Source organism: Chaetodon trifascialis, chromosome 5 (genome assembly GCF_039877785.1).
Source record: "Chaetodon trifascialis isolate fChaTrf1 chromosome 5, fChaTrf1.hap1, whole genome shotgun sequence".
Lineage (NCBI taxonomy): Eukaryota > Metazoa > Chordata > Actinopteri > Chaetodontiformes > Chaetodontidae > Chaetodon > Chaetodon trifascialis.
The window spans coordinates 27,971,629-28,043,717 of NC_092060.1; the positions used below are offsets into that span (position 1 = coordinate 27,971,629).

The following is a 72,089-nucleotide window of genomic DNA, read 5'->3' on the forward strand; positions in this document are numbered from 1 at the left end:
AGCCTGTCTCTGGGCTGGGGTTATCTCTATGAGGAGCTGGCAGAGCATAAATCACTCAACATCTGTTGCAACAGACAGTGAGAAAGATTCTGTTACCCCCTGCTCTGCAAACCACATGTGCCTACTGAGGCATGATAGCGCACCACCAAGTTGTCTGATGTCTCAAGTGAAAGAAAATACTTATTTATGCACTAACTGAACCACTAAATAAATGAATGTGTTCAATTATTCATTAAAAAAAACAAGTAGTGCCTCTTTTGTAAAAACACAGCTGCACTGCCGTAAGACATGGCATGACAGCTAACCTTTAAAAAGAAATTTCCTGATATATGAGTGGAAGGTAAATAAAATGACAAGCGTTGCACTGTGTCTGCTGAAAGGTGATGCCAGCAACCTTTTGAAAGAACCTCATTTAAAATCCAAACAAAAACTCAGGCGAGCAATAAGCCGAAAATGTCAAAGCATCATAATCAATTAATTTCGTTTTAATGCCGGCCTCCCTTTTTTGTGCTGGAGTGAAACCCAACTCTGAAGTCGTTGCCAGCCCTAATCCTTTCTCGGCGTCCCTCCATTATCTTTTCTGTGAAATTTTTTGATGTAAAAGGTTTGCTGAAGCCGATATCACAGAGCCACTTATGACAAACACACTGCTAAGAGAGAGATGCTATTTGCATTGTTTTGATGTCCCTGCGGGGTTTTCGAGAAGCCCTCCAATCACGATTTGAACAACACAGCGCATTCTGTTTACAGCCCTTTTCGCTTTTATTGAAGAGATGTTGAAATTCCTTCGAGAAAAAATAAATCGTAAAAAAATGCATAACAGCCATGTTGAGATGAAAAACAGGGTTGACTGACAGAAACAGTAACATGTGATATACATTGAAGGTCTTTGCACATTTACTTCCTAGACGAATGCCATGCAATGGGATATGAACCATGACTGCAGGTCTAGTCTCAGTCTCACAAGTCAGGCATGACGCTGCCTCCCAAACCTGATATACACTGTACGTCACTGCCACTGCTTCCATGTACTCTTATTAATTTTACACAGGAGCAGTCGCCAAAGGCCTGCCGCAGGACTGTTTGAATGCAGAAACACAAGACGATGAAAAATTATATGAAATCACTTTATTCTCAGAGTGTGCGGTGATTCCATTTTTGCAGGAAAGTTACAGACTGAAATATCTGTCTAAAATGGCATGCAGTGAGGCTAACAGGTGGAGCTTCGAACACAGAGGAGACACAAAACGATTTTATCAACGACCTTGCCTACATCGCACACCATAAGCATGCATACATTTTGTCAACAAATAGGGAGATAGAGAGGGAGGGAGAGAAGGAGGGAGAAGGGTGAGAAGATTTCGCAGTACAAAAGAATACACCAAATTAACGTTTTTTTGTTGTTGTTTTTGTGTTTTTTTCAAAATACCAACCACCAGAGGACGGAAACAGGACCGGCTACAGACGAGAAAAAAAAAGAAAATACCGCACGAGAGTAAGCATCTTCTCAACACGTACAGAACAGAGAAAGACAGATGCAAGGAGAGAGAAACATCAGACAGTTACATTCAAGTCACATCAAAGGAGTATTTTTAACGTGGAATAACTTCAGGCAGTTTCTTTATAATATCAATGGCTGTATGAGCGGCACAAATGAGCGACTTCCAAGCGAACGCTGAAGTCTACTGGACGGCTAAATATTGATTACGCATGACTTGGGCAGTTTGTTTGGGCAGTGGTCTATAAGCCATTTAGAGCGCAATCAATCGGCATTGACAAGATGATGATGAATGAGGTTATGATGGCGTTGATGGATGACATGCTGATCTGATTTCAGAGCACGCCAGTTTGGAAAAGACTCACTGGTAGCCTGAAGAACTACACACACTATGACGTTTGCTAAGGTTTTGTTGCTGGGAAAGTCGTACGCATGGGTTGACTGGGCAGTAATTGTAGCTTTCTGGAATATTTGTGGGCCAAACAAGATATATGTGATTCATCATTAAGTGTAGGTTTGCTAGGCCCCTGGCAAAGAAACTGTTTCTTTTTTAGCAGAGAAGGCTAATTATGCTAAGAGAAGGCTAGTTATGGTTTAAACTTCTATTAAAACTTAAAGCAAGAATACCTGAGAATTTCAAAATAAATCAGACATGCAGTAAATCAATGGAATGAAACTTCTTGTCTAAGTCTACAACTACCAGCACTATTCTTTGGTTTGATTGGATAACTGCTCTGATGATGGGTTTGAGTTGTTGATGCATGATTGTTACTGTAAACATTGGTTGCTAACTAAATGCTAACACACTGTTTGAATGGAGGCTGGCAAAGGCAGTTTACAAGTACAGTAAAATCACAGAAAGTTCGATAAATATGCTCTACAGTTGACCTTACCACAATGCGCCCGATGATTTTTTTTTTTTAATATATTCAACATGATCACAGAGCTCACAAAGCGCCGATAAAAGGTACATTTCCCTCGTCTATGCCACAGGAATGCACAAGTTCAGAATTAGTTTCATTTCATGTTTAGCGAGCTTAATAGAAACGGTGGCCGTGTGACAAAAAAAGCAGGTTTCAAGAACCTTTTCACGCCTACAGCTACTGCGCGCATGTGAATCACAAAAACATTTTCTAACAAAATTTTATCACAAGATTTAACTGATCTCTGCTAACAGCACATTTAGGCTTTCCCTTCAGCTTCAGGAGGGATTTTTTTCTCTGTACATGGCAGCTAAAACCACTCTGAATCTTCACGTATATTCGATTCACTCTGCGTCTACTGTCGGGTTACAACATCATCAAATCGATTCATTGTGATGTACTTGTAGGCTAACAAAGGCATCGACTGAGGACTACTGTAAGTATAATATCTAGTGTTACCAGCACAAATCTGGTGGAATGTCTGAAATATCTGGAATGTTTTAACAAGACACTGTGGAATGAAGGAGAAATTAAAGAAAAGGCATATGGAGAAACATTTAATTCTATCCCTTTAAATTTGTGCCATTACATTGAGCGGCAGGACAGACCGGACTCTGGGAGCAGGGAAAGGTTTTGTGTGGTGCGGTCGTGGAGCTTTTTAAAAAGTCCCTCATTATTTCATCTGAACTGTCGATGTCTGCCTTTGAAAACCTGCCGTTTGCTTTGTGGTTTGATCCCGGTTGTGCTCGTCATCCTGCGACATATGACTGAACGTTTTTCACGACACAGAACAAATCGTCCCACCTTCCCCCTTTTCTCTTTTTGAATCAAATATGTCTTCACTGTCACTATGCGGACACATCTGTGCCTTTAACATCGACTAACACATTAAGGAGTAAGTCTACACACACAACAATGAAGATTGTCTGTTATTGCTGATTTGGGACTTCACTCCCATCAGTTAAACCAACGGACACAGGACAACTTCATTTCGAACAATATATTGCACTATTGTCACTGTCTGTTCACATATAGTGTGTTCACAACATAGTTGTGTTTGTGAAGATTCTTCTTTTTTTATATATATATTAAAAAAAATGATGAAAATGTCAACAGAAATCTAAATGAACTAGCCTGGTCTAAAATGTGCACGTCGTACTGCAAAAGCAGAGCGAGCGACACGCAAAAACTGAACGTTCAAACCACAAACGTGAATTTACAGTAAGAATTTCAATTGACTGCTTCGAGACAAACTTCATGGATGCCGAACATTTAGAGTTTTCCCCATGGAAGAACGCTTTAGACACAAAGTCAATTATCGCCTGCTGTACATGGTGGGTGAGATGTCGCTTAAATAAAAATGGAAAACCAGTTATTGCCTCAAATATCAATGTATTTTGCTTCATCATAACAAATAAAATGGTTTCCATATGTGTTCTTCACTTCACAAAAGTTTACTGCATGCTCAAAAAAAGGAAACAAAACCAAACAAATGTCTGATTTCCAATGAATTCCTTCACTTTCTGGGTTTACAGGTGTTGTTTTGACTCTACCAGTGCTCATATTACACACTCACAATAAACCGATGCCAACATGAGGGACACTTCATGGGGTGAATCCTCACAACGGAGAACTAATAAAAATGCAATTATTTATATACACTGTATGTATCAAATATTAGCAAGAACATAACAGGAAAATTCAATCAAATTTTGATATGATTTGGATAATTTCTTAAACGTTAAAAATATGGCTTTTACTCTTAGTCATCTTGTTATATGTCACATTTCACTCTTATATAGTTCTCTTTTGTATAACCCGAGGCTATTTACAAACAAAAAGGGTGGATGATGGGTGACGTCTAAGTGCGTGACATTTTGAAAACGTGGCATAAGATTTGCCTCGAAGTAGAGATCTGTGGAGGTGTGACGTACTTTTCGGATAGAGTTATAATTACAGGTTATCGAGAGAGATGCTCTGTATGAGACATGAAAAAGTACGTACCACCATCAGAGATCAGATTAACTCGAGGGCAAAGTCATGGCACGTTGCTCAATTCCAGGAACACTTAGAAGTTGGGTTGAAGGGGTGGGCGGGTGGGGTGTGGGGGTGAAGAAAGGTACGGCATTAGTCTTGGTTATATGAATGCTGTAAGAAGTTAATCATATTTCACCCAAAACACTGTTACTTTTTATTGAACATATCCATGAGCGGGGTCGGGATGAATTTCATGACCGTATCCACGATGCTCTCCTCTTCCTCCTCGTCGCCGCAGCCGGTGGGAACCGCCTTCTTCGGACGGGTGAGGCTGCCCTCGGAGGCCTGCTCCATAGCAGCCGCTGCCTCGGCTTCCTTCTCCTCCTTCTTCTTGATGCCGTACTGCACAGGACGGAGACAAGACAAACAGGCAGCGAGTTTAATCCCCGTCCAGATGGGATTTATTTAAGGGTTGGTCTGGAGTTTGACTGACTCATGAATAAGCACAAGATTATTGAGACCACTCTCATTTCTGTCCACTGGGCATGAAACTGGAGCTGGGAGGCAGTTTATTAGAAGAAAGCAAATAAGTGGATTTCCCAAAATGTGATGAACTCTTCCTTTAAGCACTTTGCACAGACCTTACCGACAGTAAATTACAAATTACAGTCCAGTAATGAGCTCTGGTTTTGCTCCAACTGAGAAAATGCCCCCTTAACATGTATTCAACCAGTGTCTGTGAAGACTCATTCGTCCAGGTCATGGTGGTGCTAAGTGCTTTCCAGAGGCAGCTGGACTCGAGGTTCTAGAAGACCTCTCACCCCTCAAGGCCTCTCATCCAAGAGACGTCTTCAGTTCTAACTGACTGGTGGGGAGTCCCAGGCATTTATCCTCCTGCAGGACTGCTCACACTTGGGAGTCATTGGGGTCAAATACGAGTCACTGACCCACCCGACCATCATCATCATGTCACCAGACTCAATCCTGCAGGAGGATAAATGCCCACCAGTCAGTAAAGCAAGTCCAGTTGCCTTCGGAAAGCACTTAACCAGCACGTGACTGTGTCATTATTGCCCTGAAGTGTTCCTCTGCCCAGGCCCTAACTGTTGCAGTTATTTCACAATTCAATGAGAAACTGTAAAAGTTGATTTGAAGCACTATGACTATGATTTCCTTGTATCTAAAACACCATATGATTTCTATGTTTAGAATAAAAGTGGGAACAACTTCTGCCCTCACTTCAAAATCAGCAGGGAAACCGATGAGCACTGCAGCGGACTTCAGAACGTGGCAGTTTTTACTCTAAAGATAGACGCGCGTGAGGCGTGACATGATCATTTCATGCATTTGAGGTAAATTGGTTGAAAATGATTACTGCTCTTGCAAAGTAAGTCACATTTCTTCATTTGCATGAATTAGCTTCAGGCTGCTTCCTGGTGAAGTTTAAGCACAGTGTGCTGCAGCTGTCTGAGTTCGTGAACAGCAGTTACCATTTCTGCAATTAGATGTGAAGTTAGATCTGAACAGAATTTGGGTTTTCATGCTTTTGCTCGTGTTCGTGAAAGTACCGGGGAGTTTAAACTGCTGCTTTGTCTAAATTGACCTTCCTGGATATTATATGTACCAATTACAGGATCTCAGTAGGCATAATGGACAATGCTAACGATTAGCTTACAAACCCCTGGGCCCCAACAGACTTCTATTAAATCAAGAGTGTGCTTAGAGGAGAAAGAGCACAACATCACTATTTAAAACATTAGAGGGAACAACAGCCGCTGGGAAATCTGTTTCACCAGCACCTTGATTGAAACTCAGTAATCTCTCTGCAATACAAAATAAAAAATACAGTGATGAAAACCATGAGATACAGTTGAAAGCTCTGGTAAAACCGCACTGTGGAGAGGTGTGGGGCTTTGTTTCCTGTGCTTTCTTTTTGGCGGAGGGTGGGCGTGGTTCTCCGGGTGTTTTGGGAGCTGGCTTCAGCACAGCTGGGACTCATCACAATCAAGCACAGCTTAAAGACTGTGGACTGCAGAGGACTCGATTGTTTCTGCTGCTTAGTGGTATAATTACAAAGACAGTCATGGGAAAATCAAGGCAGCGTCTTGCCTCCAGTCCACAACTGTCACCACCTAGTTTCACCTGTTCCTCGACCACCACCTGAGCTCTGTGAGCTCCAGCGTATCCCTGAGCTGCTCTCTAACTCAGTACCTCGTGCCTCACCAGCTATTCCCAGAGTTCCCCAGCTACTAGTTTCCTCCATACCTGGAGTCTCCCTTTATTATCCATTCAATAAATTCCTACTTTACCCTTTCTCCCTGTCTGCTGTTGAGTCCAAATCCTGCTGAAACACAACATTTGGAAAAGCTCCAAAACGGATATTTTGATGATAAAAGCTTTTTTCACAATGACAACAACTTGAAACAAGTCTGGACAAGCTCAGACAATTCATCACTAATGCTCCAGTTTAAATGCTGCTTCCTAATTGAACTTGAAGCTTTATTAATCTGAGCAGCTGGAGGCACAGGATGATATGAATTCCAGTTTCAAGATAATATCAAAACCAGTCTCTTTCTGGATCTTTGTTACCTTAACTACATTTTGTGTGTGTGGCCCTTAAGCAAAATCAATACAGTTGCAGTGCAAGGAAAAGGTTGCAGAGCACAGGAAGGTCAACAGGCTGAATGATGGTTGATCTTGAGGCAGAGATGCGGAAAATGAGCCAGACTCCTCCATGACCTCTTTGCTGCACTCCCAGGTGCCCGTTAAGGTAATTCTGGACCAGTAAATATCTTAAAGGACAACTACTAGTGTGCATTTCCTCGGTGAAGATGTGCATGGAGGGCAGGATGACTTTGTGTTTTTAGACTGGAGCGCTAGTGTTGGTGAGGGAACAACAAAGTCAGACAGTATGCAAACACACTTTTTTTTGGCATTACTCAATAATGTGTTCTGTCACGATCAAACCATTGTTTTTACGAAATTCCTCCAAAGAAACAAGGAGACGCTCTCTAAGATGTTAGTGATGGCCTGAAGACTTAACATGATTTGTAAATGATAAAGAGATGAATGTTTACAATGGAGGACTTTCAAAGCCAAAGCAGATCGACAAATAATAGCAGCTGGTTTGACAGTTGCTTGTATTCTGGTCCAATATTTGACTCAACAGTAGATTTGAAGGATTCATCCTGCAGCCAGTGAGACCCTCGGGCTCCCTCTCCTCTAAGTTCTTCATCCCCTGTCGGCTAACAAGGTGCTCCAATGGAAAAAAAATGTTGCTATAGCATTAAGTCAATGTGGGGCAACAATCGATCAGCAGGAAGCTGCAGCAAATTAAATGATCAGTGAAAGAGAGACGAGAGGGTCTGTCTAATTCCTGGATAACTGCAGACCAGTTAACCCAATTCCCATGACATGACTGCTTCTATCTTTCTATTTATACGACAACTACATACGTACACATGCTGCTCAATTTCAAAGCGAATGTTCGCATGCTACAGACACTTACGTCACTCATCGTGATCATTAGCTTTTCTTTACTTAAATCCAGTTCGTTGGCTTAATATTGACTGCACACTGTTAAGTATTCCAGGAGGCATTGTGTTTCTCCAAATCTTCTATGAACTACTGCAAAATAGTTGCTTCTCAGAATTTAGACAAACAAAGCAGCCTGGTTAGCTGAATGTTGGCGGCACTTTTGCATAAAAATTGAGAAGTCATGCGTCTTAGTTCAGCACCAAAATGCTTCTCCCTTCCTTCCAGACAGAAAATAACATTGGTGTGATTGCTTCATGGATATCTCCTCTGCGTCTCCTTCTGCTCCCTTGTTTGCTCTCTGCTTTCCCTCCGTGCTCCTCCGTTTCGCTCCCTTGCAATCCGTCTTAGTCGCTCTCCCTCTCTCGCTCTCAGGCTTGTTCCACAGTAACAAAGGCCTGTGTCAGTTGAAGTGAAGGCAGTCACGCTTACTCAGCCCCTCTCCACTCGCTATAATCAAACACTTTCCAAAGACATGCTGTCATATCGCTCCCTCCACTCTATTCTCTCACAGTTGTTCCAAAACCAAAGAATTGCTGGGATGCAGTGGAGTGCAGAGCTGATCCTCAAACTCCAAAGATAGCTTTACAAGGGCTGCGCATGGAAAAGTTTTAACCGCTGCTTGAGAGCCCTCAAAGAGTGCTCAAGTCAAATATTCAGTGAAACATTAGCAATGTCAAGAGGAGTATTTGACTGCAAGCTGCAGACGCTCTGATACCATCAATTAACATTTTATTACCTATGAATTAAGCATGAATTTTTCAAAGATGAGTCTTGTCGAGACAAGAAAAGGGTCAGTAAGACATGAAAACATGCCGACAGCTCACCTGGATTTACAAACCTGTCCAGTCTGTAATCATTTAAAGCAAACTAAGTATATAAGAGAGCTAAACTGGGGTCCAAATTTTTAAGTATTTAGCATCGAGCAGAAGAAACACAGTCTCCTGCCTGGTAAGTTCATATGCAACTATCTTATATCAACAGTAAGACATTGTCTCCAGAAAGACACGCTGCTGTTTAGCTTCTTTGCGAAACTGTAATTTAATTCATCACCATTATTTTGTGGAGCTGGAAGAAATGTAAACCATCCATCCGCATGACAGGATAAAACAAATACGTCTATGTCTTCTTGTAATTTGGGTGAAATTCTGCTTTTGTTGAAAGAGTGGATATTCAAATGAATGTTTTCCAGAGATGTTTGATATAACGGTATAGTCATTGATTAAAAAAGTAATGCAGACAACATTCAGGCGTTGGTGCAGTCACACTCAGAAGAGCAAAAAGCAGGACGGGCTGAACGCGATCAATCAGACGAATGCAGACTTTCAGAAAGTCTCCCGTGGCGTAATGCTCGGTTTTTCACACGAGAAGTGACAGACATCACCGTGTGAAAAAAGAGAGAAAGAAAGTTGAAATCCTGCTTTCTTTCACACCTCTGCACACCTGGCCAGCCGGGACTGGAAGTGGAAATGCTTGTCGGTTTGAGAAAGTCACGCAGAGCTCACTGTGCTGAATCTGTCCGGCTGCAGGAGCTCATGCGTGTGCTGATGTGGAGGTCGTGCAACAGCTAACACAGAAGAAGTGATCAGCTCCAACTTTTCTTATGGAAATGTAGGCTGCGCCTCCGGGGAGTCAACAAGGGAGTGAACATTCCTGCAAACAACAATCTTCCCTTTCGTCACTTGTTATCATTGCTCGGTGTATTTTTTTTCTTACCTTATCCCTGATGCCCTGCCGGATGTTTTCTCTCTCTGCTTCCATTTTTGCATATTTGGCCTTCCTCTCCTCCTCCTGTTGCCTCAGCGCTTCTTGCCTTTCTTCCTCTTTTTTCTGAGCATCGGGATCCTTCTCCTCCTCCCCACCAAGCATCTTGCCCATGTCTTTGGTGGCCCCTGTTGTCGGTGGTGACAGAGAGAGAAAGAAAAGTGATTAATGAAACAAATGTCAAGCAGAAATCTTTTAATGAAACTCGAGCAATTGGTGGTAATTGCACATAATAGATCCCAGCTATCGGCTGTTGCTAAGCCTTTGATGTGAACTGTGGAACGTCTAAGATTCGGATAATTCAATAGACATTGCTTCGTATTTGAGGCCTCTTCCAGGCCAATGAAAGAGCAGCTCAATGTGCCCTTGAATGAACCAAAGACAGAAGTGTTTGACAACAGAGGGAACAAGAGGTGAACGCCAAGAACAAGAGCCTGAGATAAAAGGCACTGAAATAAATTATTAGCAATTCCCTTGATTGTCTTTGTGCTGCTCCCTTTGGGCTTTGCTATCTCCAGCAGGAATTTACATCCTGATGCAAAGCATCCACTTGGACTGAGGGTCAAGACCTGAGAACAAAAGGCTTGGAGTGCCGTTTGAGAGGATCACAATGAACAGACACCGGGACTCACTCTGCTACTGATCCCATCTCCTGTCTGTCCCTGTTAGATATGCTAAACAAGAGATCACGAATGTCGTTAAAAGACGTTTGTTATTATATCGTCTGTTTATTACAGCTTGGCTCTGGATGTTGTTGACTGGATCGAAGCACCAGATCACATTTTAAATGTAAATGTAATGGCTTTTATTAAGGGAGAGTCTAGAAAGAAGCTGAAAAACAGTTCTCTTCTTGATGAAGTCTGGCTTAGCTGTCTCTGGCACGGACACTCACTGTATCTTGACTTCCTCTTTAGTCTGTGTGGAGAGTCTGGGGAGAGCTACGGGCATCAGATAACACACTTCATACGTCATTATACGGCTCTGCATCCATAGCAATTACATTCCTATTGAACAATTCTGCACTTTGCATCCACTGCTGACCCAGGAACAAGTATGTCTTTCAGGATGGGAAGTGGAGAGAGGGGTGGTGGTGGATGGCTGTGCAGCCCATAGTCCCTGATCCTCACCTCAGAGTTGCCTCACCTGAACCATCCATAATGCGCCACAGCTACAATCAGCACACTGTAGCAACCATTGCAGACGTAGAAAGAAAGAATTAGAAAACGTTGGCAGTGATGAGAAACGTGTGCTGGTGTAAACGCTGTTGGAGCTGCCAGGACTGCGACGCTGCCATTCATTCTTGTATAACATGAAAACACCCTCCACAGAGACAGATAAGTCCTTCACACAACACATTTTGTTTTGTCAGTTCCTGTTCTGATGCCATTTCTTTGTGCTTCAGCAAAGTGTTTTCACAAGTGTGATGCATCCCCGTCCGTTACAGACACAGGAACAGATGCAAGCCTCCCCGGAAAACAGGCCTTCGCATCACAGTCTCCCTGTCTCAAATAAATGGTACATTACCCTCATCTGCACAATAACCGCCTTTCTCCATTTTGTTTCAAGTGTTGCAGCACTCTTACCATAATTTAGTCTCATTACACTCTGAGCAGCAAGAACATTGTCGCTTTTGCCGCTTAAGAAAAACCCTTAAAAACAAACGCTGGTATTATCATCTTAACTACAACAACTCCAAAGGCCATAGACCTAATCAGGAAGTTGCACAGACTAATCTTGAGTGCCATCCTGCGTGTTGAGCTGCTCCTGCCGTGCTTTGTTCTCACTCCTGAGGCATTAGCTTCTCCTTCCAGCTCAGCGGCTGGAAACAAGCCAGTGCTCACGGTGGCCTGACGAACCCTGAACTCACGACTCTGTGCTCACCTCCAACTCTCAGGAAAGAAATTGATTTTAACAAGAACTGGACCTCCTGGACCACACTGGGCAAATCTGAAATAAGTCTGGCTCTCGCCTGCTGCGAGTCCGGCACATTTCCTTTTGCTATTAGCGCCTCTGTCTGCACCCAAGGTCTGTGCTCGCCTGCTATACCGAGCCTCGCAGGCTCTCTGGAGGAACGACTCAAAGACACAGCCATCTGCTTCAGCCGTGAAATTGATGAGACAGCAGTGACCTTGAGGTTCTTGGCTGCAGTCCGAACTTGCAGTGTTGACGGACCAGGACAAGCCCCGGTCCTTAGTCATATGGAGCGGGGTGACTGCTAATTAATACACAGACATGTTGATGTTTCTTGTTTTGTCATTAACTCCTTCGTGTGCTGAACACATGATGTGTTGGCATGTAAGAATGCATTATGGCTGCTGCACAGAGGCTGCTTCACGCCAGTGTGACGTGTCAAATATACAGTGACACAGTCTGGAATCAGTGGCTTTACTGCACAAATAAAAAGAATACGTTTGGTTTCTCCTAACAAATCAGCCTCCCGACCGCACACTGACTCAAACACTTCATCAGCCTTTTGTGTGCTACAGAGGATCAAATTAAGACATAAAGTCATCAGATATATCAAACATGAAAACCCATTTTTTTCATTCATGACGTTGGAAAAAAGGGCACTTCCAACATTTTCTGGAGCTTTAAACCAAATGTTATAACCAAACTCATAACAAAGACGTGATAATGGTTCCACTTCACCTTCAAACTCACTGTTTTGTATTTGTGGAAGTTTCAAGTCAGAAATCAGAAATTTAAAACCAAACATCTAATGATACGCATCCACCTCTCTAAGCCCCGCCTTGGGAAAAATGTCTGGAAATGGTTGGTGGGATGGAGATTTGCTTTCTTCTGATTGGTTTCTGGGGGGGGCTGCTCACAGAGCAGCTTGTTAATTTTCAGCCCCTTAACGCTGTGCTCTATTTTTATTATTTATCAATAATTGATGAAGTTACAGAACCCTACTGTGAATAAAAAATGAAGAAAGTCTAAATTTAAACTATGTTTTCACCTTAAGGTGTAGAACAATTCATGATGACTTGTGAAACTGGTGGCCTCACATCAACCATGATCAGTTTCATCTCCATACACACTTCATAGAAACTGCAGTAGCTACCAATACATCAGAAAAGCTGTTTCCGTCATACATTTTGAACCTCGCAGAGTTACTCTCTTGCAGTGCCACACAGACAAATATGTGTCAAAGATTCAGTCTGTGCCTGTGCTTCGCCCCAGGCCAAACTGCACTGCTGAACGGGACTGTAAAGTTTTCTCTCTGGCTTTGTTGCTGGTAGCTTGAGGAGATTTCACAAATCTTGTGTGCATAGCGATCTTCACAGAAGCTGAGTAGACTCTGATGGAGAGTATCCCTCATCACTTCAGGAATAATATATTCTTCTTTGGCAACGCTGAACAGAGAAACGTTTGAAATTAAAACTTGTTCAACTTTAGAGTCTGCAGATTCAAATTAAAAATAGCACGACATGCTTTATATCTTGTTCGAGCTTCGGCTTTTTTTTTTTGGCTTTATCTTTCTACTTTCTTGTCACCATGACCTATCCTCACCTCCTCATTAGCACTGACACTGAAATGTGAATTTGTGCAAGCAAAGTCTATAAAATTGGGTTACAATATGGATATAATGCAGTATTTTTAACCTTAGAGTACCTCAATCTGACAACTATAGTCATAATAGTTGGAAAACGTGTCAAATTGTATTTAATCTGGTCTAGATTGGTCTGGTTCCACTGTAATTAAAGGTTTTACCCTTCTTTAGGGCTTTCTGAGCTTTAAAATGTTAGGTGAAACAGTCTTTTGCAAGGACCAAACCTATTTAACCTAATCCTGGTTTCTACATGTTCCTGGTCCAGTGTGCAGGTCCTGTCTAGTTCACAAGTTTGGTAAATCATTTAACCTTCTGTATAAATCAGCTTCTGTATAAATTAGCTGTAATATCAGACATGTCTTATTTCGGGTCCACTGCTGATCATTTTTACGTCTTTGCAATGATTGCACTATATCTCTTGCATTTCACGTGTTGCATTGCCTCTCCACACGACTAATCTCGCTGCTCAGGGCTAATTAGCTCGTCTGATTGTGACAAAGTTGCTGTGTAGCGGCGTGAGACAGTTGTCATTCCCAAAAGCCTTGGTGTCATCAAACGCCGCCAGCTGTGGAGTCTGGGAGCGGTAAGCGAAGCGAGAAAGCTCCAAAGGAAGAGCTGAGGGCCTCGGCTATGGTTGGAAAAACTCTGAAACATGGACGAAAGTGCTTAATTAGAAAGCATGATGAATAACTCATCCCTCAACACAATGCTCGAGCTATACAAGGCAACTTTGTGACTGCTTAAAAGGCAACTGCAAATAAAGTTCTGTTTATGATCAAAAGTATGTGGACCTGTGAGCTCAAAAATCTAATACACCATCACATTTCATAATCTGGCTGCTATTCAATTAATTTAACCTGATGATGTTGTCGGAGCAGTCCACAAGGATCATGTACGTATGCATCATAAACCATCATAAACCATCCAACAGTCGAGACATTTCACTCTGAACTGCGAATGTCAACCTGCTGGTAGGTCAGAGGATCGCCAAAACCATGAGGCCTCTTCCTCTGGGCTCCGTGCACACCTGTACAAATGGCAGTCCATCCCATAGGTATTGAGCATCTGCACGGTGGCTCAGTGGTTTGCACTGTCAGTTCCCAGAGTTTGCATGTTTTCCCCGTGTTTGCATCACCATCAAAAACATGTATGGTGGGTTAATTCTCCTGTCAGTGGCCTTAACCAAGGAACTGGTTTTCAGCTGGAGCCCAGACAGACAAACAACGCCATCCCCATTCCCCAAGTCTTTGCGTTACTCCACAGTGCAAACCTAACCTGTTTAGTGACATCCCCGCCATGAGCGTGCAGAGCTAGTCCGCCATGCTAACTCATTACTGCTTTAATAGGACTTTTTAGGGCAGCTGAGGCCTGAGGGCTAATTTTAAATTAAGAGAAGGCTTCTCTGCTTGGTGAGAAATCAGGGAGAAGTTTGGAAGTTATGGATGGCTGGATTAGACTGTGAAAACATTAGGAGAGAGGGAAAAGTACCTGTGGTGCTCGGTGTGTGTGTGTGTGTGTGTGTGTGTGTGTGTGTGTGTGTGTGTGTGTGTGTGTGTGTGTGTGTGTGTGTGTGTGTGTGTGTGGATGACGGTCTGCTGGGTGTTCAAGAATGAGAACAAAATGTACAGCTCTTGATTCCCTCCATGGATCTGTGCTGCGTGATGTGTGTGTGTGAGTGTCACAGTAAGTGTGTGCAGTCGCTGTGGGCTCTCAGAGTCTAATCGAGTGTGTGTCCTCCAGGTGCATTTGGCCTCCAAGAGCGTCTCCACTTGTGTGTGCGCGTGTGTGCATGAGTTGCATGTTTCATGCTGAAGGATGGGTGAAGCCATATGAGGAGTCCCCCGTGGAGCCAAAGGCACACGAAGAAGGACGGCGAGAGAAAAAGAAGGAGAGGGGGGCTGAAAGTGAAGACAGACAAACACAAGGACGGAGAACGAAGGTTAAGAAGCATGAGGGTGAGATTATCTTCACTACAGAGCAGCAAATTAGAGAGATCAATGGAGGGAATGATCGTGCATAAGTAAGAAAAAAGAGAGTGACAGACTGAAAGTAAAAAATCTGGGGCAGATGAAAGAGCCGCGAGTGATATAGAAAACGATGATGAAGAGCACTAGAGAAGAAGAGAGAGCAGGGAGTATTTAGGAAAGAGAAAAGAGGAATAACGGCTAGAAGGAAAGAGCCGTGAAGGGAGGAACAAAGCAGAGAGAGGGAAAATGGTAATGAGTGAATGACAATCGCGGAAGCCATATCAGGGGGAAGTTTAGAGTGAGAGAGAGAAGGTATGAGGAAATGACGAGAGAGAGAGAAAAAGAAGGAAAACGTTTTGTGAGAGCCAGAGAGATACTGCAGAAAAAAGTGATGGAGCAACAGAGAGGAAACAGCAGGACCTGCTCAAGGACTCTGTGTTCCTGCTCTCCCATCTGTCACCAGTCCTCAGCAGTCCCACGGCTGTCGACCAGCAGGTCCCTGCTCCAACCCCCCCCCACCAGCCCATACCGGCCGTCCAGACCATCATCATCAGGCTCCTGCCCCGGGCTGGGTGTGAAGGTGGTCCCAGTGGAAAGACCACCAAGGGAACCGTACCACGAAGCAGAAACTGTCGTCCAGTGGCCTCCGAGATGTTTTAGCTTTCCAGGCCGTGTGATTTATTCTCATCAACCCTGTTTAAAGCAACAACAGCAATCAGCTGTTTTGAGCAGACACACTCTGATAAACCCACTACCTGCCAGACGAAGTGAGTGACGGAAAATGGAACAACGGGTCGCCAACGAGCCAGATGTTTTCCTCGAGCAGCCCTGTTTCCTACAAATTATGCTTATATACATTAATTAGCAGCAGCAAACACACTTTGGAGAAGACGTAATGCTAACCAAATTGCGTATTTTCTATTAACATAGTGACAAAAATGTAGATACTGAACAACCGTTTACTGACAACATATTTACAAAATAGGCAGTCTAGCGATGCGCTATGCACTCGTATTAATAGGCACGAAAACAACTAGACGCAGCCGTTACATTCACTGTCATTGTGATGAGGATGTTACAAACAAAGGAATTATCTGAATGAGCCGAATGTTTTTCAGCACGATGCACGCTGCACTGCTGGCCATGCTCTCTCTCATGGTTTTCCTGGATTCGATGATCATTTGCAGAGGTAACGCTGTGTTACTGGGGCAGCCAACCAATCAGGTATCAGTACAGGCGTTTAGAAAGCGACAAAGACTCGTGTCCACGTCCACATCTCGACAACTTCTTTTCGAAGTCATGGCTGCATCGTGATGCTTTCACAGATCTGTGGCTGTGTTTCAACTCCTACACAAAGTTTTATCAATGTCAGACCTTGAAAAGATGAAAAAACCCTCTTTTGTTAGAGCAGCACTGAGTCACTTTTCACACTGTGCTGTCTGTGCCGGTCCTTGACAACTATTGACTTTATCAGGGAGACTGGTTTGGTTTTTGGAACACAGTTGTCCTTGGAGAGCTATAACAACACTTTGGGTAAGCGTAGAGAAAACCCTGTTCAGAGCAGAAAATTGCTTCTGTATTGCAGAGAGTGACGGGCTGACCAGGGAAAGATTATTCATTGCTGAATGGTGCCAAGTTCAATCTCCTGTAAAGTGTCCTCGAGCAAGACATGGAGCCCTTTCCTTTTCATTGCCTTCATTCCCGCATTCACGTTGTTAAGAAGAGGCCTGCAGCGGTTTAACTGAGCCTTTAAAAATGTCCTTGAGCAGAAAACTGAACTGCCTGAATGAAGTTATCCAAGTGGCCAAAATGAAAGCAAGCATGTTAACAAGAGGCCTTCCAGCATACTTCACTGTGTGTTGCCTTACTTCTTTTGCTAAGTATTTGCTAATCTTTGAAAAGACATCATATTCTTTGATGAGCAGTAGACACATTCTTAACATTTTCATGTGTTAAAGGGACAACTCACACCCAAATTTTACCCATAGTGCTATTTATCCATATTGATGGTTTGGTGTAAGTTCTGGAACAATCGTCTGTAGAGATGTCCGCCATCTCTGGAGCATAATGGGACAAGATGGCGCTCAGCTTGTGTTGCTCAAAGTGCCAAAAACTACATGTGAAAAGCTCAACAGGAATGCCTCTTTCCAGAAATTATCCTGTTTCATGCAGCTGGGAACTATTTTCTTTCTAGGAGTGCCTTCTAGTCCATAATATTTGAGAGGAGATAGACATCTCTGCAGCTGTTATCTGCAGAACTCGCCAACCCAGACCAAAACAATCTGGATAAACAGCACTGCAGGAAAGAGGAAAAACACATTTCTGATTTTGGGGTAAATTGTTCATATTCTTGTACCTGTTTGAGAGGATAAGGAACATCTAGTTGTCTAGCTTCTTTTGAATGTCGCCAATAGTCCAATGCTGCAAAACTGAGTGAGAACGTCAGTAGAAGAGCAACAAATATAGGAAGCACGTCAGTGGTTGAAGCATTTGGCAAAGCTGACAAACACAGAATGATTCTTCATGTGCTGCTGGTGAAATGGAAAGAGGACACCCCCGCAGCACACCACAGTAAATCTCTGGGGTTCATGGGAAATGGAGGCTTGAGGTGCATCAGTTCTCTGCTTTATCACCCGTTCGCAACCATTATCATCGCAAGACAGCCTCACAGAGTCTGGCCTTGTCGATGAGCGAGTATGGACAGGCCCCATTTATCACCTCTGAGGTTGGCATCAAGGACGAGGCAAACCACCCACACACACACACACACACACACACACACACACACACACACACACACACACACACACACACACACACACACACACACACAGGATGCAGGTCACCATAACACACATTTATGTATCACTATCAATCAGAGCAAATAAATCAAAATCTGCATTAGGGTTTATGATAAGAGGACTCAACGTAACAGGAGCAATAAATCTTCCAGGAGCTGTGTCTGATCAAGAAAGATACAAATCCCAGTGAGCTGTGTGAAAAAAGTATTGTCAGTCCCATGAAAGATTGCAACAAAAACTACAATACAGGTCAGAAATACACCAAAATGCAATCATTTCCTCGCTGGGGAAATGAAACACCACCAGGCCAACATCACTCTCACTGTCACTTTCATCATGATGATCAGTGGCTCATTATATGATAACTGGCTTTGTATGGAATTTAGGTCTGATAGCTTCCTCTGGCTCTTCAGATAAGGGCGATCCGTGGTGGAGCGTGCTCTAACAACCCACGACAGCTCGGGGTGGCAGGTTTGGTCGCGTGCCAGAGATCAGGGAGAGCAATCGCAGAACTTCATCAGCAATTACTCAGGAGTCACTGCAGTAATGAGTCATGGAGGTGACACTGCTGCAGGAATGTACCCTCCACAGTCACAGGAGAGGAAAACCCAGGAATCCGACTGCAAATGTCACGTTTTTATACAACATCAGCAGTTAAACTGAAACACCAGATGTTAATCACGTCATCTTTTGGGCATTAGGCTGCTCGATTTTTCACTTCACTGTAACTTCATGCATTTTCTGTGTTTCTGTGCGATGTTTTGTCTTTTTGGCTGCTAGCAGTCAAACATCACTTAATGCAGCCTGAAGAATAGAAAGAAGTAATGTGTAATTAATCACTGCTTTTCAGTCAGTCTGCATACTTTACAGTTTTATTAACATACAAGGGTCTGAGCAAGTAATGAAACAACACAAAGGCCAAATTAAAGGGTATTTCTTCTTCTCCTGTTGGCAAAATGCAGTTTAAACTCTGTAATTTCATGGAGAACTAATCATTAACAATGAAAATGAATGAAACTTTCAGTGAACAGTCTGATGCCTGTGACGGAATTTGGTCTCGTTAAGACAGTAAAACAATAAAATGGAAATTTTGTGCATCCTTTATTGACCTGTGTGTTTGTATTTAGGGTTAGGTGTTGTATTGAACTAAGCTCATAAAGCTTATGAACCTGCTGAGGTTTCATCCTCCGCCATGGCTCTGCTGATGTGTCCTTGAGCAGATTACTGACCATCTGACTGCTTCAAGGGCGCTGCTCTGTAAAACACAGCTGACCCCGACCATCATGTCAACAAGGAAGTTGTTTTTTTCCACCTACAGAGATCAATAAGGTATCAGACGGTAATTTGGCGTAATCTTACACTCAGGGTTTTTTTTTCATGTCTGGTTTTCTGATCCCCCTGTGTCCTTACATTAAAGGGAATATGTAAAAATAGCCTGCCAGACGGCTCATTAAATGCATCTGTGAAGGAAAAAAGGTATTAATGCAGACTTTCTTAACATAATGAAGAGCTGTGTGAACACTCAAGGACAAATGTTTGGGTTTAATACTCACTAATGAAAGAGATTTTGTAGTTTTTATTGGTTATTATTTAAATACTGAATCATCACATTCTGGCGAAATCAGTTTTTGCATACAACAAATGTTTTCCTGATGAGAATTTGAATACATTTTAATTTGGAAACGTGGAGAAAAATATTTCCAAAACGATGAGAACTACTTCCTTTCACCTGTCATTTCCCCTCTGAGTTCAAATCATGTGCATCTGTCCTGGCAGTCCAATGAGCTGCATCTAGCCAGTGATCCCTGATGGTCTATAACCTCGGAAATAATTCACATCAGTCTGAAGAAATGTCCAAAGAAACAGAACAGAAATGATGTCCTCCATGTGTCCATTCTAGGAGAAACCTTCTTCACACCGCTGTGTGATAATGTGTTTGTTCATTGCTGGTTTCTAAATGTTAATGTTACTGCATGCTGTTCCTTCAATACTTTGTCCCTTTGATTGTTCACTCTACGGATTTAGTGAATCATTGGTAGTGATGTGTACCCGAAAGTAGCACCTGTTTCATCTGCTCCATATGTAAAACAGCAGCTGTCACCATGAAAAACAACATCTAGACGGCAGTACAATATGCCGTTGATTCTTCAGACCTGTTACTAAAAGCAAATCAAGACCATGCATGCGCTCTATATGTTTCAATCAAGCTATAAGCCATGATAGAGGTTGACTGCAACCACCCCTCCTTCCTCCAAATGCAGACTTTCTTGCTCATTGTGGTCCGTCATCCTCCTTTGGATGATGATGATGTGATAATTACTACAGCCACTAGAGGTCGCTACCTAAGAATAAGCGTAAATATAGGTCGCAATAACCTGCTTGTAAAGTCCATCATCTGGTGAGGATTCACATTAGGCTCATATTTTAAGATAAACTACAACATTTGCTATTAGACTTCAACCAACTTTAACAATGTTAATTAATCTGTTAGCATTCCAGACAAGAAAGCGTGAAGTTTTACCAGTGTGGCAAAGCCAATGAGCTTTGTGGAGACGTTATTTTGACAGAGGAGAAGATCCAGGAAATGAGCTCAGAGTCAAAGAGGTTGACTTTGTACAGGTCCAAGTCATCAGAGGAAACAAGTTCAAAAACTTTAAATTAAGGTTATTTCTTTGAAGCTCTGCAAGAACCACACATCAATCCAATCACTTCGGTCATGTTAGTTCACTGTCAAAGCTTAATTATTACTGGCTTGTTGTGTGCTGCTGTTTGCTTTGTTCTGCCCGGCAGGAGACCTGAAAGCGATTATGTCCGAGTCAGATGTGACAAAGATTAGTCAAACTCTTTGCAGAGGTGAATAATTGCTTCTGATAATTGCCTTTGAGAGGATCACAGCACACACGACAAATAAAAAACAAACGATCAGATTCTTCAACTAATTATACAACAGTTACATAGAATGCTATTGATTGATTTCATACTAAAAGGCTGTGTTTGTCTATTAGGAGCTTTAGCATTGATGCGTTTTAAGAAGACGAAAAACTTCGCTGAAATGGTGAATCCACTAAATTTCAAAATTGCTTCATATTTTCACAAGTTTCTCTAAAATCCATCAGCTTCTGCAAGGTGATTCACTATCACACGTTTACCTGAGAACTTCAGTCTAATTCTCATTTGTCCTATTCATAGACTTCCAGCAAGCCTTAGATGTGACTTCTTACACCTCAGCAGAGCTAATTAACAGGTTAACTAATTAACAAATTCCTTCACCTCCCACTGTTACTGCTCTGTTTGCAAAATAGCATGAAAGTGAGCCTCAAACATGTGTGACTGTTTCCGTACGCCGTTCATTATAGTCATGTTACTATAGTGTATAAATCTATTATTCATACTGTATTATTCCACTACTAGAAGTATATTGTTATTATTATCATTATTAGTAGTAGTAGTATTATATACTATTATAACTAAATACTTCTGTATGTATTATTATTATTGTTAGTATGGTTATTTTTGTTACCACTATATTATTGGTATTAGCAGTAGTAGTATTCTATTATTATTGTTATAAAAACATACATAGTTTACATATTTACATTTACATATTTCACATTGTTTTATATCTATGGTTGAGTTATATTGTTGCATAATGTACTCATTTTTACAGATTTCTTACATATTTTTACATGCTAATAAAGCCGTGATTCTGATGTATTTAGAAAGTTTCCATCTGAAACAACAGTGATATTTTATTGTACATAGAACAGGCTGTTACAAATTCTCAGATGAGCGCCTTAAAGTTAAAAATGCTTCCACTAGCATGAATGGAAAAGGGACTTTGCATAATCTGTCAACCAAGAGCTATGTTTAGGAGAATCCATCAGTCCTAGATTTGCATTTTCAGTAGTGGTATTTCCCACATGACTACAGACGCTAATGCCGCTCCCTCCTCAGCTCTGCAATAAAACTTCCCATTATCCATGCAGCTGGAAGACTTTAACATCACGAACAATAGCAACTTCTCACATGGCTTTCATTTTACACAATTTCCGGATCTATCATCTAAGAATCGATGGTCCCATCTTTGCTGTGATGACATTCCTATCTGATTTGATGGAGATGTCATCTGAGGGCTGATACAGAGGCAAAACATGTCTTGATGTTCATTTAAAATGTACATAATACACCACTGGAAGTCATAAACCAAACAGCGAGAGGTTGAGAATCTAAGCCTGTCTGCATTTCCGTCTCAATGAGCTATTGAAAGAAAATCATAAGATACAGAGTTTTACATGCACCAGAGCTTCACATGCTAAAGAGCTTTATATGCGACAGTATTTCAGCGTTGCGTACTTGGGAGTTCTTAAAGTTGTTTTATGTTATTGACAAGGAATTGGGACACCAAGCTGGTTCTGTTGCACGGATTTACGAAAAAGACTTGAGATAAGTGCTAAATTAATAATGCAAAGTTCAATTTGAAATTTACTAGCCAAGGTAAACAGAGAGTCAAAATTTAATCCCAAGTTGCAGTACGACCTTTGAGGAAAGTGATCTTTTCAAAGCTTTGATCTCCTTTCAGAGCAGCGTGATGCTGCAGTCACCTTCTAAAATAAGCATTACCATGAAACCCCACGGAGCTAAGCTGGCTGACATCCTCTGCGGGTATGTATTCTCAGCATTATGCATGCACATTGATCCCTAAGACCCCAGGCTCTGCTTCCCTCTCACCCCCCAGTTAGGCTTTTAGCTCCAATTTCACCTCCCGTAGCTACGCTAATATCAGGAACTGTGATTCAATCCTCTGTGCCACCTGATGTCTTTGGAGAGCCACAGTCTGCGAATTAGCTCAACGGATCCGCAGCTTCCGTATCTACACATAATCACCATCCCCTGCCCCCCTGCCACTATCAGAGTGCGCTCATCGATCACATGGAGGAAATCTGATTTCAATAACTAACACCATTACTCAAACATGAGATTACGCCGACCTCAGCGCCGTCACCCGTAGTTTGGATTTTTGTAGCTTTTTGAGCATTTGAAATATAAAAATGCAATTCATGCCAATCCCTCTCACAGCATGAGTGGTCATGCAGCAGCAAAGATGTGTGCACATGCAGAGCAGGAACGTGGAGCTCTGCATGCCTCTCATTGGGTAGCAATTTCTAAATGTACATATACGAGTGTGAAACACTTATCATCTTGTTTTCTACAATCCGAGTCTGAATTATGCAGTTCATATTGTCAAATGGCTTCACACACCTACATTTTACCAGGTAAGCCACCAACGCTTGGACCATGAATGAAGACAAAACTGCCAAACAATTAATAAATACAGATGTCAGATACATAGGTAGGAACAAATAAGAACATATTACTTTGTGCAACCCTGAATTCAAAAAAGTTGGGATGCTGTGTAAATACAAACAGAATGCAGTCATCTGCAAACAAACTGTGTTTACTGACTTTACCTCAACAGCCTCCCATGACAGATAACAAACCCCTCGCAGCCTGTATCCAGGACACTGCTCATAAGGATTAAGGGTTTAAGTAAAACTGTGAATGCAGGGCATATTAACACTGTGGTATTGCTGCTTTTATTCTGGTAAAAGATCTCAACATTTCCTCCACCACTGCTTAAAATATAGTAAATACTGACGTGCAATTACCTCAAAAAAAGTCACATTAATGCTCGTGTCAACATCCTGAGCCATCTGTCCTCATAAACCACTCAGCACCTTCTGTTTCAAGGCTTAAAAGTCCTCCTGTCTGGTTCGCAGAGGTAGACGAAGGGAATTTTACATTTGAAAACCAAGACAGGATCATAATTTTCCCTTGAATTCACTTGTTCTATCTCCTGTATTCAGTGAAGAGGCCAGGTGTTCCTCATATTTTATACATTCAGTGAGACTTGGTGCACACAAAAGAAAGTTTAAAAGGCTTCACTTCAAAGCCAAACTGGCCCGAATACACAGCGCTGACTGGCAGAGGAGATGAATAAAGATGCACTGAATGTGTGAGCATCAAAATATTTTTAAGTCTTGTCACAGAGCGGGCTGCAAACTCTGATGCAAAGTTCCACTTTTGACTTCCTCGCCATCATCCCGTCTGGAAGCACAATGACAGTTGGTAATAAAATACAGCGGAGTTGATTCATACTGTGAATCACAGCCTGCTGAACAACTGCAGCCTCTCTCTCTTTCTTCAGCTCCATAAAACCCTCCTTTGAAAATATGAGATAGCATGTAATAAAACATATTTGAGCCTTTCATAAAGGCGGCACATTAATTCTCAGGCTCATGAATTTGCAGCATGTTGTTCGTGTTACAGCGTCTTTGGTATTACTTTTGTTAGCTTAATCAAAAGCTTGCACGGCTGCATTATGAAGCTCAGCCGTCTCTCTGCTCTGTGACCTTTCTGCATTTTGACTTGTTTTTCCAGCTCACCCACAGCAGAGATAACAAGGAATATGTCTTTCTTCAGTATTTGTGGGCTTTATTTGATTGTGGTGCAAAATGCAAATAAAAAAGTATGACTAAGGGAAGCCTGAAAGCCAAAATATAACCAGATAATTTTCCAAAATGAGATTTTACCATTAACCCTAACAACAGCTGTACCACCAACTCTGTGTCCCAGGTCCCTACTGGCCAGATTTTGAGTCTGTAGATGTTCAAATTGTAAAAGTGACAAGCTTAAGTGACTCAGGATGTATTTTCACTGAGCATAAAGACCAAAAATAGCACTGGTTTGAAAATATTTTATCCTCCGTGTGCCTGTTTCAGGTACCAATTAGACGATGAAATATGATCCTCCAAATAAATATATCCATGAGGTTTTCCAGATGTCTAGATACTGCACACTGCTTAATGATACAGAAATTCATCACGGTGACATTTTATCTCCATCTGGTAAACTGGAGAGATCGCTGCTCACGTTATTTCAAGAAATGGACAAGAATTGTGCAGATTCCTGCACATATCCCTTCAAAGCAGTACATCACAATGTGATGTTGCATTGCTTTTTTTTGTTTTTTCAGCATTGGCGTGCAGTGGGCTGCAAGCCTGAATTTGCTTTTGGTTGTTGGAACGATCCTGCAAAGAAAACAGAGGCGCTACTTACAGCTGCAGAACTTTAAACAATTGTAAATGATAATAAGAAAGCAGCAGCATGTTTTGTATCATTGCCGGTGAACACTGGCATACGCTGCTTTCTTACTACTGTTTGCAATGATAATACTATGTATACCGTGTGCTAGAGTGTAGTATGGAGCTCAGACTGTTACAGTACAATGAAGAAAAAATAACTCCTGCTTGTTTCATTCGTACGTTATTATTTGCTCATCCAGCAGTCAGTCATATTCTGCGCCTATTTCTGGAGGGAATTTAGCATTTTGAATGTCAGACCAAAATAAATGTTCAACCTTTTTGGCTCACACCTTCCTCCAAAAAGACACAACTCCTACTTGTCACCCCGTGTGAGTGGCAAGTAGGAGTTGTTGAGAGGAATCCAACTGCAAACAAGCAGAAAGGTGAACTTTCCACACCACACAGCTTTCGCTTGCACTTTTCAGGCTGTGCTGCATGATTAATCCTTGGAGGAAGGCTGGAAGCTGCAAAAATTATGTCAAAAACTGAAGGGCCATCGGGAACATTTCGGTTTTTTGTAATAAATGTCCTTGCTTTGCCCTGAAACTCGTCTTGAAAATGAAATTTGAGAGCCGTATGGCACATCCAGCCTGCTAGGTGTGAAAAGCGTGACTGACAGCAGCAGGAAAAATCCCATCATGCCTTTCCCTCGACTGATCTTCAGTCATACCACACACTCTGGCACAGTTTCAGGGTGGGTTGATGTTCTGTGTCCTCTGATGTTCACCAGGCGACCAGGCCCCTGCCTCTCCCACAGCTCTTTGAAGTTCTTCTCGGGCAAGAAAGAGCGAAAGGAAGTGTAAGAAGCGAGCTGAGAATTGAGGTCAGCGTTGGATTCTCCGCAAGTTTTTTGAGGCGGCACTCCCTGATCTCTCCCTGCCGTCTTTCCTCTCTGCGTTTCTAGAAATATAATCCCCGTGTGATGGAGGAGAGAGGGAGACAGGAGTGAAGGAAGGAGAGAATGAGGAAGACGGAGAAGATGAAAGAGAGGGAGGGGGAGAGGAAAAATACTAGAGAGAGTTGACTGTTGCAGAGGAGAAGAAGGAAGTAGAGTGTGACGGCGGGCTTTGGGATGCTGACTCATCCACGCTGCTGACCTTGGCTGGCAGAGGAAGGGGAGCTTTACCGAATATCAATGTTTTCTCCTCGAGGAGAGAGATGGCCACACTTTACATGCTCTTAACCATGTTTGACAAAATCTGACAAATCTGGTTACAATGAGCTTTAGAGAGAATTTCAGTGTTTTTCAACAAAGCTTTGTGGTTTCACATCCACAGCTGGCTCGACCATATATCTGCTGGGACATTATTACTATGGCGAAGGTCTAATAACGTAGACTTTAAAAGACACAGAACAAGTTGATGGCATTATCCCGGCTTTCTGCACCCAAACAAGCCATATGACATGAAGCTAAAGTCAAAGAAGCTGATTTTAAGGTTCAGATCCACCTGCTGGTTACTGCTCATGCCGCCTTATCGTGGTGAGTTTCAACGTAAAGCGAGTCAAAATTTCAAGGTGAAGAAAGTAAATAAAAGGATGTGAGTGGGTGTACAAATTAGCCCTGAGCGGCATGAACTGAAGGTGAAGATGTGTGAGATGAAAATGTGTCACCTTGGGTGAAAAAATCGAGTTAATCCCAGAACTTTAATAATCTGCTTCATGAAGAGACGAGAGAGAAAAGGGAGTAAAACCTTAGTGAGGAGAAATGAGCGATCTCTAATATTGTTGTTATTGTTGCAGAGAGAATATTTATACCGCAGATACTTTACATGGACATGCTGTAATAAAACATTAATAAAGATCATTATTTATTTCAGCTTCAAATGCTGCTTAATGAGCTAACAAGCTGACATTATCTAAAAGGCTAAATCAATCAAATATATCACTTGCAGGCCAGTCAGAAACAACAGTGATATACTGAACTGTGAGTGTAACAGTGGTTGTCATTGTCTATCTTGTACTATATTCATTATTACATTTCTCATGTGGACTTTTTATGGACTTTCTTTGCATTCAAAGTAGCCTTCAGCGCAGACATGTGTTTTCCATCATGTGAAGACAGCCAAGTCACAGTTTTTAGAAACAGTCATCTGCTCACAGCTGTTGTTGTTAAGAGCAGAATACCTCTTACATGGCTTCTATTTATGGAAGTTCATTACACAAAATCTGCTTGGTGGATGGTGCTAATGTTCATATTCTCCCAGCTTGAATATGGCCTGATAAATATATTTGGTTCAGCCATTTGGACTGTGGGTGGATGCTGCTTTTAAAGAGACTACACTTCAGGTACATTATACGTGTGAAAGCGGTTGTGTTTGTGAGCGTCCATCCTGCTAAAAGCGTCCTTCAGCGAGACACTGAATCATCTCCAGCAGGCCGGAGTTTTTCTGATGTCTGACCTCGTACCGGAGGACGGGCAGAAAACCAAAATTTAGCCACACACTTTTTCTTCAGAGTGCAAAACAAGCTTAATCAGATGTGATGAAGTCAGTGAGTCCATTTCCAATGACCCCTGAAAAATAATCGTATCAAAACACGTTTCAAAGCTCTTTGACGATAAATGGATTGCTGATCTGTCGTGGGAGGCTGTCAAGGTAAAGTCAATGAGGACGCTGCGAGATATTATTAGACAGAGAGCGAAGATGTGTTCTGGAAGCCTGTTCCTCTCAGGGAGAATCATTAATGCACTTTACCACGTCCTCATTATGCACCTTGATAAAATTATCTCTTAAAAGGGGAGATTTTCCACCTAAAGCAGTAGATTATATAGATTATATGTCGGTGTATTTCGCTAAACCTGCGTCATCCCAGTCGAGAGTTCATACGAAGGTTTTCTTTGCCAGTGTTCAACTTCCCACATATTAATGTGAATTTTACTTTTTTCTGAGCAGTAGAGCAGGAACAAAACATGAAAAAGGACCTTTCCAAAAAAAATAAAAAAAAAACTACTCATAAAAACCTGTTTCATCCACCACTACAAGTGTTCTGTTTAGACTTGCAAATGCAAGGTTACAGAAGAGGCTGCAAACTAGTACAGGACCATGACAGAAGAACAAACTGGTCGTGATTCCTTTACAGAAACTGAGTGTTTTCATTTGACAGTTGATCTTTTAAGTGGCACGGAGGATTATCACTGAAGCAGACTGCTGCCCAAAGATCTCTATGTGACAATGGAACCATAGATACGAAGGTGTTTAGACAACAAAGATAGAAAAGTCACAATGAAAAAGACTGAAAGTGTCACTAAATTCTCTGCACAAGACAATATTTGAGAAGCTGATTCAATGAGTTTTCTGGATAAATTTACTCATCATATATCTCTACAGATCATTATCCAAGAACTGGTCCTCACAGGCAAAACACACACACATACATGTTGAAAAATGCTTACACACACGCTGTCACATACAAACAACTCATGATCCCAGTTGCCGCCGCCTGGTTAGCTGCGCTCGATTTGCCTCTGCTGTCTGGGTCGGAGCTGGTCGGCAGCACCGGCGCTCGCTCAGACCTTCTGACAGGCTCCATGTCTGAGACCCGGCGGCCATGTGTGACTCACAGCCAGCAAAATGCATCCGCCGCCGGCTGCGGCGTACATACCAACACACAGCCGCTGTATGAATCAGAACGTTAATGCATTTGACAAGAGCAGCTCACTCGGAAAATTAACCTTTATTCCTCTGGGCTGAGCGGGGAACGCTGGTCGGTGGCAGACCGCGTTAACCCTGCGAGGAAAGGCTTGCGTGTGCCAGCTTTAGGAGGCTAACTGGACCTGGAAGGTGTCAGATGGGGAGTGAACTGATGTCAGAGCAGCTTAGATCGCTCAGCTGGCTGATGATAAAAGTCTGGCAAGGAACTCCAGCTTGGATGCCAGACTGTAACTGTTTATATGAGTCAAGAGGCTGGAAAGTCACTATTTATATCCAGGATAGTTTATCCACTCAGGTAGATCTTTTCCAGCATTCTTTCTGGTATTAAACGCATCGCTGGGCGCTCTCGAGTGATATTTAATACTGTGCAGTTGAGAAAGTGGCAGCCTACTCCAGCACATTCGATAAAACAGTGACTCAATGCAAACTTTCTGCTTTTATTTGAGGACGTTAACATAATGTGGATATAAACACCCTCAAATTAAAGCTGGAAGTCACCACTTAAAACTCACAGGGAGTGAGTACATGTGAGCACAGAGCCAATTTTTAACACATCTATGTTTCAGTGAATTTTAGATTTATATCGATGAATGTCTGGTTTATAAAATGTCACATAAAAGAAAAACATTTGGTTTGAAACCCAAAGATATTAAGTTTAAATGACAGTAGCAAATCATTACAACTGAGATGCTGAAACTCGTGAATGTTTCCCATTTTTGATTCACTTTCAGGTGATGGACTTCTTGATTAATCACATAATTGACTTTGTATGATCCTGAGAAGACACACCCGGCACGGCAGCTCCTTCCTTTTCATTGTCTGCGAGTGAGCAACAGCAACCGTAACTGATCTGATTAGGAAAATACAATTACCGCGGCAGATTAATGAAAACACTGTGTTCTCTTTCTGTCAGTCTGTGAAGTTAGTTTTTCTTTCATAACCTGTTTCCAAATCAAATGTAACCTGACGCAGCAGATGGTTTGTTACACAGACCCATCTGGGAAGCCGTCCTTGGAAACTGTTTGGAAAAGTGCAGACACTTTTGAAAAATACCTGGCAGGTGATTGGATGAACAGCTGTCTGTCACCGTCTATTATGGGAGAACTCCATCCAATCAGATCAATGAACCATGTGATGTTGTTGTAGGACTCTTGCCAAGGCCATTCAGGAGAAGAGGGAAACATGTTTTCCGTGGAGAAATACTCCACAGCAGCATCTGTACTAACCTCTTTAGAAGCCGCAAAGGTTTTCAAGCAAACATTTGCTTCTTTCGCTGTCAACACATCTAAAGCCGCCACAGCTGACGGTGCTTCTTCACAGCATGCTGATTGGTCCAAATCACTGTGGTTCAGCCACATATATGCAGAAGAATAACTTAAAGCTTGGCAAGATGGATTCTCCTGTGATTTCATGATATTTTTTAGCTGCCTCGCAGGGAAGAATCGACAAACTTTCAAGCCTGAACTGTTGGGAATCGTCCTCCTGCACTGACAGACGTAGAGTTTTCACTGAGCTGAAACCTGAGCTGACTTCAGTCGTTATGAGATACTGTGGACGAATGTCTGCATGTTTCCACTGTGACTGGACACAGTATTTAGAAAGTATAAATATCTTTGTATTTGGCAGGATCTGGCTCAGATATCACATTCACACATTTGTCAACTAGCTTGCAAAAAACTGGATCTTTGGACGTCTTCTTATCCGTCTTGGATTATGGAGATGTTGTCTATAGACAGCCTCTGCCTCCACTCTGTAAACACTCACTGCAACTTGTATGAAAAGGTTGATGGTAACACTTGACAGGCACTGGTTTCCATTTGTCTCTAAAGCCCTTAATGATAACATGCTATCACACATCACCTCCTGACCTGTTTAAGTGGTTGGGTAATGCTCAAAGTTCAGCGTGCTAACAGTGAATTTGGAAAAGCTGCTTTCAGCTTTTGGCTGCACACACTTTACAACACACATTAAAACAGCTGCACCTATAGGCCCATCACTGGAAATGAGGGCGTACCCTCAATGATTCCTCGAGATTTAAATAAAGGTTGAAGGAAAATGAACAAATCAAAGATGCTCTGAACCTGTTGACTCAAAGCCTCTTTGATGCGACACGGCGCTGCAGCTGCTGCTGCTCAAGTGTTTCCCCTTGAGGGCGAAAAAGAGAAGAAACTAATTAATCAACACTCTTCATATCACATGACTCGATATTATCTGTTTTTTCACTCCTGAAGAAGAAGCATCAGTAATTAGCAGCTTTACCATTAGCATACCATCACCGCCGCAGCGTAAATTAGCCTTTTTCTCATTTGCATCTCATCTCCTCATCGCGTCTTTAGGTTTTCCTGCTGACCCACAGCTCAGAGCTCGACTTGACAAGCACAAGAAACAAGGGAACAAATGACAGCCCTCAACTGGAGACACTTTCTGTTGTTTATTATGAAAACGGATTAATTATAAAAAAGATTTAAGCGAAAAGTGCAACTGTTTTGCAACAAATAACGCAGCTTTGGGACATAACTGGACTGTTCATGATTTCACATTCATATTTTATGTCATGTATCTGCAGTTTAATTCAATAAATTCTTAATCCTGGACTTTGCACAGCAGCATTGTCCTTACTTGTTTTTGAAATTGAATTATTTATGGGCCTTTCCTGAACGTCTCTGAACAGACTGCTGTTGGTTCAGACTAATGTCTTGGCAGTGACACTTACATACGGTAAAACACTGACAAAAGAAAAAGAGGAATTAGATTCCCTCAAACATTTAGTGGATGCCGTTTATCTTTCCGTGACAGATGTAATTTAGCCTAAATGTCTGCATTCGCTGGTTAAGGAATCTCCTTCATGCTGGAGTTGTGGGTTCAGTCATGACTCAGGTTCACTGTCGGATGGTTGGATGAAAGAAATCAATATTTCAGCTTCATGATGTTTTAAATTAAATTAAATGTATTTTCTATCTGTAAGGGCAGGCTGAATACTGTCAGAGGTCAACTATAGACTGAAAATCAAGTGGACGTAGCTGAAGAGACACTGGTTAAACTGGGATACAAACATACTAAATACCAGTTTGTGTTGTCACTCAAATTAAATATATTTTTTGCATTGATGCATCACTTTTAGATCCGCTGATTATTCTGATCTGTAAAGTTCAGTGTTTATGTGAAGATCCGCTTTCTTCTCTTCTCTCTTTATTGGAGGACACGTTTCCTCAGCCATCAGTGTCTCTGTGATGTCTCATTTACTGTAAACTGTGTTCAACAGCATCTTCTTGCAACATATTTTAGGTGCATGCAGACGTAGCGTTTGAGTAAAAATTAGTTTACAACAGAAAACTGGAGTGTTTCTGAGTGAAATCCCATAGAGAAATAGCATATACCAGCGTATGTCATTGACAATGTTCTTAGCGAACGCTGCTGTTGTCGTCTCCATCAATAACTTTCCATCTGCTCAGTCAACTCAGGGCTTTCATTCTGCTCCTTTGGGCTGGGGGACATGTTTCTTTGTAGCACTGTAGATATGGATTGAGCAGATACCTCCTCTCCTTTTGTCTTGGAGGACAAAAACTGCCATTGATGTCTGAACTGTGCGCCGCCCTGATAACAAAGCTGCCAATTCACTATCATAATCACTGTGGCAAAAGAAGGAGCAGTTCTCCTCTTCAGCGTGGCTGCTATTGATTCTATTACTTTAACCTCCAGGGAGTCAGCGAGGTGACACGACTTCAGCAGCGTCAGGCTAATTGTAGGTGTTATTGTACGTGAAGCGTTAGCACAGAGGCAGTGTTGGTCTGAACCCCTATGGAAGGCACTGACCTTTACAGCAAAGGTTTGCCTCCACTTTTCTTTTACAGTCATATAACATCTATTCCTGTCGGTGTGTCCTCTGGCAGCCCGGCAGACTTCAGGGCATGAGCTTGTATTAAATGTCTGACAGGAGGTCATCTTCCTCGCCCTCAATCGTGACCCTTTCACCAGGACTGAATAAATTAGCAAACTGCACCCTCGAATCGGTGAAAGGCAGCCCCTCCCTGCACCATCTGCATCGAGACACGTCCCACTGTTCAGCACGGCAAACCATTTCCAAGGACTGACATTGTGCCAAAAAAATACAGTGGTTAAGGGACAGAGAGAGAGAGAGAGAGAGAGAGAGAGAGAGAGAGAGAGAGAGAGAGAGAGCATTCAATTCCATACTATATACTAATAATATGTATATTGTCATAGCGTATTGGTTTTCCTGCTTTCAACGCACAGACAAACATCATGGGATGCTGTTGACCTTCTGCATTTGTGTGGTGTATTTATTTATTGGCAGGTGCTCCATTTTCTTTGTGGGATAAAGGTGTACATCAAGAGGATTTCAGCATGTGCACTGACTTTTGCGTATACTTTGTCATCTTTCCAGTTGCCAGGCAACTAGCGGGGACTGCAGGAAGTTACTTGAGCTTTCGGGGTGCTGGTAGGCAGGTTTCTTATCTTTGGACAGAGCCTGGCTAGCTGTGTCCCCTTATTCTTCCAAGGCTAAGTTAAGCTAAGCAGCACCTGGTGGCACCTTCATATTTATCATACAGACGTGAGAGTATGTTTTAATCTTGACTTTTTTGTAACCTAATCCTAAACTATGTCGTAGAATTAGCGTGTTGTTCATTCACTGCAGCTCCGCTGCCTCAGTAATACAACTTTTGCACCAAAATTAGCATGCACATGCAGGTTTTTAAGCAATCCTCCATTGCCTTTAGACAAGTTTGACTTCCTGTTATTTTTCTGGGGTGTCGCGTTTGACATCACAAACATGACTCTCTCGTTTCCTGTGCTTGGAATGAAGAGGACAGCAAGTGGCTAGCGTACTGGGCACCAGGGCAGCCAATGAGTGACATTTCCCCCCCGCTGGAGTACGAGGCACGGCCTGAGGCACGGTAGTTTGAGTGCTCGTCAATAGTATATTCTGAATGGTGAAAGAGATCTGTCACCTACCCCAACAACTTCCTTTCAACCAGCTCGTACCTTTAAGATATAACAGCTTCTTTTCATTTTAACAGCTCCTTGGATCTCAGAGACATTCTCCGCACATATCAACACTGCTCCTAATTCCCCAGTCTGTTTGATGAAGTGCTGTAATTTTCCGCTCTTGTTGAGGTGTTCGGAGATGTAGAGGGTTATGTTACATTCGCACCTTAATGTTATTTTGGATGATCCTCAGTGATTCACTAAAAGAGCTATGTGAGCTGGCTAATTTCATGCCTCTCTCCTTCACTGCCAGTGACACATTTAACCGTCCCCAAAATCGAGGCACTTGCCATCCAATTCGCATCTGCAAACTAATTAGAGCTCCATTGTGTCAGCTGGCTTCCTTTCCGTTTTTTCCAGAGTTGCTCTCTTTTCAGTGGCTTGGCATCTTACAGAGGATATATTTACTCTGTTCCATAAACTGGCCTTCAGTGATCGAGCTTCCCCTTTTGTTTATAACAGCATGTTTAACCAAGGAAATGCTGTTAGCAAAGACCCAATTCCTCAAACTGTGGATGCATGCAAGCTAGCTCACATATCAAAAGATATAAGTAGGGCCCCTTTCCTTTGCAACTTGCATGAAAGCAATTTGTTGAATTTTTTTGTGTGTGGATAAGAATAGCACAGGAGAAAGTCCCCTGAAGCATAGGGAAGAGCTACGGAGTCAGAGTCAAAGGGAGTGTCTAACCTGTGACCCCCTGAGCCAGTAATAATGGTTCGACCTGGTTTCTCGGATGCCCGCTGCTCCTCTTTAGGTGGAACGCTCCAGGAAGCTTCATAAAGCTTTTTAGCAGTCAGCAGAAGTTCACACTCCCACACACGGCAGCCTGGCAGCCTTTTCTCAACACCCACATCTCCCGAGCCTGCGTACCTTCACAAAGGTTCACAGTGAGCAGAGCAAGCAATGCAGCTTCAAGACCTCCAGCTTTTAGCGCGAGCTCCTCTATTCACGTTTGATGGGGGGAGAAAAGCCGTCCATGTTCCACCTATAGAGATCGGGCAAATAGCTGTGATCTGTTACACAGTTCCTTTCTTAAATTGCTTGTTGTGCGAAACCCATCTCTGCTGTCACACAATTCAGCCTTTAAAGTGTTGATCTGCTGCACCTCTGGGATAAATTGGGATGCTTTCACAGTGTGGTGTCAGTGGCTTTACCTTTGCAGGACTCAGACTTGTCTTGTTTTTAAGAGGGTTTTTTCTTAAAAATCTGATACTGCTCAACATTAAAGGAATAAAATGAATACACCATAGGAACTATTAAGTGAAGGGGTTTGTATTCTGAATGCAAGTCTGATATAACACACGGTTTTAATTCAAAGTAGTTTCTTGTTACCTTAAATTCTTGGTTGTCTTATATTTCAAATCTCACTCTCTCTCAACAAATAACTTTACAAAAGGTAAATGCTGCAGGCAAACTGCGTGTGTGTTTGGGTGTGTGGGTGTCCACAAAGTGCATGTGTGCTTCACCACACACCAGCGATGTATAAAAGCCCAGACTGGAGCCCGCTGTGGACAGCACATTCAGCCTTTGAAAGCTCAGAATCAGTTCGAGGATTGGTGAGTTGATTCCCCAGAGTCATCACCCGAGCTCGGGACTTTGCTGGGAGAATCGTGCCATGAGTCAGCGCTGAAGGGATATGCACGAAAGTCTCCAGCTACAGTAATCTCAAAACAACAAAAAATATCCCGGAGGATTCCACCCTAAACTTAAACTCCCACAGAGACCATTGAAATCTGTGAGAAAAACAGAGAGCTCAGCAGCTCTGAGCACAGCAGTCTGGCCTGGTGTCAGGATAAAGTTACTAGAAGTCCAAATGCATGGGGAGCATCTGCATGATGACTGTAACCAATGGCATCAATCCCTTTATACGATGTAACATTAGTTTATCACAACCAGGCAAAGATGGGAAATAACAACCTGTTCTGATGCCCAGGGCATCAAAAATACCAATGTTTTGTAACACCCCTCAACGTCTCATACAAGGTACCCTCCAGCATCTGTACCAGGTGCACCAGGCTTTTAACAAACTCAATGTAAACCCAATATTAGACACAGAGAGCAACTGCTCCGGAGACCTGACACGCTCCCATCCCACCAATGCACAAAGCCTTTCTAACACTTGGTTGATGTTGTCAAATGGCCGTAGTTGGGTGGTCGCAGTTTAGATTTAGGTACTGGAGTCACTTAGATAAGTTGAGGCACCAAAGGTACTTGGTTAGCTTTAGGAATCAATTCTACTTGGCCAGCTCCAGGGACGCAAAAGGAAACTGGAAAATCAAAAATGTGGCACTTAGTTGCAGTTTAAATGTGGCCTCCTCTGTCTGTGTTTACCTGTGAGCGTTCACCTTGCTGGCACATCTCCTGCCGTCATTTCCGCCTCCTTTTGTGCACCTCTGTGGTCACCTTGCACCCTGCTCCTGTTGCTCCATCCAGAGCAATGAAGGAGGAATTTCCCTGAGACAGATGGTGGATGACGTAGCCTCGATCTTATCAGCAGAGTCAGGCCAGTGTTGTGCGCTCTCTACCCCCCACCTTAACCACCCTCCCCTCGTCCACATGGCCCTCTCCCCTGGAAGTTCACCGATATCAGGCCAAATACTGCAAGCTATTAATCCACAGAACCACAATATCGTGAGTGCGGACATTTTCAGCATGGCTTAACCCAGTAGGTATCAAACCACGGAAACCTTGGCGGTGTTTGGGACTGAGGACAGTTCAGGACATTCAACATATGACAACCAGCAGGACATGAAACTTGGCCTGCACAGACTGCAAAAAGGGAACACTTAAAGTGACCCATGTGGAGGAACATATAGAAACTAACTACCTGTAATGTAGGATTATGACTTGGAAGAGCAACAAAGGCAAAGCAATGAATTCTGTCCACACGACTGTGGACGTACGTTACATGCATTCTGAAAAATCTGCACTTCAGAAGACATTTTAAAGAAACTCAGTGCAGTTTGTGTGCGGACGAGAGGCCCAAACACGGAGAAAAATGTTTGTTTTGCAATAATAATAAACGTGTGGTCAAGGCCTTAAAGATGCTCATGTTCTTGATGTTTGATGACCCCTCTTGAACTCTGTATATGCTGTACATACTTATAAATAGTTGATAATGTTGGAATTAACAGCATCGCAGCAGCTTTGGTTTCAGATTCTGAATCTTCCAGACCTTGTAACAATCCTATTAACGCTGAGGGTAAAAGCAGCAACCTTGGTCTAACCTTGAGTGAAATGCCTCAATGCCTGCAGACCCTCCCCACCTTTCCAACCCACAACAGCACCACAAACACTTCTGGATGAACACAAGTGTTGTGTGAAGACGCACACACCTGCAGAGACAGGTTGCAGCAGAAGTGTTCTGATTAATGATCCATCAGACCACATGGAGCAACACAGTTTAATGGACCTGCAGCAGCTCAGCTTGCAGTCCACATAATTGATGAGTCTTTTTGTTTGTGTTTCATGGAGAGTGCGTGTATGTGTACGTCTGTAAATGTGTGTGAGTACACAGTGCAACTTAATAGGAATCAGTCTTAATCCTCTAAGTGTTTGTTGATGACAGCATAATTCAATCGGAGGGGCGGATAGTCATTTTATGCCAAGGTGACATATTGAAGAGGGCGGCCATTTTGGATGCTGGTCAAGAAAGTGCAGTGAAGGTCAGCTGTTGCTTTTTGCCCTCGCCAGAGAATTACACATTGTTCTCATTGGGCAGAGCAGCCCAGCATGTTGTATCAGAGAGCCAAGTGGAAAATTAGTGGTTATTAGGAGGGAAAACGTCACCACAGCTATTTTAGGCAACAGTGGTTCCTTTTAGAAAATTGGCTGTAACTTTTGTATTAAATGGGCATCGAGAGAAGCTTTCACTGACTCATGGCACAAAATTCATGGGTTTGTACATTGTAGTATGGCTGAAGTAATATTGTGCAAACAATGAAGTTCAACCATTAAATCAGAGTGAACAATTCTGCAGCAGACAACGTTTTTCATGCTTTTGAACAAATCGATCTCTGCAAGGCCATTTAACCAGGATGATGCTTCAAAGTCAAGCAGGCCAGGCCATCTACCCAGGTGTGCGACACAAGACACATTTTCTGGTTCATTTGACCAGAAAATGTCAAAAAGACATTGAGTAAAGGAGTTATTTAAGGCATCTGTGGTTCCCAAAGCAATAATCCTGTTCATTTTCTACATAGATAATCTCTGGTGACTGGCAGTTGATGCGCTTCCAAGGCTCGAATGGGCATAAAGCTCTCCCGGTTGAATCATCAAGGCAAAATATGAATTATTGTGTAGCTGGTTCTTTCATAAAAAAAAATCAAATGCATGAGCTTGTTTAGATGGAAACTTAAGGAGAAAAGTCAACTATGACTCCCAAGGAGCTCAGGAAACCTCCAATCACTCAGCTTCAAGTCATGTCGTGTGCACTACGAACAGCAAGCTAAAGCATTATAATGTATTACCTAGAAAATAAATGATAAAACATTTAAATACGTTGACTTTTAGATTTTGGATGAATTTAACATATATGGTGCAGCATTTTGCTCCAAATTTCAACAGCAAAGCATTCTGAATGCACTACAGCTGTGATTCACCTCTAACTGCCCTCTTTGCCATAGCATTAGTGGCTAAAGCTTATGGGTATTGTTGAATTTAAAGCCATTTGCCAAACATCCCGTAGCATAAACTATATCTTTAGGGGCCCTGATGTTTCTGTCTTGTGGAATATTGGGAGTATCTAAAAAATAATAATAATAATTTACAGTGAGGAAAAACTCAAAAGCTGCTCCTTCAACTTCACAGATTACTAATAAGGTAACATGCAGACTGTAGTTTCCTGGCTCCACCCACTAATGCTCTCAACCAATCGGAATCCTCCTGCCATCAGAGCAGCTCTGCCTTAATAATTGTTTGTGTAGCTAAAAATCCGACATCCTAATTCCCCGTAGCTCCATAAGCAACCTGCTGAGAATGAGTGTAGTAATATATAGTAACCTTCACGTCACCGGCTGAGCTGAGTAAATATGCCGTGCATAGGTTTTATATTTTCCTGGAGCCCTGAATAAAACTACTGTATTGTATCTGTTCAACTCTCTTGACCCAAACTAAACGTTGTTGTTTGATGTTAAATCATCATAAACGGACAGTGGAGGTCGGCACAGTGATGTTGCATAATGTAGGTGCAAATATTCAGGCCAAACAGATGACTCATTTCCTCCAGCACAGTCGCTGCAGAGGTAGAGGGAGCCCATCTGTGGCGTGCATGCGTGTGCTGCTAATGCGCTGCTTTGTGTGTCTTATTTGTGTGTTTTAGAATGAATGAGTGTGTCCATGTGTGACTCTTTATGCATTTTTTGTGTGCATGTGAATTTGTTCTTTTCACTGGCAGCAGCATGTGTTTGTCTGTGCTGTGTGCATCAGTATAGTATAAGGAATATGCCTCTGAAGCTTGTTGCTGAGTGCACATGCGTACACACATCTTTATGTATGGTTATGTGTTTGTGTCAATTTTGGTGGACAGCATATGTTTATGAGTGTATGTTTCATCATCATGAGCAGAGCAGTAAGTTGATTTCTGCCATCTGACTGCACAAACTGCCCCCAGTACATCTGCAGGGGTTGTTAAGGTTGTTGAGCAACAGTGACTCAGTGATTTCTTGGCCATGTGCTTAAAAACTCACTTCACGACCCAACTTGTGTGGAAGAAAACAAACTGCAGTTTCTACTGCTCCTGTAGCGGCCATTGATAACTTCGCGCCCCTTCGTGTGTGTCACAGCAGCGGGCAGCGTCTCTTTGCATCAGGATCCTCGCGGCGGCTCAGCAGGCCACAACACATCACTGATTCCTCCTGCCCTTAGTTCAGACAGCCCTGCCACTGCCAATATGTGTGTGTGCGTGCGTGTGTGTGTGTGCACGTCAAGTGTGCAGCTGCTGACCCCTGCAGAAAGTTCTGGATGCTGCTGGGTTGACTGACCTGCTGTTCTGGCCAGTTCTTCTGTCTGTGTACTTGTGCAAAGTCACGCTAAAGGCATAGTACTTCAAACACTTCTGTCCGGATCAGCACATTCATTTTGTAAACTTCCTGCTACAACAGTGCACCATCAACAGACTGCTTGACTGGAAGAACTGTTTGCATGTACAGCATTATGACATTGGTGCAAGTTTACAAGGTTTCTACACTGGAAGTTCAATAGACAGAAATATACCTGTCTTATATGAAGTCAGCAATCAGCTGACGTAATGTCTGACAACAAACTACCTGCAGGTCCATTTCAGGTCTGCTAAGTGCCCTTAAGCTACAGTAGCAGCATGCCCAAGGAGGATGCAGCATTAAAAAGGCCTTCATCAGTTGTTTGTTGGACATAGTGACTCATATAATACCTTCATGAAACCTTGGCAGCACCGCCTGGATGTGCATTAGCTGTTGCTGTACATTAGCCGGCACTGAACCGTCTTCTACAAGTCTCACTTCTCATGGAAGACCGTTCATGCTTGTTTTCTGCTCATGAAGGATTTCAGTGAAACTTTTAATGGTTTGTTCAGATTGTTGAAATAGGAGACCTCAGAAGGTTAATGGGGAATTCATTTGTAAAGAAACAATAGTCATATGTGAACTCTTACATTTTCAAGTGCATTGCTCCCCCTCCCACCTAATCTCACCCAACTGCCTGGATGTGGCTGGAGGGATGCCAGCTCGTGTTGTCAGGGATTCTTGCCATTGATCTCATGAATGTATGAGCTGGCAGTGTGCTGCCAACAAACCTGTGGGATACAACACTGTTTACTGTCCAAGATGCTCGAGTTTTTAAAGGCTCCTGCCTCATTTTCACATAATAAACTCTAAAAAACACGCAGCTGATGTGTTCAAGGTCACAAATCAACAATACTTACAGATATATGCACAGATGGTGTCAAAAATATGACTTCTGCATTTATAGCTGTAACATTTTCTATTACATTTGAAAATGGTCAGTTTAGAGGCATAAAAATAGAATAAAATAGTAACACCTGGGAGAGCACTGAGTCAACTGTAATGAAAAAAGCCAAACGAGAGCAGCAGCATTTCCTGCAGAATAATGACACACTGAAACACTGTATGCATGTACAGCCACACACACGCACACACAAACACAATGGAGAGGGTGCTCCATAACGCTAATGTGTGCTATCCAGTCATCCCTCTCACCACAGCGTATAGTTAAGTGTCATGCAGCCTCAGCGTACGCTATTAACTGCTTTCTAGGTCAAAGCGTGAATCAGTAATGAGCATCAGCGGCGCTCATGCAGCACGGTGTCTCTCGGCTCCCCGGCGCTGCAGGTAGAATATTTTGATTCCCCGAACTCCCCACCAACATGAGAACAAAAAAAAAGATTCATTTGGAGACATAATTAGCACCGAGAAGCTAAAGACTTGATGTGTTTGTGTGTTTAAGTTCAGAGAGGCTCATTTGTCTGCAAGGATGACTGAGCGGGATTGCCATGTGGTTTCAGTGTGTGTCTGTAACTGTGCAGGTGTGGGTTTATTTGTCATGCTGATGGCAGTCTAGTCGTGGCGTTTAGCCAGAGAGGAGATCTCTCACCGGTTCACACAAGGTGAGGGCGTTATCTGCACAATCAAGGTGTCTGGAAACAGCAAAATTAAAGCTAATACTCAGCAAGCTACAAAAGGAAAGGAATTGTATGGATGATGGGAATTATCATCCAACTCAATTTTACAAAGTGTTTAGCATCTTTCAGCTCATTGTTTTGGTATTACAACCAATAACTTTACTGCTCCAGTGAAATCTCAGTGTTCTCAACCACATTTCAACAGCAGCTGGCGACAGTTTACAGCAAAAAAAACCTCACTGTACTCCACCTGCCAAACTTGACTTAGCAGCTATTAATCATAGCACATGTAGCTGATAAAGAGCCAGATGTAGCGAGGAGGTGGAGACCAAAAAGGAGGTAAAAGGAGAGTGAATATTAGACGTATTTTATTAAAGTGGCCACTAACATGATTCCAAATGAATGTTATATCTGACAGGTGTGCATGTTGGCAACTGTTTGCTAACTTTAGCCAATAACATTTGGATGTGTTTACAGCTCGTGTACGCTGCCCCCAAGTGGCCAGAAACGTACATTCTTTAAGCCAGGCTCCGACTACATGGATCAGATATACTGATTCAGAAATCATATCATGGGGCGTTCAAAGCAAGTGCTGCGTGACGCTTCAGGCGCCATGGCCAAAGTCTGTCTCTTGGTTTTCCTGATCAGCTTTTCAAAATTACATGATTGGTCAGGGAGCAACATGCAGTCTGGAATGACTCACAACTACAGCTTACTGCTGCCTAAAGATACCTGAGAGCTAAACATCCCCAGTGAAACGCCATTGAAAGAGTTGGTATTCTGGCTTTTCACGTGTCCCGCACAGGTGTGCATTGAGCTATTTAAGGTGGCTATTCTGCTCATTCTTCTGCTGTCCTCGCTACTGTTTCCACATGCAGAATGCATCAGGGACCTTTAGTGTTGAAAATGAAACAGATTTGATTGACAGCCCTGTCAGCCACATGGGGATTCCCTCTGCAGTGGTTGGACTGCCTGCCCACGGCAGGCTGTTGCAGGGCAGAAAACCCCCACAGATTGGAGAATGTCAATCAACTGCCATTATTATATAAAGGACAAATATAGTCCAGTACTGCACAGAGACCATCTGGCTAGGTGTAGAAGTCTGCATGCCAAGTGTGTTACAGACGGGATTTATTTGGATGTTGACTCAACTTTGGCTTCTATTTTAAAACTCGTCTGTCTTTAGTTTTTGTCTTTTCAGCATCACAGTTTAAGGATAGCACCTGTTTCGTTCAATTTTCCAGTCATTCGTTAACTGGATGTTAAAGCTTGAAGTGTAGATGTGCAGTGCAGTCGTCAAAGCGGCCATTTAACTATTATTTTTAGTTTTGGACAGAATCTATCCTTTTTATTATCTACTTTTGAATAGGACTTGATCAGGATGGCCTTCATCTTGACTTGGTTTCACCTCTATTGATCTATCTGTAGAAGAGGAAGCTGTGTACACTGAAAGACTACGATTGTGCTGTTTAGATGTTGTTAATATACTGAATGTAACTGTGAGCATGATTCATGTGGCTGCTACAAAAGAGCGTGTGTGAGCCAAACAGTCCCAGAACCAACCCGGGTTAAAAGGCTGTTGACAGTGTTCACGACTGTCGAAGCCTCAGGGTGCTTCATAAGTTCCCAAACTAGATCTTTTGGACATGTCTGCTTCTGAAGACAGTGGTCTGCAACTGGAGTTCAAAAAGTCCCTGCAGGTGGTTGCTGTCACTTCACCATGATTACAAACAACACAACACTGTGACTCTGAGACCTTCGGGGTGACTCGCTGGACCATGATGACAAATAAAACATCAATACATCAATCATCTTCAGACTGACACTCTTTTAAATCAGCCCCTTCAGTACAGCCAGGTGGAAGACTTGTGCCAGTGTACACGCCAAATATAAAGAGGAGGATACGCATTGTTACGCGTCTGTTCTGATTGGATCTGACCAAGAACCTGAGGACACACTCTAAAGCATACCCATACCCTGTCCATTTTACTCTCAATGGGACCATAATGTACAAAATGAATATCGTTCTGTGATGAAGAAGAACTGAAACTAGCAATCAGGACCACAAACTCATAAGAAAACTTTACATTTACTGAGGTAATAAAGTGATAAATAGGGTCATTTTCTCATAAGCTTACATACAATTGGAGTAATTCTTATCGCCCCCTGCTGGCCACTGGAAATAAGACAGCTTTAATGCTGTTTACACAGTCTGTGGTACATACAGTAGTTACTGATGGATATGTTGGCAGGTTTATATTATCTGCCTATTAAAAACTAAATAACTACATTTCAGGGATTGTTGTCAAAATCGTTTGCTCGTGTTAAGTGATTATGTTAAAAACTGATCGATTGATTAGATAATGAACACATTTTTCCAGCTACCCTCGACAACATACTTTGAATGGGAGTATTAAACAGTATAGTGATGTTGAGATAGAATAAGCAGAGTAAATGCAGTGATTTCTGGTTTTCCATCTCTATCCTACGCGCATTCACTCAGCTGGCTCTGGTCAGTCACCTCAGCAGCTCGATCCTTCCATGCATGCTAATTTGTCTTCTTTCCAGTCCACTGCAGAGATGGTGGAAGTTTGGGTCACAAACAATAAACTTGAGATCAAATTAAATGCTTATACGAGTATCTACCTCTGAATTAGCTGAATGATGTGAAAGTCTGATCTGTTTATTGATTATTGATTCAGTATTATTCCCTATAGTATGCCTCCTGGACTGACCTGCGAGAACTCCTCACTTTCATTGGAATAACTTACACGTGGAGGGTTTTGAAACTTGGCACACAGAGTTGTAAATATTAATTATTTATAATATAATTTATTTATAATATTTTAAATTAATGAAATAGAGTTTAATTATGAATAAGGTCATATTTTCAACTGCTTGGTAAAGCTTTAAAGACTTTTGAGGAGCATATTTTTCAAGTTTAATGTCCTGGCAGGCATCTCAGAGGTGTAATCCCTTTCCTTGCTAGATGATAATGAGCCTTGTCTCCTGCTGATAGATTTCCATCTAACTATATCATAATATTGTGAACTTTATAACCACATTACCATTGACTGGCCAATTATAAAATGAGATATGTGAGCTTATACATACAGTGTATGGCTGGCTGAGAATTTAAGATTACTTGTTAATGAAATAAGACTAAATTAAATGTTTTAGTTTGGAAAATTCAAAGTCTTCAACTCAAAGTCAAACAGCTGGAGCCTAATATTGCTTTTCCAAGCTGAAACTCTGCACCATAAATTATAAAAAAACCCACTGTGCTGTGCAGTGGAGGTGTCTAAATAGGGCAGATATCATTACTGCACATCAATTTATCAGGATTACATTGCCTCCCTTCTTGGCTCATTTCTCTGAATTGGGTTAAAATAGGTTGATATCCGCCATAAAACATTATTCTTATATGCCAAGTCAGCTGAAAGCCAGTTAAGTGTGAAGAAACTCATTTGAGCCGCTCGCAGAGTCTGCCCACCCATGCGCAAAGGTTTTATATGAAATCCAGCAGGAAGCGTGTGTTATATAGTAATTACATGTCATGTTATCTAAGCTTGAGCTCCTCTAAGGTGTGTCATGTGTGTAGAGTGGACACCAAGAAGAAAATAATATTTGAAAACCAGTGATTGTGATCTGTACGTACAGGGCTGAAGGGCATTAATAACATGTTGTAATATCACAGTCACGCTGATGGGCCCGCTGCTGCACAAAAATCCCATTTCAGCTGCCATTGTTTAAATCAAAAGCTTAACATAAGAAGAATAATGATTAAGTTTTCACAATCACCGCTGTAGCTGTGCACAGGCTGCGTGTATGAATCTGTCCCACAGCTCTTTTAAAGACAGCATGAGGACAGAGGCCATGCCTGCAGCTCATAAAGACACAGTCCATATCAGGCTCATTAGCAGAGAGTGGACAGAGCAAAATGGATAGAGGGGAGAGAAGAAAAGGAAATGAGGTAGGGATGAGCGAAGAGGGCCGACATGCAGAGGAGGGCATGTAAAAGCCACTGAGCTACAGACGGAGCTTTGTTTCAGTGCGTACTTTGAGGAAAGGGATGTGCACCGTGAGAAAAGTTCAACTGAAAACACAAAAATACAAATGGACCTCCTGTCTTTGAGAAGTAAACAAATAACAGCCCACATACCTGGGGGGTTTGGGAGGTCGCACAGGAGTTATATATCTTCACAGAACCATATATCCTCCGGGGTTCTGCAGTTAATCCTAATTAATCCTTTAGGATAATTATGTTTTATCTCCTATGTGACCGCACAACCAGAGCACAGGGAATTGCCTCCTACAGTTCACTGCATATTACATTTTCACAGTTGCACTATCAATATTAGTGTGACACTTGACACACGGTTAATGCATGCTTCCATAACTGTCTCTTACAGGGAGCACATCTGCACGCGTGCAAGACCTCCAACAGCCGCAACAGTTTACTGCATGCAGTGTCCGTGTGTGTTTGTGTGACGACGTGTGCGTACTGCTGCGCTGTGGGGAAAACACTGGGTTTCCAGCATGTCAGCTCTTCAGGAGCTAATAAACTGCCATGTTTTCCTTTTGAACGCAACATAAGATTTGAGTTTATCTAATGAGTTTTCAGAATGTTCTCCACGACAAAGTCTTGTATTATTCAGTATTTTCTCTCTTGCTACAATGATTTTGTGGAGTAACAGTACTGTGTACAGGCTGGGTCTACTTTCATATTAGTAATACAGTGAAAGATGATCTTTTTGGTTATTTAAAAGACCAATCAGATGAGCTTGACCACCCCTTAACGACACCTCACCTCATGTTCGCAATGTATTCATTTCAACTTGATATGATTTAACACTATAAATGAGATAAAAGTGCAATAATTTATTATTGTTTAAGGCATCACTGGTCTGAGAGACAACAATAAATGATCCTCTGAATGTGGGAAGATGTTTTTCAAGAGCACAGCTTGGTGTTGCACTGTTCATCCCCTCACTCGAACTGATTTCCTGGCCCTACAAGCCCCCAAACACATGAAATTCAAGCTCCGTTTATTCCACGGTCACGGTCGGTATTATCCAAAGTCCACTTAAATTCAAAAATCCAATCAGTCCATTGTGTCTGTGGAGCTCCACTCAAAGGGCAGCTGTGGCCTCAAGGTGAGAGAAATGGCTTGTAACCGATAGTTCAGTTCACCCACAGCTGAGGTGCCCTTGAGCAAAACACCTCCGTCCATTTAATGTGCTCGGTGCCAACGGATCACTGAGGGAGGCATTCAATAAACCTGAATGAACACAGATTATAACCACATGTCCTTGCCACATAAAATAACTGTTCACCCGTGCAGGAGCAGTGACTTTGCTCAGAAAATGCACCTACAATGGCAGTAAAACCTCACATGGTCCAAAATATTCTGTAAGATTGTTCCTTTCAATCATTATCCACCCCAAAAAAACGAGACACGGCTGGTTTGCACAGAAAAGAGATTCCAGATCCGAAACCGACTGACAGCAGCGTGAGTCTTCCTTTGTTTTAGTCGCTGAAATGCCTGACTCAGCGCGTCTGTCTGTCTGTGCTTCCTGCAGATCCACCATTATGACGCCGCCTTATTCTCTGTTGACATGCAGACGTTTGTCTTCTTACAGACTGTTTGCATGTTTGTCCGGTGTGTGTGTGTGTGTGTGTGTGTGTGTGTGTGTGTGTGTGTGTGTGTGTGTGTGTGTGTGTGGAAGGTTCAGCTGCTCTGTCGGTGCTGCTGTTGGTCGATTCCCCCACAGCTCCTTCACCGTTCCCCTGCCGTGGTTTTCAACTGAGTGGGAGGTCTGCTGCATCCCACTGATTACGACTTGCTGTGAGTGTTTGTGTGTGTGCACGTGTGTGTGTGTGTGTGTGTGTGTGTGTGTGCTTGGCTTTGTTTATCAGTGTGTCAGTAAATTTGAATCTGACGTTTTTGTCCTGAAGGTGTGTCTCAGTGTTCACGTGTTTGTGTGTTTCTTACCAGTTTTGTGTTTTTCTGTGTGTTTGTGTCAGCATCATTTCTCCCTCCATCTTACACCCACCGACACACACACACACACACACACACACACACACACACACACACACACACACACACACACACACACACACACACACACACACTCACTCTTACACTTTATCATCTAATGCCAGCTAAAGCCGACTACTAAGGTCCCCCCCAAGTCTCTCTCGTCACTTTGCTGCTGTCTCCCTCTCTCTCACCACATGCAGGCAAACACTGAATCACACACACACACACACACACACACACACACACACACACACACACACACACACACACACACACACACCACACACACGCACGCAAGCACGCACGCACGCGAACACACACCACTGTTTCCCCTGTGGCTGCCTGATTGAGGTTTCCTTGCCTCGCCCTTTAGATTTACTGTAATCGACGAGGGAGGGAGGGAGGAAAGAAGGGAAAGGAAATGTGAAATTGAAGGATGGAAGCAGAGGGGAAGGAGAGAGTGATGGAGTAAAGGTGGAGAGGGTTAGAGAGAACGGGAGTGCTGAGGAACTGCGAGAAGCAGCAAGAGACGGTGCAATAAAAGCAGGAAGAAACCTGACTGAGAAGATAAGGTAGGTAAGAAGGAGTGTTAGAGGGAGAAAGGAGGGGAGAAAAGACTCACAAAGGAAGGAGTGAATAGAAGTACGAGGAAGGAGGAGAAGGAGAGAAACTCCGAGGCGGCAGAGGACAGAAAACATCTCCCATTAAATGGAGATTACAGCTTTTACTGGTCCGGGGCGCAGCGCGCCTTTACAACCTCTGCCGTCAGCCGCTGATGATATAACACCCAGTTTTAAAGATCAATTTGTCACTTTTCATCTCCTCCTACACCTCATTCTCCTCCTCCTCCTCCTCCTTCGAGGTCGAGGGCAGAGATGCTAGAGGAGGAGGAGGAGGAAGGAGGAGGGAGGAGAAGGAGCTGCAGCTTCATTGAGAGACAGAGGTGAGAAAGCTGACTTCTATTTCCAAGCAGTTTTGATGATGTCATACGCAATAAATCCTCGTCTCTCCTCCTGCATGCTTTCCCGTTCTTGCAATAAGACACACACACGCACGCACACACACACACGCACACACACACACTGCTGCAACAGACCGAATCAGTTCCTCGTTTGTCCTCACTTTTCTCCCTTCATGTCCCTGATAAGCTATGACCAGTGGATCTGAAGCTGTGGTTCAGGGACTCCAGCAGGCCTTCACATGAGTCCATGAGGGTCCAAACTGACAAATGACAGAACGATATCTCGTACTTCTAGTTGATGAACTACCTTTAGAGATCATTGCTAACACGCTAGCCAGCCGGATAGATGTTAGCACTACTCAGTCACAATAGTTCTCAAAGCAAGCCGGCTGTCAGGAGGTGGTCAGGAAACCTCGGATGTGCCTATTTGTGGAGCAGCTTACACTCCAGCTGAGCAGGTTAAATGATATCGGATTGTGCAACACAGCGAATAGCCTACGATAGCTTCTGCAGCTCTGCATTGTCTCTGGGGTCAGGAGTGTCAAGACATTTTGCTAACGACCAAAGGTGCGCATTCGTATGTCAAAGAACTCGACATGTAACGCTGCAGTGAATGTACTTTGACCCAGCTAGCAAGTCTGTTGACATGGTTGATACAGTGACTGATTTCTGGGAAAATGAGGCCTTAGATTTGTTGAACACAGCTGGGAGTGGTCACATGTGTTCTATTAACTAGCTGTGCTGCAGAGATTATGGAAAAAGTGTGTAGTTACCAAAAGTGGCAAGTGCAAGAAATATTATTTGCTCGGCTGCATTTACACTTAAACCCACATGATTAGCGGTGAAGCAGCTAAAACATACAAAGCAAACAACATGGTCTTTTCTCATATCCAGACTGTTAACATGAGCCTTCCTCTTCTGGGGGTCCCTGCCATGAAAAACTTTGGGAACATCTGATCCACGACTTGCATTTGAAAGGCTAAAAGGGTGGTGGGTGACAGAGGCGAGCGTTTCCTCGGTGCCAGGCGAGACGACCTTGGTCTTCACTGGATAAAACAGACAGAATACAAATGGCAGCATAGATGGGAGCAGATGGAGTGTGAGTTTCTCCTCAGAGCGCACAGAGAGAGAGGAGTGAGATAATAGCCCACAGCTAATCCACTGCAAACTGAAAACTCATTACTCCTTAAGAACAAAACGGAAAAACTTGCTCCCCAAGACGGAAAGAAATACTCTGCTTAAGGTGAAGACCTTGGCACAAACTGCCTGGTTTTCCTCATGTGTGAAATTTCTTTTATGCCGAGTTCAGCGGATTTGACTCGTTCACTTTATTGACGAGGAGCTTTGTATGCAGCTCCCCAGGACACCCACTAACACACCCACCGGCAGCGAACCACACACACATACACACACACACACACACACACACACACACACACACACACACACACATTTAATTACACGATGAACACACAGCTACTGTACCTGATGCAAACAAACAGCCACAGAGACCAGCAGCCTTAAAGCAACATGCCAGTGTGTCTGCAGGTTTAGCTCCTGGGCTGTACAATGTCTTAGTTTCTGCTATCCCAAAAAAGTATTAAATTATTAATTAATTAACTTTTACCAAACCCTTAAATTATATTAGTCATATCAGTAAAACTAGCTGCAAACCATTGATCCTCTGCTTCCAGAAGTCATTAAGTTTTATTCTAATAACGAACATGAAATCAAGTTCCTGAGTGTAATTTATGGAGACGCAGAGAGAAGTGTGCATTTTTAAAATAATAATCAGTAGTTTCAATTCTGATTCATTCAGAAAGCCCTCAGTGGACAAAGAGAGGAGTAACCAGGCCTGTCCTGTCCTGTGGAAAATGTAAACACTCAGCAGGAAAACACACCGCAGATCAGCACATGACTGAAACGATGAGAAGCACCTGCCGAGCTGACACTCATCCAAACATCTTACTGTATTCTGCGATTTACAGGTTCGAGAAGGAGGTGGTTCTGAATCTTCGTCTGACTACGAGCTTCACATTCAGCCCCTGTGTAATGAAGTGGATCCTGTTCTGTCTCATGCTTTAACACCTCCACCTGCTGCGCTGCACAGTGATAACTGCACCATCACCTCATAGCTCCAAAGCTCTGCCACAGGATTTAACAATTTATTGAGCAAGTGTTGGAGTGGTGAAATGACGTCATTCCATGTCTCCATTTCAGAGAAGGAAACATGTGAAACGTTCATATTTAAGGTGCTGAAAACACATTTTCTCCATCAGCTTCTTATTATGAGGGATTGAGTCCACCATAAACACATTTTTCTCCAGAGGTGTGTTTGTATTGTTCACCTGAGAGATCGGTGCTAGTTTCGACTGCGCCTTCATCCCTTGCTTGACGTGGGCGGGGCTCATTTGGAAAAAGCTGGTCACACACTTTTGTGCATCAATCAGGATTCAGCAGCATCTGAATCTAAACAGACAGCTGCTTGGTTTGCTTGTGACCAGCCCACTGTCAGTCAAATCTGATCAAACCACACACTCACAGTCCTAATGGCTGCTAAGCTCTTCATGAATAACACCTGAGGATGTTTTTCCCTAAAACTGATCTTTGATTGTGAGTTTTCAGGGGCTTCAAATAAAACATGTTCAGGGAGTTATGAAGTTGCATGCATCACGCCAAAAAGCTGGCATGATGCTTATCATACATTATGCTGTATGAGAACAAAATTATTCAAGAAGACACGTAACTTATCTACTGTAATAGCTTTTAATGTTGTTTATTTAAACACAAATATTCATCGTTATAGATAAATACTTCAGATTTCTTAGTGGGTTTTTTACTAATAAAAGACTCAAGCTGGTTGAGGATCACAGAGGAATTTCAGTGCAGATACATCAAAGTCTGATCTCCTCCTTGAGGAAACAAACAGCAGGAAACCAGGCTTGGATTTCCACTCTGTGCAAACATTGACTTTATGGGTCCGCTCACCAAGCACCGTCTCTGCTGAGTGAAAAGCACTTGGGTCCTTTCACCTTCCACTGCACCATCTGCACATTCACATGATAACATGTTCGCATTCCCTCAGAATTCATTACTCTGCTATGATAATCTCATGTCCGGGGAGTCGTTGCAGCACAAGCAATTAGAAAATCATTCACATGCCTGCATGCTGGAATGAAATTACTGAAGATTAGATTCTGTCTTGATTATCTTTTTTCCCCTTCAGGTGGAAAATGTGTACTCAGCATGTCGAGATAAGAGTCACTGCAGCGTCCAGTCAAGAGGCACCGCCACAGCCTGATTAATGCTAAGACTGAGCCACCTGTTTTAACACCTCTTGGTAAGCAGGTGGCACCCACTGGAACATGAAATGCCCTTTTGGCCATGACGGTTCAGTTTACGTTACAAATCACCAGCCTTTTACAGTAAGCTGCACTCAGTGCGCCCCAGAGGGCAACTGCGCCATGTGCGCAACGAGCCAGCAGCAGATGTGGAGGAAAAAAAAATCACCAGAGCGCACACAGGAAAGGGAGACAAATAAGACATAAAAGATGAACTGACTGCCTCCACGGCAGCTGCATCACATAGAGCGGCAGCTGATTATCACAAAGTCGGCCAGAAGTTTGGAGAAAAATAAAAGCTCGATGAGCAGCAGAAGCACCGTCAGGCTCACACACGCGCATGTATTCACACTCTGGGACGCAACAGTGAAGAAGGACGATCTTACCTCCCAACGCTTGTTTCATAACGAAATTCATGATGATGGCTTTTAATTCCCTGCCTTCCTTGTCCGAGCGATGTTACATTCAATTGTGGCGGAAAAGTAAGAAGTCCTTGTTGCCGATCTGGAAAGAAAATGACAGAAAAAAAAAACAAAACAAAAAACTTAGTAATCCTAAAACGCATCAATAATGACTGCAATGACTTCAAATGACTTAATATATTAATAGCAACAGGAAGAGGAAGTCATTCTAAACTCACTAAAATATTGAATGATTTCTGAAATGACTACGTTTAGCTCTAATTGCAGTTTGCACGGAGCCAAAACAGCCACACAAAGGCTTTTTGAATCCGTATTTTTGTGTTGGGCACGTTTCTTCAATGCGCCAGTTGAAGGACACCAAGGTCAATGGTTCAAACACAACCTAAACACACCAGCAAACACTGAACCACGTCATACATCTCAGGTCTACGGACCAAATCAGCAGCTATGGCTCATCTTCTCCTCGCGGATTTTGTCAAGGATCCCGGACAGCTGAGTGTTTGGTGGCGGGAGGATGTGTCACGACAATCAGTAATAACCTCTATGTGGTCGAGCTGCGCCCGCAGCCAAGCGACTTCTGAGAAAGTGCACGGTGCAAGTCCCCCGCGCGGCAGGACAAGCTGCTGTCATGCATGTGGACTGAACCACTGCTGTGTATTTTTCCTGATCATGTGGTAAAACTTTCCGTCCTCCATTGGAGGGACATTGGACACAGCCATCCCACTCCGGCATCAGAAGAGCTGCTCGCACGGTGCGTTAATTAAGCGACATGCAGACTGATGCGTGCGTATTTACAGCTACATATGCAGCGAACGTGCAGCAAAACATGCTGAAAATCGACCCGATTGTGCATTTGCGTGTAAAGAGACAGAGATGGTGTGAAAGCAGGGATACACATGCACTTCCTTGTTTGATCAGAGCCTGGTTTCAGCACCGCCGCGGCTGGATAGCTCCCCAAACCGTGGAATTGCATTGAAGCAGCAGCGTCAAGCATTGATTTACCTCCGTCCGGCGACTGGCTGAAATCCTTCTCACACACTCACACCAAGCAGGGATCAGCGAGCAGGGCTTCAGCTGCAGCACCTCCGGAACGAAGTTATCCTGCAGCAGGCAACAGCAGCAAATCTAACTGCTCGTCCCTTGCATCTCCGGCTCCCGGGGCTGGAAAAAGGACGTCCTTGGTGCCTCCTCCTGCCTGCCGCTTCGTCTTCCTGCACACTCACACACTCACTCACTCACTCACACACACACACACGTAGAGAGAAGGAGGAGGAGGAGAGGAGGAGGAGGGCGAAGCTGCTGCCGTTCACACCGCGATGGGAAGGAGCGACTGAATCACATGGAGGGATGGAGAGAGAAACGTCCCGCTAACGTCCTCCTGACCGATAGAGAGAGATCAATTATTCAGCCCTGACGCTGGCTGGCTGCTCCGTCCTACAGCCCGCCCCCCTTCTCTGCAACAGGGAGAGGGACTAGGCTTTCACTTAAAACGGTAGTGCAGAAAATAACGGGGAAATGATGGGCACTGGGTAAACACGCTGGAGCTGGGTGTCTCTTTGTTTGCCTGCGCCGTCTTGTTTCATGTTCAGTGTTTGTTTCCAGGAGATGAGATGTGAAAACTCACAAAATGTTCCTGTGGGATCCCTCCCGTGTTACCAGAGGGAATTCCAATGCGTGCTCTTCCCCACATCACATTGTTCTTCATTATATTTGACTCGTTACGTGATCTTATTCTTCTAGACATCAGGACATGCGGTGGACGGATATGCACACAGACTCGTGCTCAGACTCTGTGAGAAGCAGGGGCAAAAAGAGAGAGGCGCCTCCTTCCGCTGAGGTTTGCCCAGGACACATCAGAGAGGCAGCTGGGATGCTCAGGTACCCCCCTGATATGACCTGTAGGGCAAACGTGAAGCATGGAAGCGTCCTGTCATTGCCGGCCTCTGAGCAGGCCGTTTGAGCTCTCACTACCTGCAGACATGTCCGAGTCAAACACACTTGGAAATGTCGGATAAAATCACAGTTAATGCATTAACTTGGTGCACTTCAGACCCAACACTCTGCTCGTAGCCTCATGCCAAATTATGACCTTTTAGTCGACCACATAATTGCTTTAACATTCCTACAGTGTGTTCAGTGTTTGTAGTAATTTTATTACAGTCTAACATTCCTTTAAGCAAATTGTCTTTACATTGATTGTGCACATGAAGATCAGTGTACTTGTCACCCAGCCTGTGACACTGCTGCACAGTATCTTCTGTTTGCCTTCAGAGTGTCTGACAAATTGACTCATCTTGGGCTTGCAGGAAGGCTGCAGTACAAACTGCTGCAGGGCGTTTGAAAGGTGAGGCCGTAAACCAGGCAGGGGACGGTTAGCAACACATGCTATTGTGTTGCATTGTCAGAATTATAGGATTCAACATTTTTTGAGATTGACCCATACTGGAGGCTAATGACGGGCTCAGATTATATGTCAGCCCAGTAGTAGCCTGACCCGACAGATGTAGGGCGTCAGGAACGAAAAAGGCTGTCGGTTGTGACAATTGATCATTTTATCATTGTGGACAACATCTGCTGCCACATCTGGGACTTCTCATTATGTTCAGACAAGAAAAAACTAGCATGTTGCACAACAAAGATGAATGATGGCTGCCCGTCTCTCAGCCAAGTCAGTGAGAATTTATGACTCTGACACAGTGACCATCGCAAGAGACAGAAATATCGTGAACCCAACGTAGAAGTCAGAACATCTTGGCCTCAGTTGCATCACTTCTGATCATTTCTTCATGAAGTTGCTGGAGCAGCCCTTTAAAGGCAGAGAAATTCATCTTCTCTAATGCAGATGACTTGAAAGATTTAATGTGGCTTCCTTCAGCTCCATCAGCTCTATACTGAAATGGGCTCCATACGTCAAATGCCATCCTACGCTCTTAAATCCTGCTCCAGATTTGAGAGCTTGCAGAGACAGATTCATACATACTCTATGATACTGTCACATAGCGTACATATTTATTCTGTATCTACTGGTTTCATGCCTTACAGATAGAAGTTGCATCACTTCAAGTCAGCGGATTATTTTTATGGCAGCTGCATTACAACAAATGTGTAAAAAATACATCATGTGAACAGTGACATGTTTGATCAATTTTGGAGCATATATATGAAAAAATAAATAAATCAGAGCTGTGTGTTTGAACAGTGCTTGTTGATTATATAAAGAATATTGTACTCAGTGAGCTTGAAGTGCAGCAGATATAATATGATTTTATGAGCTTGTTTTAGTCCATAATGCCACCTGAATCCTTTCTGTTCTCAGTTCATATCAGTTCGTCTTACCTGGATCTTGAGTGCAGGGAGGTTTAACCTGTAAGGCTGACACCAAACATAATACAGTATTAAACTTATCCCGATAGATGATGCGTTCTGCAAATTTATGCAAAGCTGTGACACTAAAATTTCACATCTTACATCCTTTGAGCCGTATCTCATTTAGCATCCCATTCGGCATTCACCTCCGCCCTTTGGTTTGCATGATTTGTGTGTAAAATCGTGCCAACCTGCCTGACACTATTCAGCTGTAAGGCAGGGACTTGACATGTTTCCTGGAATCAGGCTGCACGTAGAGAAATTTAATTCCCGCTCTCATTTTATCTCACCTGTTCACATTATTTGACAAATAGCTGTAACAAAAGGGTTGAACAGCTCGCCAAATTCAGGCAATTAGGCTTCCTCAGTTTCCTCGCTGAGGTACTTTCCTCAAAAACTGTGGCTCAGATGGAGATAAAATTGGTTTGTATGCAACCGTACATACATGAAGCTTGAGTTAAGCAGCTGAATCGAGTTCACAGAAATCCAAAAACAATATAAAATTATGTCCTGAAAGCAAAGTCAGAGTCTAACCTGCATGGAACTATTGTGTGCGACACTTTTCATTGAAAGCAGCACAGGGCAAGATTTACATACCCATCTTATTCTTAGAAAACACAGCAGAGTGATGAGGTTACTCTAATGAATTCAGATTTACCTCATTCTTCAGGTCAGCTGTAAGGAGGCAAACTGAACAGCAAACTATAAAATGTCTCCATGTTCAGAGGATTCACCGATGCTTCAACTTTTCCTCCTCCCTTCTCGTCGCTTTGGTTTCTTTTGACATAAAGCATCAAAGAGCCGCTGGGCGGATTAGCATGAGCACACTGTGCATGTCTCGCTGATGTCACCTTACAGGACAGATTTCTGTCCTTAAACTTCAAAGTGACCTCTGCTTTTCATTTTGCACAAACTTGCTGAGTGCAGCTTTCACTCACAGCTCATGTATTTTTCTCTTTGTCTGCTTCTTAGCACTGACTCTTGCTTTCCCGATCGCTGGTCACTCAAACTCCAGATCTTATTATTTTAAAAGAAATATGAGAGAATGTGTGAAATGGAGCTTGAAGGACGTGAGATGTGAAGAAAGCAGAAAACAGGTAGGTGGATCCTGTGAGTTTTTAGTCAAACTAAAATGCTGATGGGAGCACAGAAAAGCTCTGTGGACGCTTCTGGCTGCTCTCCATTCATCTCTATCAGCTTCAGCTGTCAGACTACAGTCCAGCTGTTGCCACAGGTTGCCTCCCAGGACGGCTACTGGCCAAGCAGAGGTCATTTGCATCCACCCACAAGCCTCCCTCCATCAGCCTCTGAGATGACTATTGATCAGAAGCTGAGATCAATAGTCTCTCACATTAAGTGATTGTTTTCAAGCTGTTACTGTCGTTACAGTGTTACACTGCCAATGGGACTGAATTTGTTTGATTTTATTACGTCTTCTGATCAATCTTATTGATAATTATGCATAGAGCACGTGGCAGTGAGGCGCTGGAGGCGTGTGACCCTGCAGGCTTCAGGCTGAACGGCCTCTCCGGCGTCGGTGGTCAGATCGTGTTTGTAGCCACACGATGGTGAAACCGACAAGATGAAACCGACGGACAGTGAAGACGCAGCAGATCTGAGAAGAAATATCAAAAGATAAATTTTGAAAATCCTTCTTCATGATGGTAAATTGCTTCATTAAGACCAGTCAATTGTCTGAAATACCACAGTTAAAAATAGCTCATGTTTTTACAGCCTGCCAGTCGTACAGCAAACATGCTGTTATTCATGTACGTTGGTGTCGTCTTATGAGAGGAGTTATTAAAACTGCGTAGAGGCTGTCTACAACTCCTGTAGTGATTAAACTGCCTTTAGTGGGAATTCATAATATCTTAATTTCATCAAAAGCATTTCATCTGGTGCACATCTCAAATGCAAAATACAGCTTGAATGCTTGTTCATTTAAGTTTATTGAAATTGTTTAAATGATTTAGCATCAACCATTGGTGACAAGTTGGGTTTATCAAACTCTAATATGTGTTTTTTGAAGATGAAAAGAATCAAAATGTGCCGAGAAGAGTATTTGATATTTAGCTGTTGTTGAATATGATGATTCTAAATCTTAAGATACTTGTTTTTTAAGTATTAACAGTCTCTTTTTTGTTAGGTTTGGTGAAGCAGGTTTGCTAACTGAGAGGTTCTGTAATGACCAGAACATCAAAAGACTCATGTAAGGATCGCACCAAAGTCTGAAAGTTCACAAATTCAATTACCTCGAAGTAATGATCAAAACTCGAACATCAGGCAGAGATTTTAAAGGTAACAGCAGTACTAACAACACCAACAAAGACAATCTGCCAAACAGGAAGTGGATCATCAGGGCTGAAAGTGCCGGAGGACTGATTGGATGATTGGGTACAGGTGATGAGTGAGCCTGGCGGGAAACTGAATAACGGCAGGAAGTAAAAAATGCTGGAATGCATAAGGAAAAATACTACAAAATAAAACAGGAAATGCAGTTAACGAGTCTTTTTTCTTCATGTGAGTCTCGCACTGGATTTAGATTAAGCCAATCATCAGCAAATATTTGTTCATAACCACTCAGAAAATGAAAAGGTCGCAGCGTCATGTTAAGTGTCAAAGGTTTCATTTGCTGTACACGTAATGGCATCCTTTCAAAAACACGACGGCCTGTGTAGTGGAGCAGTGTGGAGCAGTCTTCCAGTAGATGAAAAGAAAATTCTTTCTCTGCCAATGAAGGAATTACTGGAGGCAAAGTGACACTAATACACTGATACTCCAAATCTGTTATTCCACACTTTAAATCCGACCTTTGCCCTAAATCTAACCTGATGCACCATCCCCGGGAGCTCAGCTGGTTAAAAGGAGCAGCAAAATGAAAACCTCATATCCTCCTGGGCACACTTTTTGTAGTAAGGATCGAGCACAAAAACACTCACACACGCACGCACGCACGCACACACGCACACACACACACACACACACACACACACACACACACACACACACACACATATACCATCATCCACTCCCCTCTCACACACACCTACAGTACTCCCTTGACGTCTTGTTAATGCAACTCAGGCCCACTTTAATGTCGTATATCCTCTTTTCTCTCTCTCACTGTCTGGTCTTTCTACACACACACACACACACACACACACACACACAGTAGTTAGTGCTACATGTTTGGCTATCCATGCTGGACGAGCAGTAATGCCTGCACTGACTCACTCACTGACATCAGAGGACCCCCAGCGGCCTGCCAAAGCTGATCTGTGTGTTTAAATGGCGAGGTGGCTGTTAAATCAACACGGGAAGCCTGCAAGACACCGTCGACATATTGCATTTATTCCCCTGTGTGGCTGTTGATCCGTGCTCGGCCCGCAGAGGATGAATCGCTTGACCTGGAGGTTGGAGGACGAGAGCAAATGATGGTTACTCTTTTTGTTTAATTACTGTCTGTTTGTTCACAGACAGAAGGGAAACTGCCTAAAAAAGGAGGATATATTCCCATCCTAATTACCTGCACTCAACCCCGACAAGGGATGTGATCTCATGGTTCAGACATCAATATGTTATCTTCCGATCAATATCTTCCAACAGGCTTAATTATATTGAACTAGAGATGGTGCAAATATTTGCAAAAAGGAAGTGTAATGTGATCGCACCTTAACTTCAGAAAAGTGGACCTTGACTTTATTGTTTTGTTACACTTTCTGATTCTCAAGTAAAGAATGAACTTCCACCTTCTCTTCTTGTTTCAACTGAATTTTACAACATTTTAACCTCGATTAAGGCTCAGAATGTCATTTTGGCCAATTCTTCCTAATTTGTGGTGATGAAGGTCAGGGAATGCATTAAATGGATGAGGGCTCTCACAACAAGTACAGACCTACCTGTAAGTGTCAAGATATGTATGGAGAGAAATTCATTGTGTTGAAGGAAGACTGTTTAACAGCTCAACCAGGCGCTACAATGAAAAGCAGCTTCTTAGCGAGTTCTGGCATTTTTACCATGTGTTCTATTAATTTCCATGTTCCTTCTTAAATACTAAACTAAACAGATGTATAGCGTTGTGATGGTGAGTCCTCATGATGTGCCTGGGAACAGGTTTTGACCCCATGCACATATGCACATACTACAGGTCTCAGGAGACGGAAAATCAAACTCATCAGTTACATGGAGCTGCAATTCACAGACTCTTCCAATGGTCAATATAGAGAACTGACACTTTATCAAAGATAATTACAGACAAATAATCCCTGCTTTGTCAGTCCCTTTGCTGTCTTTTTATTGTATGTAGACCTGGAGGAACTGCAGTTTTATTAAAAAGCTGTCCCAGTACTTGAGTTTGCATAGTTACATTTCTCACCATGAACTGCAGCTCTGTCAGTTTGGATGTTTTTTAAACTTGATTGTTCAGCTGGGTCATCGTATGATACCCAGAGGCTTCATTGAGATACAGACATCACGGTTTTCAGAAAACAGTCCCATGCACGGTGAGGTGCTGTCCTCCACCTCGGCAGAATCAGAAGTCTCCCTGAGCTCTTCTACATCCTGTAGAGGATGAAGTACGAAGCTCTGCAGGTTACAACAGAAATATAGTCCTGAATTCTTGAAGCTGGTAGCGGCTTTACAGCTGCATCCCAGATGTCCAGGTGGGTAAACAGCCTGCAGAGCGAGTATGGATTTAATGCTATGAAGGAGAAGAAGCCTGAAAACATCTAATTTATTGCTGCTCTTGTAGCATGATCAGCTTTCTTCAATTCACACAGGTTAGGTTTGGGTTATTCTCTCCAAAGAGACCCTACAGCAGCCGAACCTTTCGGTCACTGCGCACACAGGAGTCAATAACTCAATCTCAGCAACTCCAGCAATTGGAATTAGAGTTGGAATCGACTCAAGAAATGCGAGAGTTGTACTACATCACCTCTTAAGTCTGACAGCTCACTATAGCCAAAGGGAAAGATACAGAGACAGAGATGAATGTGCTCACAGCTCCCTCACGGTGAGTCAGTGCACGGCCCTTCATTTCAATGAGACCGGACGATTTGTCCAGTACAGGGTTGTTTTCAGCATGATTATGGCAACGGGATTGAAACTATTGATGTCTCTCACCCATATCTGACCTCATGGTGTGACTCTCTTCAGCCCTATATACTAGTATGACTTTGGGATTTCTGGACATTTTTTTTAGAATTGCAGGGTCCGTCTGTGCAAATCTGTAATTTGTTAAATAAAAATTCCATCGCAAATGAGCTACCGGACTTCTGCAGACACAGAGGTCATGAGATAATACTCTCGTGCCAGTCTGTATTTGTGATTTGGAATCAGGTGTTTTTGGTGTTGTTTTTTTGGTGTTGGTAGGTTTTTGTTTTCTCTGTACCTTTTTTCTGCCTCTTACCTGCTCAAGAATTTTGGAGGCTGCACTGGCAATTTTAAATGAAAGTGTGCATTTTTGGTTGCAATTCTGGAGGTTCAGCTCTTGTTAGCAGGGGATGGAGTCATTAAATTCAACAAAATACTTTGCTTATCCCCTCTGGTAGCAGGCTGCTAGTCCCATGTGAATAGGGTTATACCACACTAAGGTACTAATGTTGCTGTGTCACATAATTGTGCTTAGTGAGGTGGTATTCTTTCTGACTGAAGCAGGTTTGTAGGTTTTTCTGACCTGCACTGTTTTGTGGCTTCCTGCCATGTACTTCTTTAGTGTTATCCCGAACAAACGTATCCTATAACTGAACCTCGTCTGAGGTCCTATGGACTTGTCAGCCTGAGCGAAGAAGCACAGTGACACGGAAACCACCTTCGTCCGTTAACTGCGCTTCATCTATCACGTTCAGTGTTCACGAATCCATTTTCCCTCCCTGATGTCTGCCTTTATTAGTTCTGGGTCAAACAAGAGCGTGCAGTGTTGCACATTGGTGACATTATCATTAATTTTAAAATCAAATTCTGCACGCTCACAGTGTAATTACAGTTCAGTACTCGACAATCATCTGTAGACAGACATGTCCGGTATAGGCTGATCTCAGTAATCTGATTTGATCAATTTTTTTCTATTATCATCTAAATTTTTACATTCTGCCACGCAGCCACAGCTCTTAATGATGAAGAAATGAATCATGGATAATAATGTTCCATGCAGGGCTGCTGAAATGAGTTATGGTTATGATGTTGAATGGGTTCGGTGTCTGTATAATTCACATGTGAATGGACGACGGATGCGGTGATGCATCGTGACAGAGAGGGAAAGTGTCGGCTGAAATCAGAGGATACATCATCGACAGTGATCAAAGCGTGTTTGCACGTGATGCCTGATGTGCAGCGCTCTTTGAAAACTGTCAGCATTTCAGAAACAGATGATTGTATCTCTGCATGAATAATGACTTCACTGAAGAAGATGTAAATGGAACTTTATGGTGGAGCCTGCTTTAGTCTTGTAAGCCTGTTGGATTTTGAACAGTTACCACAGAAGACGAAGCATCACTTTCCACTAATAAGTCACTACTGACCTTGATGAATTACATTTTTAAAGATTTATCATAATTCTTCAAGCTGCATTCAAACTGCAGTGCCTAATGCTTCTTTGATGAATAACTGGGAAGCCGGAGTTAATTAAGCACTCAAAAACATCTTCAATCCCAAAATAGGTGCAATGTAATGGTCCGTGAAGCTGCAGAGGAAAAAAATAAACATGCAAGCAAGACGCTGTGGTTCCAAACTGAGATCCTGACAGGTTTAAAGCAACAATCTCTCACAGGTTGATAAAAGGCAGCTCAGGTCTTTGATTGACCTTTACTTTTCATCTATGTGGAACAGGCAACATTAAATAATCATCTTTGGAACTTTGCTTTATGTGTAGTGAAAAGCATGAAACCTGTAATTAAAACTTTAAATCCTTAAACCTATAAATGTATATATTTTTTGATGATTACATCTTGCTAATGGTGTCATTTTTCTCGTTGGAGTAAAGAAATTAAACCTCTCAGTTTATCACTGCAGTCTGTGCTCACTGGTCCAGCACAGCCATCTCAAATATCAAAGAGTGTGGAGGTATATTAGGAATCATAATTTGACAGAATAACATTAACTCAAGGTCCACGGACAAGCTTTTTTACCAAATTTCAAGACTGTCAAGAGGGTAACGTCTAGGATTTGGACTGTATTTTTGGTTCATTTAGTCCTAAAGTCATATTAGACTGTCATTTCAGAAAAAAGAATGGAACTTCACACTGATTTTGGGTGTAATTAACAGGGTGTCGATCTGTTTGTTCAGCCCCTAAACATCCAGTTTCCCCTTTGCCCTTATCAGCTCGTTCCAAGGCATTAAAAACAGGCATTTGGACACAGGTAGTTCATCCCCACCCGTCCACTGTGATCACATTCCTCTACCTGTAAGAAGAACCGTGCTATTGAGAGGTTTTTAAAAGGTTTTTAAGCCGTTGAGCTCCATTCACAAACTTTCTTGAGATCAGTTGAAGAATTGAAAGACAACAACAAGAGAAGTACATGATTATATTGCTATCTCTCTGGACCACTGGGAGAAACCCGCTCGCTCTCTCCTCCATCTACAAACATCCACAGACTTGAGAATCATTTGATAAACAACCGTTTCTTCGCCCTTGTGTGTTGAGTGCGGGGTGTGGCGTGGGGGTGATGTTTGTTGGAAGTGCATGAGGGGTGCATAATTGGCTCCTTGTCTTTAAGTGAAAGAGAGGGTTTGGTAAAATCTAATGCTCTTGTGGGAGTCTCTGAATAGGTCCTTTTGTTGGAGTGATGACGAGTCATCAGTTATTGTGGGATGCACAAGAATCATCGTTTCTGCAGGGAGCTTCCACAGCATGCACGCTCAGAGGCCGGTGAGACGACAGAAGCTGAAGCCTGTTGATATCAGTGCAGCTAATTATCAGTCTGTGCAGGTCTGTGTCATGACGACAGCGGGCCAGGACGGTCAGGAAGTGGAGCGGGTCGTCCACGAATCACAGGCTCGCTGGTTCGATTCCTTGCTCCTCCTGCTGTTGTGGACGTGACAGGAAGAAAATGTAGAGGCAGACTGCACCAAGTTCAAGTCAATTACAGCAGAATTTGGCCTGGTAGCAAATGTCTCCGTTCCCCTGTGCGGATCTGCGCTCCTGTTGTTTGGTGAATGTTAAATTAAACATTTTTATCCTCAGCCTTCTTTAGCAAAGAGCTGTTTTAGACAATGACTATCAAGGGTGCCTCATGACAGTTGACTAAAACAGTAAAACCAAGCGCCTGTTCCCATAATGCACGTTTCATATGGTTTATCCAGAAACATGAAAAATAGTAAAGCTGAAGGCAGTGACTAGCAGTGTCGAGCAGACCTGAACAGCGTTGATGCAGGGCACAGATTCGGGCAGAGACGGTACATTTCGTTTTAGGTGGGTGCCGTAATGAGTGCCGTTCAGTTCCTGTAAAATTAGCCTAAATGCCTATCCAGCGCATACCCGGAGCAAACTGAAAACTTCTCTTGAACCATTTGGAGTACATGCATGGTTTTTTTGAAATGTACCGAGTTTCACCCCCAGCAGTCAGTTCACTCTAAGTGCTGCTGACATTGAGTAATACAAGTTTGAACACACTGAAGGAGATGACTGATGACTTCATCTATTAGCTGCAAAGCACAATGGGACCACAGCATGAAGCCTCACCCTACTCCTAGTTCAGTTTTCATACAACATTTCTATATTTATCAAATATCTATATCTGTATTCAGAAAATCTATATTTAGGCAATGGAAATTCACATTTTAGGTATTATGGTATATATCTTTACCATTCTGTGTATCTGTACTCATTTCCTTGATTTGGCTGTAATTTACGCAGTGGAGCAGCATATATATATGTTTTGTATATACCTATACAAAGCACCAGTCATCTGGTCAATTGCTTGTAAATGGCTCAATCTTTACATGAAAGAAGAGAGTGAGGCCCCCCCTGGAAACAGCTTTCCATGGATTATTTTCGTGCTTTGGACAAAATGTTTTACTAGATTTGATCATGGGCTGCACAGTGGCGCAGCAGGTAGTGCGGGTGCCTCACAGCAAGAAGGTTGCCGGTTCGATCCCCGGGTCAGGCGGGGCCTTTCTGTGTGAAGTTTGCATGTTCTTCCCGTGCATGCGTGGGTTCTCTCCGGGTACTCCGGCTTCCTCCCACAGACCAAAAACATGCTCATTAGGTTAATTGATGACTCTAAATTGTCCGTAGGTGTGAGTGTGAGTGTGAATGGTTGTTTGTCCTTACATGTGGCCCTGCAATCGGCTGGCGACCGGTTCAGGGTGTACCCCGCCTCTCGCCCATTGTAGCTGGGATAGGCTCCAGCCCCCCCGCAACCCCGAAAGGGATAGGCGGTATAGATAATGGATGGATGGATTTGATCATCTAACCGATGCCAGTGTGACCAGAGTACATGACCTGTTGGGCTGATGAGCAGATTGAAGGCACATGTGCAGGCCGGGCAGGTGAGATGAATGAGAGGCAATTAGGAAGGAGGCAGAGAGCGCAAGGAAGGAGGCCACGCCCACACCACACACACACACACACACAGAGGAAAACACAGCGCACAGGGGAAGAGGGAGGCACAGGGAAAGGGAAAGAACAGGGAAATAAATGGCTGCACGTCTGTAGCTGTGACACCGACAACCAACTAAAAGAGGAAAACTCATCTTGTGGTGCACCAACAATAAACCGGTCCAAACTTTGAAGATTATTCCTGATGAGTCTGTGAGGAGAGAGGATTTCCCCTCAAAACAATCAGCAAGCGCTTGAGGGAGCTTTACTTTGAAGCCCGTCCTGATCACTTATCCAGTTTTTCCAGGTTTAGATTAGATGTTGTGGTTTTATTTCTGAGGAGGTTCACTGAAGGACGAGGTTAAGAACAGAACAAAGACAAAGAACGGAGGGTTAACGATGGGTTGTTGAACCAAAACAATGTGTTTGAAGAGGCTGAAAATATCTAACTACATTTTCCAGATGTGTGGGTTCTATAAATAGACAAGATACCGGGCTGATAATGGAAAAGGCTTGTGACTCCAATGGTGCATTTGTGTTGCTAAATCATGATCCTAATGTCTTTGAGTCACAGCTAATGATGAAAAATCGTCCCTCATTGTTGCTGTATGCTATGATTCATTAATTCATTAATTTATCTCCATGGACAGGGGACATTAATTAATTAATTTCCATAAACGTGCCAGTGTTCGCCAAGCTGCCAAATTTTTGCGAGAATTTGACATGATTTAATAAGAGTTCACACAGTTTCTTTGGTGCCGTTGCCACATCTATGGCCATACAAAGAAATAAGCAGTGGGATTACATGTGGTGAGTGTTCATATTACATGAATATTTAATTTAGAATGAAGAAAACAAAAACATACATGCAAGAAGGCAAAGCTAGGTGCTGTTTACATAATATGTTTATTACATAATTAATATTTCACGGGTTTATCCACATACAGAGAACATGGTAAACATGTAGGCGTTGATTAAGCAGAAAATAGAGTTGAAGCTGGGCGTAAATCCAGGAACAGAGATGGTACATTTCGTTTCAGGTGGGTGTTGTTATGACTCTAACCTGTGCTATGGATTTTACTCATTTAGGTTTCAGAACATCTTCTTCTGCCTTCCTCTTTAACCTCTTGTCACCATTCACTCTCAAAACCCAAATTGTAAGTAGCGTGATGTTGCGACACCATCGCAAAGCCTCAGTCACGGTGGAGCTTGGGGTGAACCGTTGGGTCAACAAAGCATGTGGCTTCCTCTGAGTCGCAGCTGGTTTAGCCTGTTTCTAGTGCCAACAAACAAGAGTATTCCTCCACGCAAAGCAATTCAATGCAAGTGCTGTGCAAAGATATCCATGCATACCTGCACATAAACGCGCATACAATCACACATACTGTGCAGTCTGGGGGTTTGTTTCTATTTAACAGAACTGTGTTCCTTTTAATTCTCACCTGTCAGTCAGTCAGACGCATCAACTCTCTACCTGAAGATAAGACAGCTCTGACCCTTTGCACTCCTCAATATTGGCTGCTTGTTAGACAGCTCATATGGGAAATTAAGCGCTAAAGAAATGTGTACTGCTGAAAGGCTTCAGCTCTGCTTTTAAATGTACTGTAAAAATTACAAATGAACTAAGTTAATCTTTTTTACCCATGCTGCTCTAATGCTGCCATATTAATAACGTAGTGCTCTGAGAGCTTCATATCTCAGAAGCTGTTGAAGATTTTCGCCGATGGTGAGTTCGCTGTTGCTGCGATCATGGTGGATCAGTCATCCCATCTTCTGAAGGGAAACACTTCAGGGATTGAGTCAAACTCAGACAGACACAAGAGAACAACATGAGCAAAATAAACAGCTGTACAGGATGAAGCAATGCGGCGACATTTTCCATGATTTTGTTTGGAGAAATGAATGAAAGTCAGAACAAAAGTTCAGCAGAAGCTTCTCACATTCTAACTTTATTATTATTGGCACTATTTCTTCCATATTGATGTACCCGTGTACTTTCTCCACATTTGAATGTACAGTTTAAAGCTGAAGATCTGATAACCTCACATACCTTCCCCCTTTGACTAAACTAGTACAGGCCACTTTGTCTACATGCACTGCCTGTAAGAGAAACTGGTTTCCCCTCCACACATGCACAGCTGAAAGTGTTTGTCTGGCCACAGCATGCATAAAAGCCTGGTCACACCAGTGATAGTGGATTAGCACACAGGGCAAAGTAGATCCCAAGGAATGACCTGCTTCAAGTTCAAATGTGGTCAATTCTGACCTGTGAATTTGCACCATTGTAAACTGAGATAGATTATTATTATTAGCTTATTAGCTGCATTGCACCATCCATGTTTACTGAACTTTCCTCTGTTGGAGTATAAACTGCTCATCAACATGGTTTCCAGCTAAAAGATAGGAGCTGATGGTACAAATACGTCTTTTAAATAAACCGTACTTACTGTCTTTTTAGCGGTCAAACTTAATCAAAGCGCATGAAGGCTAAAAACAATAATAACTGAGAATCTGAAACTAATGACACTTTCCTACAGTATAAACTGGATAAAGCAAAGGGTTGTGTTGCTGTTTCCAATTCGGTGCAATCATGAGAGCAGATGTAGATTCCATTGTATCCCAGATGCTTCTGCGCCATTTATTCTGGCTCTCTAGCTTGTACAAGTCTGAGAAGCTGAAGGAAATAAGATTTCACCTGGTGGTTTTCCCCAAAGCAGGCTGCAGATTTTAGCATCAGAATCAAAAGGATAAAAGGCAATCAGACCTGGGATCAGAGCTCTGAGGAGGTGTCACGTTCTGTTTTTTTTAACTTCTTGATTGGAGGAAACCTTCCTCTGCTCCTCATGCATGCCAGCATGAAACTAAAGAGGCGGTCGCTGCACTGCAGTCAATCTCAGTAGGACATGAGGCCACTGATGGTAAAAATAAAATGTTTGATCAGGGCTGACTTATTTTGGCTGATTCCCAGAAGAGGACAGGAAAAGTCTGAAAAAAGGCCGAGCAGTATAGAAAGTTTTCAGGAATTTAAAATGTGCTTTCAGGGGAAAAGAAATGTAAACACAACAAAGATTAAACACATACTAAATATGCAAATATGTGCTCTGAGCTTCGTGTTGTACATCACTGTAAAAGGACAGCTTGTGAAAAAGCTTGCTATCTTCACAGTCAGTTTCAGCCGTTAAAATGGGATTTCCATGCACACCACAGGCCTGGAGAAAGCCTCCACCGCGGATAACAAATAACCAGTTACCTCATGATGCATTCAGGTGCCTTTGTCCCCAAGCCAGTTTAATTAAAATGATCAATCTGGAGCACAGTGGAGGTTTGCCTTTGTTTGCATGCTATGCCCTCATATCGCATCAATACAAATGATTAATATTTAACAACAATTGTGGAGCCTTGAGGGAGCCTGTGTGGGCCACAGCTGTGATGAAGAGTGCTGAAATTCTAAACTCAATACCTCAAGTTTGAGAGAAATTTCTCAAATATCAAGTTATTGTTTCTAAATCATGGATGTGTGTGACAGGTGTACAGCCTAATTCAATATGTGATCAATGGAAAAATATGTCAGTACCATCAGATCAGCAGTTAAATAAAGGCAGTAACCGTGACACGTCTCAGGATGCAAGATGTGAGGAACATAATAGCAACATAATAGAGGTGGACAGTGCATTATGTTCCAAAGGTGTGTGAATATATTAACACCTGCAAGCTTGACATTTTGGAGTGCAGACATCTGATGAAGAGGGCAGCACTCACAGCACCACCGTACACTCTGCTTTCCTCCTCTCTGCATTTGTCAGACTCATCTCAAGGCGCAAAACATCCTGGTGGAATAAAAGACTGTACCAGAAACACAATGCGCACTCAGTGAATGGGCACATCGTTTTAACCAGGATGTGTCAAGCCTGAAAAGAAAGCAGAGGTGTGATGAAAAACACAGAATAAGGACAAAAATACAGCAGTTTTCCATTAACACCTTTTCCATTTACAAAATATTAAAATCTGGAAATGCACAACCTCTAACTGAGATTTAGGGAGACAACATGACTCCATTATATACCGAAATCACAGAGAGGTACACCTGAATTCACAGCTTTCAGCAGGACGAAGGGCCAGCTACAGCTTCACAGTAAACCTCAGAAATGGAAAATTTTGTTGGACAAAAGTTAAATCTGAGAACAGAATCCCATTAACTGTAATTACAGTAAGTGATTAGTTTAATTAGAGCACGCTGCTGAATATACTTTGAGAGAGAAGAGATGAATTGAAATTCAGGAGACAGCCAAACAGCAGCAAACAGGCCTCTTAGCCTAATGAGGGTTATACTGCCAACAGTGGCCACAGGTTCCAGTGCACAGGTTACCTCTGGGGCCTCTGTCACATTAATTCATTCATTTATTCATCATCCTTTTAAGTGCATTAATCAGTTTTTTTGCACTAACTGTGATTCAAATTCCGTGTAATTGATGCAAGTGAGGAAACTTCGCAGCTCCTCTCAAAACAAAGGTTTTAATGTGCTTTACAGAAAAGAACAAGACGCCGCCGACTGACTGTTATTATAATATATAAACAATGGTACACTATTATATAGTCATACATTATCATATAACTTTTTATAATTAGTTCTATTTCTATTATTTTTATAGCTGTGCACAGCCCCCCCACCCCGTCTCTCTCCCTCTCTCTCTCTCTGATGGACGCCCGAAGTTTTTCCTCACCACCATCACCAATTGTTTGCCCATGAGGGAATTGGTTTGTCTCTGTGCATTAAAGATGCGGTCTAGACCTGCTGGATAGGAAAAGCCTCATGGGAAAACTTTTGTTGTCATGTATATAAATAAAACTGAACAGAAATGTAACCAATGAACATGAATTTTTCTTTGTGGGAAGAGTAAATTAAATTGAAGTTAATTGGATGGAAACAGTCACGACTACCGCTACAGCCCGTAAGGCGAGGGTCTCGTGACAGGCAGCTGAAGGTGTCTGTAGGCTGCTTTTCGGTGGCTTTGCTAACTTGTCTGCATGTTCTACAAGACGGTAGTTAACGAAGAAGTGCGTATCACAGCTGTCCTGACAGAGGGGCATGAAAATCTACAGCGTTTTGGAGAAAAATGTGGTAACACTTCAAGTTAATCAACCTGCCGACTTCCTCCTTTCGCCTCCGTCTCTTTCTGATAAAGCAGTGCCTCATCCCTGTGACTCTGATGTGATCACCGCCAATGCAATAAAAAAAAACAAATGATCAATTCTTATCGAAATATGTCCATTGTAACATATTTTAAAATAAATGCCACAGTGGCGAGGCAGCTATAGCTTGCTGACTAGCTTGTTAGCATCATGGCGGTCTCCTGGCGGCTTGATGTGTATTGATTGCGCCCTCTAGTGGTCAGTTCTACAGCTGGTGTTGAAATTCACGTCGTCATCTGTCACCACCACAAATGCTGTTGGTATTTGATTTAATGGGAACCTATGGAGGTTATCGATCGTGGCTTCTTCAGCTCTGTCTCTCCATACACATTCACAGCGCCGCTTATTCAAATCAGACAGCATCCTCCAGGAGGCTCGAGCAGAATGTCCTCTCAGACCAGACAAATTCAGTCAGACACACACAGAGAGGGGAGGCAGGATTGCCATCGTGACAGATTCATTAGGAGTCTTAAGGTCACTGAGGCTATCATCACACAGCCTTTATTTGATTTGGGCAGAAGGGTGAAATCTTGTTATACCTCCTAATGAGCAAAAAATAGTAGCCACAACCCACATAGATGGCGGAGGCCTGTCTGGCACCTTGTGTTGCTGACATTTTGTCCCTGCTCCGGCTTCAGAGGAAGGGACAAGGACAAACTTTGGGACAGAGGAGGCACGCAGGGACGCTCTCACAGGATGTGTCTTCCCCCGCTTGTTTTTCCCCAACGAGAGGCCCACAGACAATGAGCGCAAGCTGCTAATGAGGGCGAAGCTCGCTCACCGTGACTCTCAGCTCATCGCGAAGGTCGCTGTCGTTACCAGAGCATACACTGAAATAAGTGAGAGGAATGCGGTGTTAAGGCAAATGAAAATGATTCGTCATCACACTGGAAACATGCCATCCATCTTCAAAAGACACAGGCGAGAATTTAATAACCTGTTTTCAGCTTTCACTCATCAGCACACCAGGACTAATACAGCGCCTGCAGAGCAGTGGAGTACACTGTATCACACCAGTGCTGGGAGCTCGTCCAGGATCTCCTTTTTTTAATTATTTACACTCCAGTGCTTTGCTTGCAACCTTGAGGAGCTTTCTATATCTTCTTGCTCTGAATGGTGTCTGCGCTACGAGGAGTATTTTAATGTTACTGTGCGCTTCTCTCTGCTGCGTCTGTCTCCAGGTGCTGTTTAGCACAGGCAGTCGAGCAAATATGCATATATGTTGTTTTGTGGCCTCAGTCATAAGTAATTGATGTTTGATTTAAATTGTTCATGAATTCCTTCTATTTTCCTTGCTTCGTCTTTACTGGGGTAATTTTTATCATTAGTCTCCTCACGCCCTGGATCTTCTCAGGGATGTAACATTAGAAATATGAAAGAAGCGAACAGCTGGCTTCGTGAGGATGGGTAATATTTGCCATTAGCACTGAATCGAAGACAGAGAGACTAGATGAGATAGAACATTAAAACTGAAAATAGAAGAATATTTATGCCTGCAGGAGGAATAAATTGGCTTGGGCTGAGTAAGTCATGCACTTGGGAGCCTTTAATACTGGTTAGTACATTATCAGGGGTGCATGTAACTGGTATGCAAGTATGTACACGCAACAGTAAAATCAGACATGTGCAACATCAGCTGCTTCAAAAACAGCCTTTGCATCCCAGGCAGCAATTGTCATTGATGAATACTGAATTGATAAATTGGAATGCGGTGCAAGATTTGTCGTCGGCAAACTCTGCGTAATGTTTTCTCATGTGAGAAACATCTGAACATAATAAAGTCCAGATGTCGTCTATC

At 42.8% G+C, this 72,089-nt stretch overlaps 1 protein-coding gene across 3 annotated transcripts; it reads right to left on the reverse strand.

Annotated features, from left to right (window-relative positions):
- Positions 1-1,113: 1,113 nt before the first annotated feature.
- LOC139331029 (complexin-2-like) lies at positions 1,114-53,784 on the reverse strand. Of its 3 annotated transcripts, none has more exons than XM_070962274.1 (4): positions 53,202-53,784; positions 52,164-52,281; positions 9,649-9,824; positions 1,114-4,800 (listed from the first exon to the last, which is right to left on the reverse strand). In XM_070962274.1, the coding sequence occupies exons 2-4, from the start codon at positions 52,192-52,194 to the stop codon at positions 4,606-4,608; spliced, it is 402 nt and encodes a 133-aa protein (XP_070818375.1). In that variant the 5' UTR covers positions 52,195-52,281; positions 53,202-53,784; the 3' UTR covers positions 1,114-4,605. The 3 variants fall into 3 exon arrangements, with proteins under 3 accessions (XP_070818375.1, XP_070818376.1, XP_070818374.1); XM_070962275.1 differs by lacking the exon at positions 53,202-53,784 and adding an exon at positions 52,634-52,828; XM_070962273.1 differs by lacking the exon at positions 53,202-53,784 and adding an exon at positions 52,624-52,759 and having other exon boundaries at positions 52,164-52,272.
- Positions 53,785-72,089: the final 18,305 nt, after the last annotated feature.

What these genes read in the sequence shown, in the direction of transcription:
- LOC139331029 (XM_070962274.1), bottom strand. Translation starts at nt 52,194, where the DNA reads ATGAATTTCGTTATGAAACAAGCGTTGGGAG. An exon ending in TATGAAACAAGCGTTGGGAG is followed by an intron (nt 9,825 to 52,163) that starts GTAAGATCGTCC and finishes CACCGACAACAG; the next exon opens with GGGCCACCAAAGACATGGGC. An exon ending in GGCAGGGCATCAGGGATAAG is followed by an intron (nt 4,801 to 9,648) that starts GTAAGAAAAAAA and finishes CGTCCTGTGCAG; the next exon opens with TACGGCATCAAGAAGAAGGA.